The following is a 72,089-nucleotide window of genomic DNA, read 5'->3' as shown; positions in this document are numbered from 1 at the left end:
TGGCTCTTGTCACTCAGTTAGCTCAGTTAATTTGAGTTAGGGGCATGAAGTTCAGTTGTGTGTAGTGATTCCTAAATTTTAGGAGCCTAGGTTGAGTTAATTTCAATTGTAATTAGTTAAACTAGTTCTAACTATTAATAAAACTAGTTGATGGTCGGTTAAGCAGTGGGATATCAGTCTAACTCAAAGATCGTATAGTTAACTGATCAATCAACTGATGATTATCTCATGCATACAAACAATACAAGTTTCCCATTTGTGGTGGAGTTTCCAAGGCAATTAACTAGTAGTTGTAAACTAGTTGAGTGTACATGTGTTGCATGAGTCAGGTGATCAACCTCGAGGAATCGCACAAGCATTTTTTGGAGGAAATTCCTAATTAATAGGGACCTATTTCCTCAAGAATTGTACAAGCAAATAGGGTCTTAATCAGACGCGGAAATTGACTAAGTATGGGTTAGAGCTTCTCAATGAGCAAAGATATAGGTTATGCACTTGCAGGTTGTGCTCACTTGAGAAAAGAAATTTTAATACATCTTTATTCATGATATTAATGTTAGCATGCATTGAGGCTTTTAGCTGACTGTTTTCCCTAGGAAAAATACTTTTGCATGTGTGTTATTTATTATTTCATATCTAAAATTTTTGTTCTAGATTGTGAATTACTTTTTGCATAGCAGTAGCGTAGGTTTATGCCTTGTTATTTTGACTAAAACTTCATGAGAAGTTGAAAATCTACACCATAATTTCTACATGGTATTAGAGCACGATTCACATTAGAGCAGGAATTTTGAAGTTGTTTCTCAAGAGGTTCGAATTTGGAGTTCAATGTAGCAGGATTTCTTCAGAGCTGAGAATATCGGTTTCAATGGACTAAGGCAAGATTAGGCCTTGGAAGGCACCTCTAATTTTTTTCCATGGAAGGATTGCATGGAGGTAGTATTGGATGATAATGGATTGCTATAACACATCAAGACAAATGTTGAAAAACCTCTGGAATCTGATGCCCAAAACCTTGCTCAGTGGAAGAAAGATGTAGCCAAGATGAGGAGAATAATCTTGGAGGGAGTACGAGATCACATTATGTCAGATATCCACAGAAAAGAAACATTATTCGCAATGTCAAAATCACTCACAGGATGTTTCAAGAATAATTGTGACCACAAGAAACTGGCACTCAAGGATAAACTTTGAACTATCAAGATGCAAAAGAATGACACTATTATGTAGTATCTGAGCAAGCTCACACAATGTCATGATGAAATTGGTGGGGTCAATGTTAATTTTCCTGAAGAAGAATTGGTAAGCCTAGCCCTTTTGGGCCTTCCCAAGAGCTGGAATAACTATCAAGTTCGGTGAATGGGAGGGAGAAACTACCGAATTGGGAACACTTATGGTATGATTTGGTATAGGAGGAAATAAGGAAGAATACCAGATGTGGAACCTCATCCAAAGAAGTGGAAGAGGACTTTTCTCTAGTCAACAAAGGAATGAATGTGTTGACGGTGCTGGACCTGCCAACATTGAGGGGATCACCCCGGTAGGAAGTCCCAATTAGACCTAACACCATTTGGTGTGGGAGTCCCATCTGGTATGATGGCCTGGTTGCCATTATCTTAAGTATTTGCCTCAACTCTTGCTTGTCAGCACAGGAGAGTGGTCTTCTTTGTCTTAGAGAAGTGAGGTTCACGTGCCTAGTGAGTGTAAGTGTCACTTGTGTCAATGGTTCTTTCACAACACAACAAGACATGCACATCTTCCGGAGGAGCAGTCCATATGGATGTGGCAGTCACAACGCACAAGGTAGGATAACACATACAACACTCAATGGATGAGTCTGAATGAGAGCAATGGTTGTTACAGCAAGTTTTATGTGAAAGGTCTGTCTGGTGTCCGGGAGAGTATTCTACATAGGCGAGACAATGTTAACATCATATACAACACATTTCCATTAATAGATTATGTATTACAACAAGTGAAATATTTCAAATGTAGAACACAAGTTAAAGAAACATGCATAAAAAGTGTTAAAGATTAGTCTTACAACAATTATAATACATGTGTGAAAACGTGCTGGCATGTTAGCAGGCTTCTAAATTAAGCGAAAGTCCCAAGACAGATCGTTACACCATATGTCACTAACCCCGAGTGTGGGGAATTGGAGCCACTATTTGCTTCCCAACGAAAATATTACAGACTCTCTTGGCTATGTGCAAGGAGCTGAGGTGAAAACGTCATTTGCATGTAGAAATGAGGGGGTATTTATAGCCAAGGGTTAAACTGACCTTTGTGGTTGTTCAACTACCCTCATGATCGTTTGACTTCCATGAATTTTTGAATTACATGACTCTATGTTCAACAAGTGGGTCTCTTGGACTTCCACGTTACATCACATTTATTGACAACATAGCCCATAGTAGAGATGTGAGTGACATGACTCAACATGACAGTGTTGGTACATTTGTGATGCTGCTAGAATGCATGTTGAGCTACAATACTGTTGGGTGATGGATGTCTTCATGATGTATCACAACTTCACCTTCGCATGGAAAAGTGTGTGGATTCTTCGATGGTATTTGGTTCACTTGATGAAGCTTTGGTATGTTTCTCCTTGATTGCATGTTGGAAGGCTTGACAGGCTCATCTATTTGCGAAGGTGCACACTCGTCCATTCGGCCATTGGTGAGCACATCTCTTTGCATGCATCGTTCGTTTGTCTGTTGGTGAACCTGTCTTTCTACATGTGCTCCCTTCGTTCATCCCATTCATCGTCTTGCCATGATTAGTGGTGTACATGTACCTGCAATCACTCATGACGAGACGAAATCAAATCCAAAACCCTCTAATCTACCATAACACATGATCATTTCGGATGCAAGTGACCAGGAGAGGTAGCAGGGTTGTGAAGTGGGATGATGGCTCTGAGCACTGCTGATGAATATGGTAAAAGAGCCACTGAGTGATGGATATGTATATTCCAAGTCGACAGTGACTGTTTGCAAGGTCTGGCTCATTTGGAAGGAAAATTACGCAAATTTTGGGAGGGACAGTCCGAGTTGCAGGAAGGCAAGGTAGGCAAGATCTGCACAATTTCTAGAACGAGCAGGTAGCAGGGGATGGAATGCCAAATTTTATGCAATTTTCTGGAGGAATAGGTCGAGCTATAAGGAGGGTCAGTAAGCAGGGATTGCACAGTTTTTGGGAGGAACTGCCCAGGAGACTGGCAGCCAAAACTGCGTAATTCCAAGAGGGAACTGGCAGTTGGTTGCTGGGATCATTGGCAGCCAAAACTGCGCAATTCCCAAAGGAAATTGGTAGTTGTCTTCTCAATCACTGGCAGTAGAAACTACGAAATTCCTAAAGGGAACTAGTAGTCTGATGCTAGGAGCTGTTGGTAGGGGAAACTGCACTGAGGCCGGGAGACCGACCTACTGATCATCTTTGCACAATTTCTGAGTTGAGTGGACTACTAGGAAACAGAATGCCTACTCATGAAAACTGCACAATTTCTTAGATGAACAGTGGGTTGACTGTCGGGATGACTGACTGGGAAAACTATGCAATTTTCTGAGGGAGACAGGGATGGGCACTTGGTGTCTATCCAACCTGTCTACGTAATTTCCTCAGTCAGCTGAGCGAGTAAGGTCAGTGGCCTTTGTGTAATTTTTTTAGGGGAGCTAGTCCTGAGGTGACTGCCAGGTTCGACTCTCCGGGGGGCCAGCATGTGATGAGCACCAGTATTGCAACAAGAATGTTGCAACTCCTCGGGCTACCAACTTTACTTTATCAACCTGGGGTTCATACAAACTTGGAGGTGACAGTGTTGTATACACAAGAAGATGCGATGGGTCCACTCTTTGTCACTGTTGAGCTGGCGATAAAGCACAATGGCTTCTGAAACCAACCTTATATTGATTCATAAGAAGCTTGATTACCAATGAGGAAAGGCGAATTTTTCACTACTTGGGAAAGTTGAAATATTGTCTACTGTAATAGGGAAAGACTAAAATCAAATGCTTAAACACACCACTCATCTAACTATTCTCTAAGAGGTTTTGCTTCAAAAGAATCCTAAGTTAACATGTGTGTAATCATACTATCCTAGGCATGCAATCTAAAATAACAAACATTCTACTGTTGTGCATGTAAATGAACACAATAACTCTTTTTTCCTTTTTGTCCTTTTTTTTTGTGAAAATATGAATGCTAAATCCTCTTGGTGATGTGGCAGGTGGGTTAGAGATGGTGGTGAAAGGTCAGATGGCTTGGGATGCAAGTGGGGGTCTTCTCCTGTCTTCCTAGATGCTTTTTCCACAATTCAGCCTAAAAACAGGTCACTACAGGTCGTCCTACAGGATGTCCTAATGCTTCCTACAGGATGTCCTAATGCTCCTACAAGATCCACTGTATTCCTATAGGATCTGGCCAAGAGCAATAGGAGTGATTTGGAAGGTGGCGTAGGGCTTAGGGAATGTGAATGGTATGATAAATAAGTCAAGGGAGTGACCAAGGCTTCTTTAGAGCTCAAAAAAGAGTTTGTAAGATGGCTAGATTTGCTCTACAAACCTGGAAAGTTATTCTTATGGAAGAATGAATTGTTTGAGGGACTTAGTGGAGAAAGTGATGATCATGGATTGATGAGGTTAGGATAGGGTTCCTGTTCATGAGATCTCCCTGCACTATTGGAACTCCTACACTGCATCAATCGATGGCATTTAGCCATGAATCATGTCAAACAAGAAATATTTTCAATCAACTAAAGAAAACAAAAACTCATTATCTAGTTTCCTAGTTCATGCATGGAAATACTTACATAATAATGTGAAACACTATGATATCTAATACACGGCTGAAGATATCAGAAATGAAAATAGAAAAGATGTTGGCCTAAGTAGCAGAAAACCCTAAATTCCATGAGAAATCAGAATTCTGTCTTTTTGGGGCTACATAGGAGTTCTTTCCTCAAACCATGGTCCCTGAAGGGGGGAGTGAGGCTTATGATAATCCACCATTGGTTATGTTGGATATTTTTCGTGACCATTATAGATTTTTTCCTTAAAAAAAAAAAAAAAACCCAATCGCCTACATCAAAACTTCTTTCGCTAGGATGTTGATCTACTTCTTGTTTCATTCGATTTTGCACCAAAGTGGTGCTATCCTTTAAAAGTTGGAGAACATGTTGTTGATGCTTGATTTGATATTTCACTACTTGAACCTTTTTTCTTCTTGATATGTCCTTCTATCTTGAGAGTTTGAGTGGTAATTTCTTCCAATGCATTACAAGATATGGTCGGATTCATTTCTTGATGCTTGATGTGATCTTTCACTTCTTGAACATTTTTCTTCTTGATATGTCGTTCTATCTTGATAGTTTGAGGAGTGGTAATTCCGGCCAATTCATTAAAATATATGCTAGGATTCATTTCTTCTTTCTCAGTGTGAGCTTTCACTTCTTGAACCTTATTCTTCCTGATATGTCCTTCTATCTTGAGAGTTTGAGGAGTGGTAATTATTTCCAATTCTTTACAAGATATGGTCAAATTCATTTCTTCTTTCTCTGGGGTTGGTTCCTAGTGTATATCCTCTTCTTTTGATGTATCTTAATCCTTTTCTTCCTCCTCTTCATAATCTATGTAAAATAGTTTCTTCTCAGCACACTTATGACCTTTAGTGTATTTTCTATCACAATTGTAACAAAGCCCTTTTTCTCTTTTTTCTTCCAATTGTTGCGATGTAAACCTTGTAGGTTGTGGAAGACTAGGAAAAAAACACTTCCATAATTATAGTCATGAGTGGTGAGATTCCTTGTTTCCATAATTTTGCTTTCAATTTTTTTTGCCAACCTGAATGCCTTCTCCAATGAATCAGCTTCCCAAAGACGAACCTCATGTTCAATGTTATCCTTTAAAGCCCCTATCAAGACATCAATCATTTTCTTCTCTGGAATATCATTTACCCTTAGATTCAATTTTTTGAAATCTTCAATGTGCTCTGCCATTGAACCCTTTTGTTTGAGATTTATCAATTGAATAAAGAAGGTGTTATTGTTTGTATCCTCATAATGTGCTATCATTTCTTCTGTGAAAATTGACCAAGTGACAAGTGCTCTACGAGAACACAGCCCTTTCTACCATACAAATTGATCTGGTTCTAAATATGAAGATGAAATACGTACCTTTTGTAATAGTTGCACCTCATGTAGATCAAAATATTGCTCCATCTGTAGTATCCAATTTATTGGATCCTTGCCATCAAACTTCCTCATATTTCCTTTTCTTGATTTTAGGATCTCGATCTTGAAACGAATGTAACTTTGTAATTTTGGATCTCCAAGTTCTGAAATTTCGTCCTATAGTAGCCCTTTGAGTCCTATTTCTAACCTTGAAAGTCTGATCAAGATTTGATTCTGTAAGGAAGCGTTATGTCAAATCTCCCACAATGACCTGATTATAGACTGGTTCAGTAGATTGAACTTGTACGAAGTGCCTCGTATCCCTGTTTCAACCTTAGGACCTGAAACCAATACACAAGAAACTAGAGTCCATCCTAGTTGTAAAAATTCTTACCAAATTTCAATTTGATGCTCAGAGAGAAAGTTATGATGATTTTCCCAAGGTCACCTATTTAGGATGTAATTCGAGAGCCTACAGAAACCCTAAATCTCTCAGATTATATCTCCGAATATATAGTGAGACAAGATCTGAAATTTGGACCCAAGATTCACCAAGATTTCAGTTCAAATGGCCTTTAATTTTAGAGTCTGAACCTTCGTAGAACAAATATTATAGCGAAAAGTTCACAATGACCTGTTTGAGATGAAATTCTGGAGCTTTCAAAAATCCTAAATTCCTCAGATCATATCTCCAAAAATATAGCGAGACAAGGTCTCAAATTTGGACGCACGGTTCAGACCAATTTTTTCTCAAATGGGTTTTTTGTTTTAGCTTCTAAAACTTCGTAGTGAAAAAGTGGTAGAAACAATTCCATGATGACCTGTTTGGAGCAACAAAACCCTAGAATCCATAGCTCTGATACCAAATGTTATAAAACCAGCTCACAAAAAGATAGAAAAAATAGATAAACGCCTTAGAAATAAGCCTCTTTGAGGACGAAACCTCCTTTGCATTACACAAATGAACAATTCTTGGATGATACAAATGAAAAGACCTCCTTTCTATATATAGGAGTCTAAGGGGTCATAATATAATCAAAGCCGACATAACAATAATAATCTAAGGGCACACTAATAACAATAGTGGGCTTCTATGGGGCACAATAATAACAATATGGGGACTACATGGGCACAACAATATAATAAGGGGGTTTTACTAATAACAATAAGGGGTTACACTAGTAGTATAGGGACCTAACATCGTTGGTTGTGATCGAACAAATATTAGTGAAAATATTTCGGATTGGATCCATTGTCTGAATGTTGACAGATTGGCAACTCGATAAATGAGACTCTTTAGATTCCCGGGAATGAACTGAATCAACTGCAAGAGTGTCATGAAAAGGGGAGATCGGGAAATTGGCACTTTCCCATATAGGAGCTTGAAATGTATCATTTGATTGCATATGTTGACAGACTGCATTGGCCAGGAGACAATAATAAATATTTGAGATAATGGCCAGAGCACTCCCTTCAACAAACAAATTAGGATATAGAGGTTGATGTGCATCAGTTGAAAGGTGATGGAAATATTTGCTCAGAGAGACATTGATCGAATCAGAGGGTTTCCAAGATGAGCTTGCATCTGGCAGGATGATGCTAAGAGGAGCGTGATGTGCAAAAACCCTAATTTGACTTGGTTCAGGAGTCTCATCAGGAACGTGAGAACCTGACATAACCATCAATGGAAGCTGAAGTGCCTCAACTTCCTGATGAGTCCCTAAACATTTGAAAGGTGGGTCAGAAAATTCTAGTGGCTTTGTAGGATCAACAGACGGACACGTAGGATAATCACTAGAGGCAAGAGCGAATATATTTCCGGTAAAATGAGAATTGTTGAAGCCACTAGTTTGACCAAGTTGGGTATATGATACATAAGGCTTTTCTTGGCTTGGGGGTGAAGCAGGATTACTGAGGGAACCAACTTGAGTTGGGCGAGATGTAGGGACCTCTTCTTCACTTGTTGAAGACTACGAGTGGCAAAGATCGGGCATAAGGGATTCAGACTCTGCATCCTTTGACTATGAAACCTCACCCCCATTCCCATGATTGCAATTAGTGCGAGTGAGATAAAGATATGAATGATCTGAAAGAATTGTCAGTGCAGTAGACCAATGGACTAAATCAAGGTATAATGGATGCACATGGTCAGATGAAGGAGCACCGATCAGACCCATACTCACATCCTACCCATTTATGTTCGCCAAAGAGAAAGACGGATTTACGGGCCTGATGTGTTCCGTGGATTTGATAAGACAATCAATGTTACTTCATGAAAGACCAAAGTCATCATGCACAGGTGAATGAGATCTTGGAATATAGTGCGACATATGTGAATGGACTCGATTGGAAGAGATGTTATGTGATTTTCAGATTCAATACCAAAAGAATGTATAAGGGATTTAGAGACGAGACCATCAGATATGTTTCCCAAAAATTATTGTTCATCGTTTGAGCCATTTACTAACACAATATTATTACGTAACAAGTCAAGAGGAGGATGAGCAATCCTGCAAACAGTAATCTCTTCCTTGGGGGGTTGAGGTTGTTCCAGATTCAGAGAGATAGGAAAAACAAAATTACGGGTAGAATCTGGACACTGAAAATTATGATGATACTCATGCGAAATAGGACTTGTTTCTAATTGAAAATATTGTAAAGAAACAAGAACCAATCGTTGAAAATTTATATTCAAATACACCCAGTCGACATCACTTTCAGGAAATTCAAAAAAAAGATGCACATATTTGAAAGAAAAATCCTCTAATGATTCTTCAGGTTTCATCCTAAGCTCATTTATTCTCTTTAACACATCTTGAAAAATGTACCTGTCAAATGCTTGTTGGAGCTTACCGACGAGTTGCTCGAACAAATGAATGGACGTCGCTGGCAACGTGTGGCACCATTGCTTGGCGCGACCTTCAAGGGTGAGGGAGAAAAACACACAAGCAAACTCTTCATCGTCGATCTCAAAAGATTCACAAAACTCGAGGAAGTCAGAAATGTGCTCGATTAAAGGTGTTCCATCCTCACCATCAAACTTTAATTGAGACAAGTGATGGAGTTTCTCCTGGGGGATGGAAAATCGAAAAATAGACAAACTAGATAAACACCTCGGGAGCAAGATTTTGGTTGGATCCATTAACAGATATGAGACTAAACTGCAGGCTCCAAGGGCTCGGCTTGTCATCAAGCCCTCCTTCTAGCACCAATTTTGTTGACAGGCCAAAAATGTACTACCAACGACTAAGGGGTCCCTTGGTGTGATGTCCAAACTAGACTTCACATCGTTTGGAATAGGAGCCCCATCCAGTATGTGGGCCCGTCAGCCACCATGATTGTTTTCTTCTCTTGGTTATCAAATGAGAAGATGCCACAGTGGGTGGAAATGAAGTGTCCAGGTAGTGAAACAAAATCAAACCAAGATTGATAAATTGCAGAAAGAGGTCTAACAAGTCACGGAAATGATAAGAAGAGATAAATGATGAGTTTGATTAGTGAGCTAAAACCCCATCAGACATAATAAACAGGAACATGCCAGAGGTCAATTGTGAAGTAGTTCAAAATAGGTCACCAACATGGCAAGGAACAAGTAAACATAGATTCTAAAGAGAAACATACATGCAACCACTATGTATTAGTACATAACATCTCGCGTATATGAAAGCACTCATACAAATATGGTGAGGTACCAGATAGCTAATACAACCACCATGAGTAAGCATGGGAATCAGTGCAAAAGGAAAAAGAAAACATCTTATTAATATTGCTGCAACTTCAAATACATATCATGCAACTGGTCAATACCTAGTAGTGGAACATGGACTATTCATACCATCGCCCGGTGTCAAAACCCTAGCCCTACTACAAACCCACTCTCCTAGCTACCAAGAGCTGAGTGGCCTTAGCTCTCAAGCATCAATCAACTATCTCTATTGGCCTCAACTCAAGTGCTAAAGTCCATCTAAGTGAGGGATGAGGGCACATTTATAGAGGTCAGGTGACCTTTCACCTACTGTGACCTTTGGCCTTCCCTCGTGCCCTTTCAGCTACCTTCATGCCTCTTGAGCTTCCTCACTACTCTCTCATGCCTATTGCCTAGTACAGGCTTAATTTCTCTCAGCTTAATTGCTGGCATCATAGGAGAACATTTACATTATGATAAAAAGAAGAAGAAGGTGTAGAGGGTTCTTGTAGACCCTAGAATGCTTATCACCAAGGCAGTTTCCAGAGTACAAGACCAAATTGTGTGGTTCCTTGGCTACATGGAATGCCATTGTGGTTGCCATCATGTCTCAATCAACCATGCTGAGCCGACTTATTTACTGGTCGGACATCCTAGCTGCAGGTCTTCCCATATGTAACCCTAGATCTCTCCTCATAGGTTGGAGTCCTCGCCCTCCTGTACCTTATAAGACAGTAACAATAGTTAAACACGATGATAATTGCAGCACCACACCGTAAATGTAACAAGAGATAAATAAATAACAATAATCACGAAAAACTGAAATCAACTTTGGACCCCTGGATAGTCCTATCCTGTGTTATGGCAGTGTCAGAGCGGGTGGATTTGCAGGGTCTTCATATTATTCTTCATGGGTTAAAATCATAGTGAATCTGAACCTTAACCTCTTCCTTGCTTTCATGAATCAAATTTATACAATAGGATCTTTGGGCAAAGGTGTGAGGAGCAAGTGGTTAGCCATTGCATTTCAATGCTTCATGTCCCCTCATCTGTTGTATAGTAGAAAAGGTCCATTATGCTCATTGCACGACATATATCTAGGTTTGGGACTAGTAGAAAAACTGGCAGGACCTATGTTCATTAGGCACTGACCCCCTTCCTTTAAGCTCTCAAGAATATTTTCTCAAATACAAATCACCAAATTCCTTGAGGTTCACCCTTGGGTGAGAATTATGCCTCATATGTAGGCAGCATGGCCAATCTACATTGGTGCTTAAAGTGCCTGTAGATGGACCAACCTTTCTGATTCTTGAGTGTGGAACGTCGTCGGGTAGGAGAAGACACGTTTTATATGAGAGGCATTTGCTTCTCTTTTCTCAACCAACCATCAACCCTAAGCACCTAACCTTTACATTTAATTTCATTTTCGGCTTATAATCGGGCCTGCGTTCTTTGACATAGCTTGACAAGCCGTGTTGGGTCCAATTATTAAAAGGCCATTCACTTAGTTTATTTATAACAGCGTAGAGTCGCACTTCTGGGAGTGATTTGTGATTTTCCCAAAGTCGCATAGTTGCACCACTAGTAAGTCACATCTTTGGCTGCTTTCACTGAGGCACAAAACGTGACTTCGTGACCTCTGTGGGAGCCCGACTTACTGAAGGTCACATAGTCGCAACAAAGTCGCATAGTCACACGGCTAGTAAGTCACATCTCTGGCTCCTTTCACTGAGGCACAAAACACAACTTCGCGACCTCTGTGGGAGCCCAACCTACCGAAGGTCGTATGTCACAGCTACTGGCTAGTCACACTTCCGGGAAGATTTCCTGAGGGATTGTAATGTGACCTAGCGACTTAGTCGAAAGTGCGACCCCTCTAGAGATCACCAGGTCACAACACAATGCAGGTTGCATCTCTTGGGCACCTGCCTGAGGTCTTCGAGTGCGACTTAGCGACCATTAGCCGCACAGTAGCATTTTAAGTGAGGTCGCACTTTTGGTTTCTTTCCTCAAGATGCAAAGTCTGACTTAGTGACTAGTGAGAGAAAACACTCCACTTCTGAGTTTGGTCCAATGATCCTGATCCAGAAAAACAGTCTGAGATGGGGCACGTGATTCCAACCTCATGCAGCTAGGATCCTACCAGCAACTTTAAGAACACCGAAAGAGTGTTGAAACTTTTCTTCTTGCTCCCTCATGGATCTCACACGTAGTGATCTCCTTTTGCTGAGTGATTTGGCGTGGTTGTATGGGCACGAGAAACTACTCATGTGAGCAGTTTTGTCATCTGAGTTCTGAGAACTATTGCCAAACTTTGTCTGTGTTTCATCTGGATCGAGAAGCACTATTAACGGTCAGTTCATCTCATCCCCTCCACAGCTCAGTATCCTTCGATGAGAACAATATTTCGGCTTCTACGTGGGCATCGCTATAACGCTCAGGTGTTGTGAGAATTATTTAATTCATCATTGTTTTGTGTACAGTGGTGTGGCATGCATCCTATCGACCATCCTATTCAAATGCGACTTCAACGCATAACCTGTCATACTATGGCGAATCATCAGAATACTGTTGTATCATGCCGAGAGACCCTAAACACATTTACATCATTAATATCGATTATGTGGGGGTCTTCTCACAAAATATGGCCATCGTGCACATGGAATACATGGCTCATTGACTGTGGAATAGAAGGTGTTGCATCGTTGGATGTGAAACCCAGCCACCTTCCCTTAGTCTCCATAAAACCACGCTACCTGGGTTTTCCATATTGTTTCGGTGAGGTGGACGCACATATTCGCAAGTTTGAATGGTGTACAAACAATGCCTCTGTTTTCGCAAGGGATCCATGAAATCGTATTATGTGGGCCTGAGCTAAATGTTGCTAAGAGGTCCTCCTCGCCTTTCCCTTTTAATGTTGATTATTATTTTTAGGATCCTCTTTCAGAGCTCGTTTCATCAAACAATACAGCCACCGCACATATGAACTACTTTGACCTTTTAGTTGTGCTCAAAGGCGCTACTCCGGCTTGACATCTAAACACCTGAGTTGGGCTCAGACATTTTCTTTGATTTGCGCCTCCAACGACACCTTCTACATCATATGATTTCCATCTCCTCTATTATTTACGTCCCCATGCCTTGCTTTGGATCGTTTGTTGGATTTTTATGGTTTTCTGAGTGAAGAGACCTCCCATACGACTTTCGGGTGCATTGTGATGGCTCAAACTCCAAAACATAATCCATTTATAAATTTCAAACATCCACCATGCCACGTAATTAAGGAATTCTGGCATCAGAGCCTCTTAGTGATGTCGTGCCAAGGGACCACTTATGCAAATGTAGCATAGTTCATGGTACCTTCAGGGCATCCTGAAAAAGTAGATGAGATGAAAAAATAAGCTATTATGCAATAGTGACACTTTTGTGTGAAAAATAAATGAATAAATATACTAATTCATTTGAGGAGCCTGAACAATAAATGATCCCAACTAAGATGTTATTTTATATTGATTGATGCAAACATGCTTAAGTTTGGAGGCCAACTCAACATTCCGGTGTTTTCATGGACTTATTAATTACAATCGATTTTGATAACACATGATGCCTGAGGGGTGATGCACTCATAGAGCAAGTCTCTTGAAACATTTATGATGGTTGGACTATAGGTTACCACGATCCAGGGTTTTGAATATCCATGGGAACGAAAGCTTTGATAAAAATCCTAATGTGCATGCCGAGACGAGTAATCAATCATGAACCTAGGGTCCTATGACATGCAACAATTTCTTCCATGATGACCAACAATGTCGATGGGACCACACTCTCAACGGGATGCGAATTAGGTCAAAACCAAGGGGGGATCACCTTTTCCTATTTAGGGTTTCGCCCAAACCTCAAAACTGTCGATTATAAGGAAAGCCAAATTGTATGTACATTTTCTCAGATGGGCTCCAAAATCATGAGACTCTTGACGCATTAATAAAGCCATCAACCTTCGAAACCCTAATGCGGTCCTAAGGCATATGTTTAAGACAAAACATAGTGTGCGGATGCAATGCACAAAATGTGAGTGGGCACACAAAAAGGGGTTGGATAGGAAAATTCACGTGGAGAGAAACTGGTTGGGGGCCCTATCAAAACCCTAAAATCTTGGGGCGAGTGGTGGGGTACCCAAAATTTTGAATATGCCCAAAAATTTGGGTGGTGTTGTAGTAGCTACAACAGGTACCCAAACTTATAAATACATTTTCCCTTAATAGCTCAGCCACTTTATCTTCTGTTGCTACTTTGATGGTCATAGCTTCAGCCCACTTAGTCAAATAGTCAGTGCACACAATGATGTATTAATTTTCCCTGGATGGAGGGTTTATGGGTCTAATGAAATCCATGCCCCACTTGTCAAATGGCTTGAAAGTAACTTGAGGTTGCAGAGGCATTTCATCACTTGGGGTAGGTTTCCCCATCCTTTGGCACCAATCACACTTACTAGTATACATCCTCACATCTGGGTGAAGAGTGGGCCAGTAATAACCAGCTTGTAGCACCTTGAATGTTGTCCTTTTGGCTGCAAAGTGACCTCCACAAGGCCCATCATGATAGGTCATAAGGATGTCAAAGACTTCCTCCTCCCTGACACATCTTCTCAGAATTTGATCCGGGCCTAGTTTGAAGAGGTTTTCCCCAATCCAAGTGAATGGGGCGCTCTTCCTCACAATCTTGCTTTTCTCTTTGGAGGACAAATTTGGTGGAAACTATGCAGACACCAGGTAATTTTCTATGTTAGCAAACCATGGAGAGAGAACTAAAATGGTGAATAAGTGTTCATCTGGTAACTAATCATCAACCATTCCTTCCTCCCCTGCAGGCAAAGTCAATCTGGATAAAAAATCTGCAACAACATTCTCCTTGTCAGGCTTATCAATAATAGTTAGATCAAACTATTGTAATAAAAGTAACCATCTAATAATCTGGGCATTTACATCAGGTTTATTCATCAAGTATTTAGTTGCAGCATGGTCAGTATGTACAAATATTTGGTAACCTATAATGTAATGCCTAAATTTGTTCAATGAATGCACAACAGCTAGGAGCTCCTTTTCAGTCACTGTGTAGTTTAGTTCAGCTTTTGACAGATTCTTACTGATGAAGTAAATGACATAAGGTAAATTGTGATATATCTGGCCTAGAGATGCTCCTATGTCTTTGTGAGAGGCATCAACATGTATATTGATGACAGTTCAACCACTTTACGCAACAAAGTTGTATCTTTACAAAATTATTCATGGACCTGTGGGTTATGGGCCCACATTTACATTAGAAGCGTTTTAATAGGCGGCCTTCACATTAAACCTGGAAACAAACAAATAGCGGAATCTAAAAAGAAACCCAACTAATAAATTTCAGTCCCACTTTGAAGCATAATATCGGAACCCAAATAAACTTAACCTACGTTGATAACATATCGGGTCCACCCAAAATGTTACCCTGTTGGCACTTTCCTATGCGATTACTTTCCGATCACCCATTCAACGGATGATCTCGATGGTCGGATCTCAACAAGGTTTTAACCTTGTTGTATAAAGCCTCATCCCGTCCATTTTCTAAATTAACGTCCGCGCTTGTCCTAACACGATATGCGTCCAATCATTCTGAAACAGACGGCCCGATCCTTCAGAACTGTAAACTCTTTTCAATGAGTTCATCGGGTCGATTTTTAGAATTAAACCTCAGCACTAATGACCACACGATGATTTTTAGATCTAAGGATTTGTTGATTGGATGATCTAGATCTACTCCGAGTTTCTCCACGAACTTGTTAGGAATTCTTCGTTCCGCCAAGTTTTATCTGTCGATCTAGATGATTTGACGGTTTCCTCTGTCTTTAGCTAATCTCCTCCATTGACTTGATCTCATTCATTTATTGGTGGAATTATGTTATAATTCACATTTAACTCTGCCTTACTTGTTTAAGGCAAAGTTCATAGGAACTTCATACTACACTCACATAACTCCATACAACAGCTCTCACATTATCATTGGATCGCCATCGATCCTTATAGTGATCGATGGTCGATCAATAACCTGTCACATGAAATTTAACTCTTTCAACACATACATCTTAACTATAGGCAAACAATATACAGATACACAAAATATCCAGACAACACGCATATTTCTATTATATACAGAATTTGATTACAGTCTAAAGCCTCTCGGCCTTAGTTACAAATTTCTCCTTCAACTACAATGTATCCTCCCCTCTCTATCACAACACGAAGTTAAACAATTTATAGAAATAACTACAGAATCATGGATCATTCTAGATCCATGATATTCTCCTAAGATCACTCATACTAACCCTAAATCTCTGTATGCATACATGGCAGATAATTACATTAATTAAGCCTTATAAAGACTTATCAATTCCATCAATTTAGCCCTATTTTAAACAAAAATTGCCCTGGTTTGCAATGATTGTCCACATTTCTTCTTTCACAACTTTGGATTCTTATTTTAATGAAGGGTGCTCAGATGCTCTTGCATCATATATGGAAAGGAAGGGCACAATTTTGGGCCTCGAAGAATAGATGCAGTGGTCAACTTGCCCTTTATTATGTCCAAGGCCTCTTGACAGCTTTCTGACCATAAAAATTGAGAGTCTTTGGCCAGTAACCCAAATAAAGGAGAAGCTAACTTACTGAAGTCTTTTATTAATCTTTGATAGTATCCAGCTAAACCTAGAAAACTTCTGACATCCCTCTATTTTTGTGGAGGTGGTACCATTTGGATGATGGCTATCTTATTTTGGTCCACCTGCAGTCCATTATGGGATATTGAATGACCTAGAACAGTCCTTGCAGTCATCAAGGACTCACATTTTTCGGGACTAAGGGACAAGTTCATTTCAATGCATTTGTTCAACACCTTACCCAAGTTGGATAGAGCCTCCTGGAAATCATACCCATAGGGTGTAAAATCATCCATATAAATTTCTACTGCATCATGGACTAGCTCAACAAAGATACTTAGGAATGCCCTCTGGAAAGTGGCAGGGGCATTGCATAGGCCAAAAGGAAGGACCATATAAGTGAAATTACCCCAAGGACAGGTGAAGGTGGTTTTATCCTAGTCCTCTAGGCTAATCTAGATTTGATTGTACCCGTTGAACCTATCTAGGAAAGAGGAAAATTTGTTTCCTGCCACGCCATCTAGCACTTTGTGGATGAAAGGTAGAGGGAAATGGTCCTTATTTGTTGCTTTGTTTAACTCTCTATAGTTGAAAAAAATCCACCACTTCCCATTTTTCTTTGGGACCAACAGCGAAGGAGAAACCCACTGACTGTCCGAGATAGGGTAAATGAATCCTATATCCAACAGATTTTGCAGTTCTTATTTGACTATATCCTTGAGAGTTCGATTCATTCTCCTTTAGGGTGGTCGGACTGGTTTGCAACCTTCTTTAATATAAATGTGGTGAGTACACACTCAGGGGTGCACTCCCTTCATTTCTTTGTAACTCCAAGCAAAGGCATCCAAATGTTCCCTTAGCATGTTGCACAACTTTTCTTCTTGGTGTACAAAAAGAGAGGGGTTGATTTTCAAAGTTCTCTTAGGGCCGAATTCTATTGTTTTGACATCGATAGGGTTTGAATCAACTAAACATAGATCAATCTAATGGTTTCTCTTGGTTTCCTTTACTACTTCCTCTAAGGACAAGGTGCTGGGAGTTGGACTTTGGAGTATGTGTTCAATCAAATCATCTTCATCTGGCTGTCCTCCTCCCATGGTAGTTTCTAGGGTATAGTGTTGAGTTGGGTAGATTTCATCTTCTTCCCCCTCTTGTAGCCATAAAGGTAAGTCATGTTCTAAATATGGCTGAGCAGGAGGGTACAAGACCAATTTCTTGGACATATGCCCATTTTTTATAGTCATATTTCCAGCCCTATAGCTGATGTAAGCATCGACAGTGGCTAACCAAGGCCTCCCAAGTATGAGAGGATAACCACTAAACTTGGCCTTAGTCTGTAGACTTAGGAAGTCTACAGGTTACTCTAGGGATTCAATGGAGACCGTCACATCCTCAATGATACCCTTAGGGGCTACTATGGAACGGTTTGCAAGTTGCAAGATTGTTGTGGTCTTTCTTAATGAACCCTGGAGATTGAGCTTGAGCATGGTGTCCTTGGTCATTACATTAATGGCAACCCCAAGATCAATCAAAGTGTGTGGGACAATGGTGCCATTGATGTGCACATCTACCACTGGGCTTCTAGGGTCCAAATACTTTGGGCAAATTACCTGCCTCAACATTAAGTCGAATAGCTATCCAATGACATTAATGGTAGGGGTGTCTCTTTATCACCTCCCTGGATGTTTGAAACACTTCTCTTTAATCAATTTGTTGTAAATAGGTACATACTTGATGGCTTGGAGAAGTGGAATTTTGACACATAGATTTTTCAATTCACCCATAAGTTCATTCTTTTCTGTGGTAGGTTGGACTAGATGAGTTAATCTCTCAAGGAAGGGTGGTCGATTCACTCTAGGCATGCTTTCCTCTCTTTCTTCCTCCCTCTCCCTAGGTGGAGATGGAGTTTGGTTGTCTGGGAGTACTCTCCCATATCTTAGGTTGATTTCCTAAATCTCCACAGCATAAGCGGGATAGGATGTCTCTCCATTGTATACTCATTGTGCTTGTCTATTGTTTGGGTTCGGATTTGGCTGGGTAAGCATCTGAGGTTATTTAGGTGGATCAGGGTGTAAAAGCTATGGTTGAGTAGGAGGTGAAGGAAATAAGGCTGGAGCATTGTTGTATGGGGGCCTCCACCCCTGGGGTGGTGCATTCCATTGAGGTTGTGGTGGAGTATATGGCTAAAATGACTGGTTGGTCGGTTAGGAATGGTACTGAGGTGCAAAAGACCAAGGAGAAGGTGTAGACCAAGAGGGATGAGTAGGGGGGCCCTAAGAGGGAATGGATGTGTTCTGGTTAGGGTTGTAATATGCATGGGATGACCCTTGCATGCCTTGCTGCTATGGCTAAGGCCCATGGGGTCTCCTTTGATTTATGTAGAAGAGTTGTTCAGTCACCCCTTCAGTTCCCTAATCCACAGATTTTAATCCAAGTAGAGAAGGGAACTTGTCTATGGAGTGGCGTTCTTCATAGACCAAGCAGATTTCAATAAGGTTTAATGGACATTCATTCCTAGGGTGCCCCCTTGTTCATCTAGGGCAGAAGATGGCTAATGCTCTCTCTACTTCCTCCTACTTTCTCTTGATGTGCATAGTTTCCATCTATAGGGCAAGGGTTTGCAGCATTTCACTCTTGAAATCTTCCAGCATATTTCCAATTTCACCTTTTATGGATGTGTTGGAAGAGGATGAGTTGGCCATTGGTTGACTACCCCTACCCTTTTTCCTAGCTACCCTAGAATGGTTCCTAAAGACAGTCTTGATATATTCATAGGGTAGCTAGTAGATGTCCCCTCCTGCTAGTAGGTTTAAGGTATCCAAGAGATCTTCCCTTACCCCTCGGAGCAAGACTAGCTTCAGTGACTCAGGATCAAGTGTGCACCTAGCCCTTTTGTAGCTAAGCTAAAATATTTATTCATAATCCTATAGGGATTAATCATGCCCCAAGGTCAACCTAAAAATTTCCTTTTTAGTGTCTTTGGACCTACAGTAGTCTCAATACTTGTTGTTCAAGGCTTGTTGCATCTGAGCCTAGGTTGTGATGTTATCCCCAGGTAAACCCATGAACCAACGCAGAGCTGCATCCTTGAGAGTGGATGGGAATAATTTCAACTTCTGCTCATCAGTGGTGTAATCATAAGTTTTGCATATGACAATGAACTCAAACAAGAAAGTATCTGGATCTTCTAAGGTCAGGCCATGGAAATGAGGAAGAGTAGAGGGGCTTATGTTTTTCATCTTGGTATCCCCATTAGTTTCTCTGATGGGAAAAGCACCCTCAATTCTTTCTCTATATCCTCTGTCATTTCTATTTTCAGCCATTAGGTCAGTTGGAATGGGTTCTCCTTCTTCTTCTCCCCCTGTAGGCTCTTCAAAAATATCTGGTTGTTCGCCTAAGGGGTCCTCCAATTCACAACCACCAAAGAAGAGGGAAGGTTGGCTATTTGAAGTGGTGGGGGTATTTGGTAGAAATTTTCCTAAGTTATCCCTATTCCTATGAGGCATGAAAGAAGTGTTTTTCTTTTGTATTGTGGTTTTTTCAAGATTTGACACTAATTTCATAATTGAAATAACAAACTGAATGGAAACTAACTGCTAAATGAAATCTCACTTGCAGAATGGAGAAGAAAGCAAACCAACCTACAATTAATTTTGCAGAAATGAAGCTAATAGCAGAATGTAGAGATAAGAAATGGAAGAAAGAAATCAGAAATCACACCTTACTTAGGCACCTCCTTGTAAATGGCGCCAAAAAGTGATGAGCATCAGTATTGCAACAATAATGCTGCAACTTGTTAGTGCTTGAAATTTCACCTCAGGCTGAGAAAGGTAAACCTCAAGGCAACATCAAACCATTTAGCCTCGTAGCTAGCCCTACGGGGCAGGAGAAGGCCCTCTCCGGTCTATCTCGGTAAAATCTTCAATGGATGAGATGACCAATAAGGTAACACTGATATTAGGCTAGTAAACTGATCAAAGAGTTTGATTTGGGGTTTTTGGGTTTTTCGGTGGCAAATTGAGGGGATGGCAATTTTGGGTGCGGGGATTGGACACAGTTTCTGCAGGGAGTTCCTTGGGGCGAGGTAGGAAACAGTGTTAATGCCTTTAACTGAGGTGGATGGTCAGGAATGAAAGATGAGGAGCTAAAGAGAGCAAACAATGACTTTGAATTCTCTTTAGACAGAAGAAAACATTGAAATTAAACAAACTTAAAAGCAGAGCATGGCAGGCATGAATTCTTACTTTAACACTTCATTTGTTTAATGTGCAGAAGTAAAAGAAAGGAAATGAATCACATAACAAGCTTACAAGTACATTGAGAAGCACACCATCAACACATGAGTCCACAAGAATCCCAAAGAGGACTGCAAAACCCTGGTCTTCCTTAGCCAAAAATTGCAGAGATACAGTGAATAATACAATGAAAGCTTATCCCTCAAGAGTCCAACCATGAAAATGAGAAAAAAAGTACATAATATAGATGATATAACCTCTTTCCCTGCCTCCATGGGTCGAGCTCACTATCCTAGGAGCTGTTTCAACCACTTCTAAACTAAGCACTACAAATTAGGCAGTCAAAACAACTTGCCTCTATAAACTTGGAAACCAATTCATTCACTAAATATTTACCCTTTTCATGAATGAATGTTCTAGAAGTGTTACATAAGAGTAAAAGTGTCTAAAAAGTACAATAATTACATCAAAGAGAACCAAATTTCATCCCAAAAAGTCAAACTAAGTCAAATCTGCGTTTTCTGGGCTGTACAGTGCATTTCTGGACAAAACTGCCTGACAGGTCGCGCGCCCCTGCCTGACGGGTCGCGCACATTTGGAGCCATGTTTGGGGCACTTGCAGGTGGCCAAATTGAGCAAAAGTGGGCTTGTTGGAAAGGTCTCTGAGTCTACTTTCTAACCCAACTGGAATTTCTGCATTTGGAGTTCATTTGCCTTGTAAAAACGCAAATCTCCCAAGACTGCTTTCTACAACTCAAAAATGTGGCAGAAAGTCAATTTTTGCTAGTTTTTTGACTTTCTGGAGGCCCAAAACTTCACCAAATCTCAAGTCCATCCATGAGCATATGTAACTTTGCATGAAAAATCTGGAAATGCTGAGTTTTGGTCAAAAGGAGTTGCCCTGATGAAGGGTCGCGCGGGGGGTGAGACCCGTTAATGGGAAAAACCTGCAAATTGCCAAAAAATACCAAAATTCACCCAAAATTCTCAAAATTTCTTGGGATTTGTGCTGTGGCTAGGCTATTTAGTGCCTTGATCCTTGAGTGAAGCCTCAGCCAAGATACGGAGGGGATTTGGCCTCTTTCTCCGTTTTAGTGCCTCGGTCAACCGCCTTTGAAACATCTTCATTTTTGCCTTGCACACATGCATCCTTGCCCAGTAGTGGTTCTTCATGTTCCTCAACAATTTCTTCTCTTGGTTGGCCTTAGCCAACAGCCTCTCCAAGTGTGCATTCTCCTGGATGAGCATGGACTCTCGGTCAGCGAGCAATGGATCACCGGGTCTTCTTCGGTTCAAGACTCAGTCACTACGAATCCTCCACAACTCATCAAGTGCTTGCTCATCTTCCAACTGTTTGTTGCGCTGCTCGAGGTATGTGATGGTCCATTGTGCACCTTCTAGCCTCTTCTACAATATCTCATTTTCAGCTCTAAGGTGTTGAATGGTCTCCTTTGCCTCTTGGCTCGGAGAACTGGCCTCTAGATCAACAAGCTCAATCTCGGGAGCTCCTGATGGCCCCTCATGAATCATGGGCTGCTTGCCCCTTCCTGGTACCTGTGCTGGTGAAGAAAGCGAGGCCCCTTCCACCTGATGTGGAGATAACACTCGCTGAGCTGATGATGAAGGCGAGACCCCTTCCACCTGTTGTGGAGATAGTACTCGCCGAGCTGCTGCAAATAAGGCCCTTGGGCCTTTCTGGTAGGTAACCAGAGGTGAGGAGCTGACATGTCTAGTGACAGGGATGTCATGCTGCTGAGATGGTCCTCCCTCCTCGTGAACAACCCCATGATGTGGTGAAGGTGGTGCTGTGAAAAACTCTCGAGAGATGAACTCCTCCCAAGAGATGCCCTGCTGAGCCAACTGATGCAATACCACTAGCTGAATCAAACCATAATGATAAAGGCTCCTGTACTGCTGTGCCGGGCTCTTCCTCTGCAACATGGGCACCATCCTCTGAATGTTCTGATAGAAGAAAACAGGGATGTTCATCATCCTCACTCGGGTGAAGTGCATCAAGAGGCGAATATGATATGAATATACCTGTGAAAACCTGCCCTCACAGGTAAAATAATGCATGATGAGCCTCATCATGGGAGCATACTCGCTCCTGAGAAACCTGAATGGAAACACACCTGCCAAATGTCTCATGAATGGTGGCCGGACAAAAGGCTCAAAGTGAACATTATCCAACACCTTGCGCTTATTCCACACCTCCCCAACATTAGGTATCCCAGTGGCATGTGAGATCACCTCGGGTGTCAATGTAAAATCCACCCCTGCAAGGTTGACATGTCCATCATGCAAGTGTAAAACAAAAAGGTGAGCCAACTCTCTGTGGTGTTGAATCCGAGAGATCCTCTCACAGAACTCATAACAAGACATATACTGAAAACATGTGACTGCCATAGGACAGGCCTGTAACTCTGCTAAAGAGGTGGGCTCCTCTCGCTTATGATGTCCACCCTTACCACCTTTGTGAGGCCTCCTCTGTACCTCAATCTCTGAAGCTGATGACTGGTCATCACTTTGCTCATAGGTTTCGGTTTCTGACATGTTTAAAAGAGCAAAGTGGACAAAATGTACTGCTGCTTCTGCTTTAAAAGTGCTGAATTCTATGCTGTTTCAAGGGGACAAGGACATGAGGGAAATGTTAGGGGAGGGACCTTTTTACAAGGAATTGGGAATATATGAATATAACAGGGAATTTAAGGAAAACATTGCAAACAATTATTGCATATAGGAATACATGTTTATAATCAGGAATATTGGGAAATCATTTGCAAAAATCACTGCATATGGGAATACATGTATAGAAAGTGAACATATGGGAATATGAATACATGCATTAACAGGGGAAGATAGGGAAACATATTTACAAAACTCTTTACATATTCACCAACAAATTCTTGTGTTTACACATGCATATGGTGCAGCAAGATTAGGGTTTGAGTTTTTTGATGCTTTGGGAGAGGGGTAGGATTTGCATTTTTAGTGATTAGGGAGAGGGGAGGGTTTGCATTTTATTTATAAAATAGTATGGGAAAATAGATATAAATACAAATGTGAGTGGAAAGGGGAAGGAGGGAAACAATTACAAAGGGAAAAAACCTTGAAACAACACAAACCCTAGCACATTTTAACCATTAATATTGCAGTCATATGAAGCCTCTTCCACTTGCACAATTTGATTCTTAAACACAAGCATGAGGGCCTTCAATCATAACCAACAACCAAATTGAAGTGTAGAGGGCCTACCTCAAACAACTTGAAGATTTGGAGGGAGTTTGAGCGATTTTGAGTTGAGTTTGCAGGGGAAACGTTGACGGGTCGCGCGCCCTACCCAACGGGTCGCGCCCGTTACAAAACAACACTGCTGGATGCTCGCTGACGGGTCGCGCGCACCTGACGGGTCGCGCGCCTGGCCTGACGGGTCGCGCGCCTGTCTTGAGCCCGAATTTGACCAGATTTTGCCCAAAGCTCTTGGATACTTGCTCACTCTCACTTGCCAATGCCTTGGATGCACAATGAGAGTAAAAGGAGGGAGATTGGGTTTTTATAAACTCCATTTGAAAAAATTTCATGCTCAAACCCACTTTCTAATGTTTCTCTTTGACACTTTTATAAAACTGACTTTTTGGCTTCCTTTGTCCTGAAATTGACTCATTTAGTGCTTTGACTTGATTCTTTTTGCAGGTAGATCATCTGAGGGATATTGGCAAGGGGACCAGGGTTGCATACTGTCCACTGAAGTCTTTTGAAATTTCATCACTTTTTACAAACATTTGAAAAATGACCTTGGCTTTAAAAACAGAGTTTTTAAATCCAAGGTGAAAATTAACTGTACAGGATTAAAAATCTCGGATAAACATCTTTACAATCATCCCTCTGGCTTGCTGAGCACTTATTGACCTTCAAAACATGACCTTGCAGACATTTTTTGACCAAAACCCTAGACCTAGGAGATTTGACCTCAAGACAAGACAAGACAACCTTAAAAGAGCTTAATGACTGAAATGAACTGAACCAGCAATGCCAAGAGGGGTATAAACACACCAGCTCCTCCATCAAGGTTATGGCATGCCTAATGGGATGCAAAAAATTGACACTGATGAGACACCTACATATGCAAATGCAAAGAGTTTTGATCACTGATGGAGGGCTCAAGACCGACTCTAACACAACTCATGGGGCTACAAACTTTATTTTATCAACTCGAGGTTCATACAAACTTGAAGGTGACATTGTTGTACACACAAGAAGATGTGATGGGTCCACTCTTTGTCACTGCAGAGCTGGCTATATACCACTATGGTTTCTCAAACCATCCTTCTATTGATTCTGAAGAAGCTTGATTACAAATGAGGAAAGGGGAAGTTTGCACTACTTGCGGAAACTAAAATATTGTCTACTGTAGTAGGGAAACACTGAAATCAAATGCTTAGACACACTACTCATCTAACTAGTTGCTAAGAGGTTTTGGTTCAAAAGAATCCTAAGTTAACATCTGTGTAATCCTACTGTTCAAGGAATGCAATCTGAAATAACCAAACATTCTACTGTTGTGCATGTAAATGAACCAAATAACTTGTTTTTCCTTTTTGTCCTTTTTAGTGTGAAAATATGAATGCTAAATCCTCTTGGTGATGTGACAGGTGGATTAGAAATGGTGGTGAAAGGTTAGATGGCTTGGGAGGCAAGTAAAGGTCTTCTCATGTCTTCTTGGATGTCGTTTCCATGATTCGGCCTCAAAACAGGACACTACAGGTCGTCCTACTAGATGTCCTAATGCTTCCTACAGGATGTCCTAATGCTCCTACAGGATCCCCTGTATTCCTACAGGATCTGGACGAGAGAAATAGGAGTGATTTGAAAGGTGGTGTAGGGCTTAGGGAAGGTGAATGGTGGGATAAATAAGTCAAGGGAGTGACTAAGGCTTCTTCACAGCTCAAAACAAAGTTTGTAAGATGGCTGGATTTTCTCAACAAACCTAGAAAGTTGTTCTTATGGAGGGATGAATTGTTTGAGGGACTTAGTGGAAAAAGTGATGATCATGGATGGATGAGGTTAGGATGGGTTTGTTGGTCATGAGATCTCCCTACACTATTGGAACTCCTTCACTACATCAATCACTGGAATTTATCCATGAATCATGTCAAACAAGAAAGGTTTTAAATCAACTAAAGAAAATAGAAATTCATCATCTAGTTGCCTAGTTCATGCATGGAAATACTTGCAGAATAATTTGAAACACTATGAGATCTAATACAAGGTTGAAGATGTTAGATATGACAATTGAATCCCATTCTTGAAAACTGAAAATATGTTGGCCTAAGTAGCAAAAAACCCTAAATTCCATGAGAAATCAGAATTCTATCTTTTTGGGGTTTCATAGGATTTCTTTCCGCAAACCATGGTCCCTGAAGGGAGGAGTGAGGCCAAATCTACCTGCTAACAACTTTTTGGTATTCCTTTATCTTTCTAAGCTACTACTAAAGTAAGGCACAAATGGAAGAAAACTAATCCAAATTCACAACTACTTGCAATGAAATAATGCTAAAACCAATTCAACCATTAATCTATGAAATTAACTAAGATACAAGTACATAAAGAGGAGCCTTCACTGCTAGGGTTGGGCGCTAACCCAAGAGCTTCATCCCTCTGAGTCAACTCAGTGCTGGATCAAGGAAATGCTCATTCTCATTATCATATCAAAAAAATTACATAACAATGTCTTCCACAAGTCTTGAACTCGAAAATGCTTAGTGTTCTTACATAAAAATTTGAATCCTATTGAGGGTCTAGGCCTTCTTATTTATACAGCTGAAGTCTCCAAAAAATTCCTTAAATCTAGGGAGGCTTGGCTCCCAAACTCAAGATGAACTGGCTCTTAACTGTCACTGGCTCGGCTTCCTTTTGATCTTCATGACTCGGCTACTTGCAACTCCGAGCTAGTGTGATTTCATGGAGGAATATTCAAATGAGTGAGGATTAAATGAGGAGGATATATCTCCTAAAATATCTACTCCTTGTCTCATTCGAGTTTCCTCCCTTAACTAGCCAAATTTCCCATGATTTGTTCTCAAAAACCTGCAATCAGTGCACATTAGACCGCTAGACATGACAACTTACTTTTACTCATCTCAATAAGAAAAATATGATTAAAATATGTACAAAATTATGAGAAGAGTTGATTTTAATAAGCGTGGAGGTATATTAAGGCCCATATAGTTACCCAATGATGAGGCTCATCAACATAAGAGTTAATTGGATTATGTGCGGGCAACGCAGCTCGAAAAGACTAGCTTGGAGCTTCTGCACTATTCTAGTTGACCATCAATCGAGTCGATGGCAGGATGATGGTTCAGTTGTCAAAGGAGAGTCTAGTCGTTACAACCTCAACAAAATGACTAAGTGTGTGAACGATTGAAAGATGCATAAGTGATCATACAAACACACACTGACATGACTCGATGAAAAAATGATTCAAACCATCCAGACACACATGTTTAACATGACTGACTGACAATATAAGTGACAAGCACGTCACTCGTGATTGACCGTTCATTGATCAATATGACTCTTGCGTGACAGTGAATGTGACTCCATGTGTGAGTGTGACATATGCTTACATAGCGAACACAACAAGCACATATGAAGCGAAGACTTTGAGCATAACGAGAACATGGTCGCAAGCATGACTTAGACACCAGCATGCAGAAACTCGAATGAAATGAACAAGCAAGGTGGATGCAAGGACTCACATGAGCTCACAGAGTGAACCCGAGTGTGCACAGTGATCAAGAAAAACTCCCAAGGGAGGCTCTAAAATTGGTGTAGGCCAAAATTTTGGAGGGTGGTTGTAGCTACTACAACACAAGCCCAAGGGAAAGAAGTCCCAAGGTGAGTTTGAATCCATCCAAGAGGGCAAGAAGAAGGACTTGTCCAAAATTAAATGCTTCAATTGTCATGAATTTGGGCACTATGCTAATAAGTTTCCACACACAAAGTCTAGCAAGAACGAGTCTGTAGTAGCAGCAATAGGTGAAGCTTTGGCTTCAGAGTTTGAGCTAGATTTCACCCTTATCACATCCATGACCAACACTATGATGGGGAGTGTGTGGTACTTGGATTCAAGTGCCTCATTCCACATGAATGGGTGTAGATATTTTTTCAGTGACCTGGAGGAGAAAGATCTCCAAATGAATATTGAGTTTGGATACAACAAAAGGTACAACATGACTAGGATAGATACAGACACCTTTCAAAGGGATTCAAGATCCCCTCTCAAACTCAAGGATGTCATGTTCATTCCGGGCCTAAAAAAAATCTCATCTCTATTGCATTTTTGGAAGACCATGGTTATGATGTGATCTTCAGCAAAGGAAAAGAATTCCTTAGACACATAGCCACAGGACAGGTGAAGCAGATTAGGGTTTGAGTCAAGAACCTGTATACACTTGAGATAGAAGATGCATGCAGGACCTTGAGGAGAAAGGTAGAGATTAGAGATATGGTCGTTGAGAGGGAGTAGGATAGACCTATCAAAATGGAGCCTTAGAAGAAGCCTTAGGAAGTTGTGGAGAAGCCACAAATGGAGAGGAAGAGATGAGTCATAGTAGATACATCCACCCAAGTAGATACCTATAGTAGGGAGAGAGTTCGAGACAAGTGATCATATGATCATATGCAGCTATACCTCCAGGTGTGAGGTGAAATGATTTAGATCCTTCATCCAAGAGTTGTAGAAACTTGGGCAGCGTCCATTGAGGGATTCTCCTCATGGATCATTACTTGCTACAAGGGCCCATATTATTTAGTAGCAAGAGGATCAGTATCAGTCAGATACTGAGAAGTACAAAGGAGTGTTGAGAGTAGAGAAAGAGGCTCAGTAGCAGAGTCAGCAACAACACAATTTTCCAATTAGACAGTTGCATTCATAGTTGATTTAGTTTTTTTGTATGTTTCTCAATTACAAATTTTGCAGTAGCAGAAAAAAAAGTGAGAGGTGTTGCATGAAGTAAATTCCACATGTGTAGGATAGGGGTGGTTGATAATCCCTTTCTTGCTTAGAGGGAGTGTTGAAAAATGTAGCAAGAAATTCTCAATTTGATTTTTCCTTGATTAAATGAGAAAATTTGAAATTACACATTAGAAGACAACTTGAAGTAATTAACTAAGGTAACATGGCTCTTGTCACTCAATTATCTTAGTTAATTTGAGTTAGGGGCATGAATTTTAGTTGTACGTAGTGATTCCTAAATTTTAGGATCCTAGGTTGAATTAATTTCAGTTTTAATCAGTTAAACTAGTTCTAAGTGTTAATAAAACTAGTTGGTGGTTAGTTAAGTAGTGGGACATTAGTCTAACTCAAAGATGATATAATTAACTAATAAATCAACAAATAATTATCTCATGCATTTAAAAAATACGAGTTTCCTAGTTGTGGTGGAGTTTCCAAGGCAGTTAACCAACAGTTGTAAATTATTTAAGTGTACAGGTGTTGCATGAGGTCTGGTGATCAACCCTAAGGAATTATGCAAGAATTTTGAAGGAAATTCCTAATTGACAGGGGCTTATTTCCTCAGGAATTACGCAAGAAAATAGGGGCTCAAGCAGAGGCAGAAATTGACTAAGTCTAGGTGAAAGATTCTCAGTGAGCATGGAGATAGGTTACGCACTTGTAGGTTGTGCTCAGTTTAGCAATTCATTTGTAATACGTCTCTATTCATCAATTTAATGCAAGTGGGAAATGGGTTTTTTAGCATATTTCTTTCCCCAAGAAAAATATTGTGTGCATGTGTGTTATTTCTTATTACATGTCTAAAAATTTTGTTCTAGATTATGAATTACTTTCTACATAGCAGTAGAGTAGGTTTGTGTCTTATGATTTTGATTAAAACTTCATGATAAGTTTCAAATATACACCATAATTTCTACATGAACTATATTCTTCCTAAAATATTGCTCACATTATAAAAATTTCTCCACCAAAGTCAAAATTAAGGGACCCCAATTTTTAACTAGCTTGAAATGATTCAAGATAGTGAGAACATGTGGGGTAGAAGGCCTTGGTGATGGAAATGAGAGAAATTCCAATCTTCACACTAGTAACTTCAATTTTGTGGTAATGATGGCATCAATTTCATATGCTAAATCCATGTGATCATTACCCTTCTACTCTGGGTTGAAAATCTTCAACAGTGATTGAGTTAGCTCCAATTCTAAATGTGAATTATATAGATCTTTCACCCCAATATTCTTTGATTGATATTATATGATGTATAGACTCTTCACTTATAGGAGCAACAATCAATGCATATGGTTTCTTATGTTTATTCATTTTATGGAAAGATCTTATTTACTATAGGTTTGGTAGGTGAAGTGTATCCATCACAAATTACATCCCAAATATCATTGAATATAACAGTATGCTTGATATTTCTTGACCATTCATTAGAGGAATTTTGAGGTAAAAAATGGGCCTCAAAACAGAAATCTACAACCAAAATCAGATTTATAAGAACCAATAGGATTCAATATGATGATGTCAACCATGGGGGATGATTCACCATTTTTGGAGTAAAAAAGTAAAAAGATTACAAAATAAATAGAAATAAAAATCTACCTTTTTAACTTGTATTTTCAACTTATCTCCCTACGATTTTACTCAAATTTATCTCCCTACAATTTTACTCAAATTTCAAGTGGCATCACATTTTTCATGTATTTATGATTTTTCATGTAGTAGGGTCCATTTAAAGTGTGCAAGATGGGTACTCCTTGGATGAGGAATTAAAATTTGTGGCCAACAAGTGCTCCCACTCGAAATTTGAGTAAAACAATATGGAGATAAGTTGAAAATATGAGTTGAAAAGTATTTTTTTCTTTTTTCCCTCTAAAATTTGATGATCTAATCTAATCTTTTTTTCCCCAAGGAAAAATCCTAATTTTATTTTTATATAAAATTTCATGTTGTATATGCTCAAAAGCATTCAATCTACTAGTCAAAGCTAGTGCAGAAAAAAACGTTGACATAAAGAAACAACCTAGAATAGTTAAAAAACCACCATTGGGAATAAGTAAAAATACTTAGTTTCCCCTTCCTTCCTTTCTTCTTTTCCACATTCCATCAGCCTCTTAAATTAGGAGTGGCATTTACAATTACTAGCAAATTTTCTTCTATTATCATTGGAATTTCCTTATCTGATTCCGAACTCTTAGATAGATGAGTTCATTTGTACCCTCCCATATCCTTCTACGAAATTCAAATTATAAATCCTGCTGCTACTGGGCCTATCAAACTTGGGACCATCGTTCCTTCTTGTTTTCCTCCTCCACCTGGAATTATTTCTTGTGAGTTTTGATTGACCTCAGCAATGGGATTACCCATTTCTCCTTCGTCCTCTTCTTGTGAGAGATCTTAATCTGGAAATTGCCATCCCTTAGGATTTTTTTCTTATTTCTTTTTCCTTCTTGGATCTTTCTTTGCTTGGGAGCATTGATTTTGAAGACAGCCTAAAAATTCGATCCAACAATTTTTTGCATATAACAGATGTATGCGATCAAGTAGACCTTTAATCTAATCTTATTTTTATTATTTCCACTATTATTTTATAATTTTCCTTAGGAGGCCCATTTTAGACCTCAAAATTTCTCTAATGATATATATTTTTCTTCAACACTGAGCATTATGCCAACAATTAAGACAAGAGAATGAATTCTCATTAAAAAAAAACACTTCAAATGTCATGCAAAGGTAGCACATTTATCATAATTTAGTTGAATTAATTTGATTTTTCTCTTGCAAGTAGGTTGGAAAATGGTTTCTAACTTAATCTAGTTGGAATTGTTAAGGAAGGGTTATTCTATCGAATGATAACAATGTAATGTCATTTGTAGTACTGTTACTAATATTCACCAAAGCATACATACAAAAAATACCCTTATACAACATACTATAAATAAAAAAACAAAGAGTAAGGTCATAAAAGAACACACAATTCTCCTAGATCATAAGAGGGTGCACAATGCTAATGTGTGTATGTGCTCAAGGTCTTGAGAGAATGCCAATCATAAAGAGAATGAAAGCGCACAATTCTCCTATCTTGGAAATGTCGAATGTCTTGAGAGAATTCTAATGGTATTCTCTTAGTATAAACGATATGCCAACAATATTCTCTTAACATATTAGGATATGATAATAATATTTTCTCAATAGAAAATACATGCCAATAACCTTCTATCAGTAGGAAAGTACGCCAATGGTATTTTTTTCCTAGCTATTGTGATCTTGATGGATATAAGGACCATTATATATAACCTTGAGGGACATGGCAACTATGAAGAATAAGATGACCTATTGGTTGTAAGCTTGATTGAAACCCTGGGGCCAAATATGACCCTTTTTAATAAGAATCAATACCTAATATCGAGGTCCATTTAATCAAAGGAATTCAAAGAAATCACTCTCTCAATCATGCCAAAACTATCAATATTCAAACCTAAGACCATCATGAGAGGCAATCGAATTAAAATCCTCAGTTTTCTTGTTTTTTATTTTAGAAAAAAAAGGAAAATTCTATGTACATGAATTCTACATCTCCAAGTTTCTTTCCTTTATGTAGGTTTTCCACTAAGAAGTTCACCAAATATTCAAATGAAATCGGCATACTCACAGCCAATGATATTGTTCGAAGCTTAGATGGGAAATTGTGCCAATGATTGACAACAATATAGCTCTATAATTCATCAAGAATGTCACTAGAAATGTGGACCAGGTGCAAGCATGTGTCTTCTCCTCAATCTTAACAAGAAATGTTAACGCAAAATTCTTGAAGTAACAACAAGGTTGCATGAGAGAGAAGGGAAACAATAAGCAGACAATACCATAGAGTTATCAAAAATACCAAGCCCCTAATACCACCGATAGACCCACGTATAAATCCAACATGAGTATTTTATTTAATGTGAGCCACAAATAAATACATTGAGATTTGAACTTTGGTTTCATCTTCCCACAGGTCTAATGACTTCTCTTATTCACCTATGACACTTCATCTATTTCTCAATAAAAATAATTACAAGACACCATAATCTGTAGGATTAGGTATCTAACATAAATGGGACTGGAACATGATAAACATGTGGCATAGTAAATCCATGGTACTTTTCATTTTTTATCAAGATTGATTAAGGTAAGGCTTGAGTGGTTAATTGACCATTAACCCTAAGTTCCCCCAATTTTAAGCATGTTTTAATCCCATTGCCTCATTGGCTAATAAAGTCAATTTGATGATTATTGTAACATTGCCCCACATTCACCCACTTTTGCAAGCCCTCTAGGTAAATGTGAAGCAAAGCACCACAATGACATGAACCAACCTGTAAATTCCAGTTAAGGAAGTGGGGCCTATAAACTTAAACATTTCTCACCTTCATTAGGGATACACACCACCCAGGAGCTAAACAACCACCCCAAGTGCCCAATCCCTAAGTTGGATTGTTTTTTCATTAACATGGACCCACAACCACATGCATGACAAGGCAAGGGTGTGGTTATAGGCCTCCAACCACATGTAAACTACTACCTCCATCTGGTTATACTAGCCCAAAATCTCCAATTCAGAGGGCGGTCCCGAGATCTGAGCCACTTTTCTAGGCCAACTACCAGACCATTGCCCATAACTGCCTGTAACTTCTTATAATGATAAATGACATAATCACAAAGATATTCATACAAAACTTGAACAAGAACTTGACCTAACTAGGCTTAACCATGACAGACATTTCATCAAACATATAGATAACATAAGAGTTACAGGTCATGAATGCATATCTGATCATAAGGGTTTTTTGTCCATATGATAGTCATCGAGAAGATTTATTTCCATCTCACATTAGCTCTAATAACAATTGTTATTCCATGCATTCATCAAACATTCATATACTTATCAAATCCTTAACAAGTCATAGCTAGAGCACATTACAAATCCATGATTATAAAAAACAGATAACCAGATTATTAACCATGGCAGAACAACCATCAAATCATCATAATAACAAGACCAAGTGCTCATAGATTCCAATAGGAAAATGGCTCTTATTAACTTGTGCAAAATCCAACCAAGTCGAGGATTTCCACATACCACCCAACCATAGATTGGGTTGAACCAAATATTTCTTTTAGCCAATCACTAATGTGCCATATTCCAAGCATGAATATGGCATATCAACACATAAACAACTAGGGTTTCCTGGAAATTTAACCACCTCCATGCTCAGGCTAGCGTGATCTCGCCAAAACCGGTCAAGAGATCATGAATCCCAAACAAGCTTGGATGCCTCATAATGTTTTCACCATTACCTTGATGAATTGACCTATCTCCACCCACCTGTTGAGGGCTTCTTGAAGAAAACCATCTCCACCCCCAGCCCTTGGGAATTTTCCTGAGACCACCTTACCTGGTTCCAAAACCTTCTAGAAATCCAAATCTCAACTAAGAAATGAATCCCATCACACCATGGCTATCCAAAAATGGCAAGGCAAGATTGAAAGAACTGTCAAACCCGACAAAACCCATGCCAATGACAACAAATGAACCAACAATCAAATGCATGCACCATGCATTGACACCTCAGCTAGGAAATCACACATGCAACCTATTACCTATCATATCTTCCTTTTGAAGTTGTTGATCCAACCTTTTCCTTTCATTCCCAGGTTTCCGTTTCATTCCTTTGATTTCTTGTCCAAGTGCTTGCTCTCTTTCCTTTCTACACCTACTCTAAAACTAGGAAAAAGCTGTTAACTGATTCTCAGTTGCCTTTTTATCATTGATGTCTCTATTTCCTTCATTTCCCTTCATTTTTCCTCTAATTTCATGTACATGCAAATTTGTGTCTCTTCACCTTCTTTTTCTCCTATTTTCCTTTATTCTCATAATTAAATGCCAATTAATAACTCTTTTCATTTTCCAATGCCTTTGCCAATTTCCTTAGTTATTAATAAACTGAAAGTGACACCCACTAAGATGTTTTTCCCACGATTCAACTTGGAATACTCTCTCATGACCTTGGTCTTATATCTTTTTTACATGGAAAATCAACCAGGAGTTGTTACAATTATAATCCCACAAGACATGATAGAAGGTGTCTTCTTGGATCCTTATGAACTCACGCCAAGTTCAAACCAAGTTAGAAGAGGGATTGTAGTCAATTGGAAGAACTTTAATGTTCATCAACCTAATAATTATGCTAGAGTATCTGACTACCATTAGTGATTTAAGTTGTCCTTCCACCACTAACCTCATCCCTAGAATAATTCATACATTTATGCATGGTTATTTGATGAAATCCCATGCATAGGATAATTTGTTTTCCTTCTATAATCAATAGGAATCCTCCTCATACTTTCCACGCCTTTGGTTACATAAAATAATAAATCAAATTAATTATTTCTTTATTTTTGCATCTATAGGAATCGACAAACAAGCTAGACTCATACTCACATGACATTGCATCAATTCTGACTACTAACATAACCTCTAGGTGCACCACATACCCCACAAAGATGGCACATGGGATAGGTGAGGTTTGAACCAGCAACATTGCAAGGAGAACCTTAAAAATACACTCTATATCCAACTAATCTACATCCGTCGGGGTAATAATAAATCAATTATTAATTTATTATCAAAAAATGCTTATACTTAATCATTTATTAATATGTTTGGTCATTTTCAAAACTAATTTCTTTTGTCATTAATAAATTTATGGCTACCTAATATTGTTTATTAGAATTTAACTACCATAGATATGTCATAAATATGGCATCCACTTTCAGGGGCATGCATTCTCCAACATAATTTATGTAATATATTTGATATAAATTAATGATGGTGTCATTTTATTCAATGCAGTGTCGACTTGGTTTAGTGCTTGAACAATCACAGGTGGACTACTTATTCATTATGTCATTAAATGACTAGAGTGAGATGAAATAGGATCCATGCTAAGTGAGAATTGCACCTTGTAAGCTTATGCATTGGACTCAAACTCAAAGGGGTGATGGATGTCTACCATTGCAAGACTGATATAAATCATATTTATGCATTGATCTTTTCAAATGCATATTGATGCACCAATTCCTAGTGGAATGTTTTTTAGAGTGCATGATTTAGTTCAAAATTGATGAGATGTGAGAAAAAATCAACAATAGATGTTTGTAAGAAAATAAAAATATACAATTCTACAATATTATGACAACAAATAATGAATCTATGATCAAAAATGAATTTCAACATCAAATTTGCATTGCACTAAAATTAGATTTGCCCAAATTTGCTTGCAACAACTTGTGTTGATGTAGAGTGTACAAGATGCACACAACAATAGCCAAATGCTTTTCCCATGTTTTTTTATAAATGGGGATCTCATTTAGATAGACAATCACAAAGGAGTTGGTCAATGGCCTAAAAATAGAATTCATCATGTGCATGATTGTAAATGGTACATTAATTAGGCATGACTAAATATTCAAATAAACCCTCCTCGGTTTTTAATGTTTTTTTCAATATATGTGCTTCAATGACAAGTAGTTGATGGTACTCATACTCAGTAACAATATTGGTGAACTTTATTGCATCTTGTTGCCAATATATAAGATCATTAATAAGTTATTAGAGAGTGGAATTCATTAGTGCAACCTTGAACAATATGATCGTTTCATTGGTGTAATAATTCACATTTGATCTATTGTTCATCATAGTGTTTGATGGGATATAACTCCCCATACACAACCTTCACAAACTTAGACAAAGTAAGAATGGGGTTTTCGTCCTTAAAATGTTGTCCATTGAGTGTTTCCACCTGAATCATCGAAGTAACAATATTTAGTGAAAGAAGGTGATATTTCTTCATTTTGAAGTGATTAACTATGAACTATGAATTTAATTACTAAAACCAATTATTCAGTACATAAAACAAAGACGTCAACAACCATGAAAGAACATGGCTAAGAAATGACCATGCATGCTTGAAAACCATTGGTAATGTTGAACATATATTATAGCGATGAAGATGATCTAGTAAGAATAGAAAATTTATAGATGAAAATATTTTTGAGGTTGTGAATGCATTTGACATTGTTTGAATCACTAACCCCATTTAATGTTAAGCATAATTCATTTCCAACCATTGTTGATGCCACCAATATTCTCTAGATTTTTCTCCCTTATTTTCTTTATATATTTGCATGTTGTAACAACTACTTCAAAACCTTAAATAGCCTTGAGGGTTATCTTAAATGATCAATAGCCAAACATGAGACCTCTCCCCTAATTTTGGGGAGGTCACATGTTCTACTCTCTTAATCATAGGTTTCTAATTAATTTGAAAATTAATTTCCAAATTTTTATTGACCTAATGGGCTTGTTTCCAAAGAATGGATAAGGTGATATTGCATACCCAATTTACCATGCAACATAATATCTAATTATTATTTGTATTAATATTCATTAACTCGAAGGCCAATGGAAGAGAGTTATGCTCCTATTGAAGCTTTAATATCCATAAATTCATCTAGAAAGTTAAAAACAAAATAGATATATAACATTTTAACATTTTAGTAAAATTAAAGTTTATATATTTAAACTTCCAACATTTTGTAAATTAAAAACATTATTTTGGTTTTCATTGGAAAAGAGATAAATAGTATTACTCTTATAATACGAAAATACGATGAAAAATTATCTATGTTTCACAACTATAAAGTGAGAATTATTGAGTTTTTTTATTTAAATAATTTTAATTCAAATCATTGCTTTCATTTTCATTGGAAAAGAGTTAAATAGTATTGTTCCCACAATATGAACATACAATAAAAACTTATTCATATTCACAACTATAAAGTGAGTACTAAAATGAGCATATTCATATTCTAGATGGCTAGTGGAAATGAGTGTGTTGGCATTAATGTCAAAAGCCATGGGGGAGATTTGTTGGACAGTTGGCATTGTCTAATAGTTGGAAAGTGCGTTGGCATTGATGTCAACCAAACTAGTGTGGATGTTGGTGGATAAAAATGTTTTCATTAATGTGCATAGTATGCCAAGCTTAGGGGGAGTCCTATAGTTGCTACAGTCTCTTGTAGAGAATCATCATAGTAGCAGGCTTATTAAAGAAGCCATAATATCATGAATATGATGGTTGGGAGACCCAGGATTTGAAGAAATTTCTACTTCAATATATTAGCTCATATGTTTGTGGAAGTGGTATAGTTGGATGATGCTTGGAAACATATTTCCAATGGTATGCTAAAGTTTGAAAATGGCCTCCTAGATCAAAATTTATTGACAGTCAAAGTCAAGATTTCCACGATCAACGGTTGTAGTACCCGAAAGCCCGGAGGTTTGTTAAATAAGCGACCTGGATAAGTTTGGAGTTGGTCTAGTAGGAAAAGTGCCCGGAAGCCCAGAAGCCCGGAGGTTTATTAATAAGAAATGTGAGATATCATGGAGTCAGGATAGTAGGGAATGATAATTGATGAACCATTAATCGATGGAACCCGCAACAGAGATTTCCCAGAAGGTTGAACCTGGAAGAAATTGTAATTGAGATCCGAGCATTTCCAGTGGAGCCAACAGGCGACAGTTTGTTAGAAAATTATATATTACAAAGCAATGGAACACATATAAATATTGCAGAAATATAAACACAGAAAACGCATAAAACAAGAGAGACACAAATATATGTGGTTCACCCAATTTGGGCTACATCCACGAAGAAACAGCCAGTCCTTCCTTTTATATTATCCAGCAAAATGAAGAGATACAACCTACAGCAGATCCGTTGTAATTCCCTCTTCGCTCTCACACAATCTCCTCTCTCTTTCTAGCTCAGAAGACACATGTCTATAGCCACAATACAATTCCCTCATATATAGCAAGGGGTTGCCTTCTAGGGAAGAAAAACCCTAATGAATGGCCCAGATTAACTACGAAATTACAAAATTTTACAAAGGAAATTTTACATCTATTTTTAGCTTCGATCCCCCACCAGGGGGGCTCTAAAGAATCATCATCGCCCCCCTTGGATCCCCTTGGCAGCGTGCAAAAACGGGCAGCGTTGTCGCCCCATTACGAACTGGGGTCCAATGTGGCGATACCTTTGAATAAAGAAGATAATCAGGCTCCACACCCAATAAGGTCTTCAAAGGCCACAACAGGAGGAGGCCTTCAAAGGTCGACAGGTGGAAGGTGGGTCAAGACTGGAACCTCCATATTAACACCTTAAAAGAAGATGAGTGACCATTGTTAGTGGGGCACACAAGTGGGTCGGGATTAAATCCCACAAGCCTATAAGGTGTATGCAATTCATTTTCAAATAAGTTACAAACATGCGGGAATATGAGCTCCAACTCAAGCAGTGACATATGTATATGAGTGGGGTGAACTTGGAAGCAGCATATTCATGTGTTTTAGTGACTAAGGGCGTAGAGAGTTATAAAGGGGATTAAGACCCCGCAAACCAGCAAGAATAATGCCTAGAATCCTAGCTTGAGGTCACAACACCATTTCAATGGTGAAAAAATGGGGAAAGGTGCCAGGGGAAAGGTGTTAAGGCATGCCCAAACCCAAAAGAGTTTAGAATTAAGTTTTATAAGAAGTTACAGGCATGTAGGCCTCCAAGTTCATATTTTATGCTGTAACATATGATTAATAGCATGGATGAGTTGACAGTTGGTTGAGAGCCTAACGCTTTTGATCATGAAAATGATTCAGTAGCTAAGTAAATGCGCACAGTAAGGTTGGTTCCACTGGATTAATGGAAACTACAGAAAAGTGCTAGTTGAATATAGAAAGGTCCACGATGCGCAGAATAATTAATGGATCCTATCTTGAGAAGAAGCGAGCCACATCTTCAGTACACTATGATTTTTATGGGAAATTAAGAAGGATAGAGAGCCTTACAGTGGTACACAGTCTAAAATAAGAATAAATTCTCAGCATGGAGAAATGATCAAGTGCCCATTATGTGACTTAATGTAGTTGTAGTGGTCAAGCCATTTGCTGGAATGATAGAATGGAGAGACTTGTTGTAGTTATGAGTTTAAACAAGAAGGCATATCCTATGTAGCATGGGTACCCATTATGGTGCACACCCTTGGGAAGTTTGGATGTCAACAAAGACCACATCGTTCACTGTGCTACAATGGAACAAAACCCATGATTGTTGTTGTGTTGAGGGGGGATGTAGAGTTGTTGTGCGAAGCAACATTGAGTGTGAGGTGTTGTGTGGGAGTGCTTGAGTTGAAGGGTGACTGGTGTTGAGAGTTAACAGTTATACATAGTTGTTGAGGGTAGAGACCAGTGTTCGTTAAGAAGTAAAGAGTTCAGTGCATAGAAGAATTGCAGAGTAGAAGAGAAAGTATTGGGTGGAGCAGTTGATCAAATTTATATTTTGAGCATTTGCATAGGCTTCTGTTTTCACTTTGAAAATTGTATGAAAAGCATAACAGTGGATAGAGCAGGTAGTGGTTTGCATTCTTAAAGAGGTTGGTGCCTATTGGAAAGTAGTGGTCTACTTTCTTAAGGGGGTTGGGGCCTCATATGAGTGGGTGCTCACAAACAACTTGATTTAATTAAGTAGGTGCTTAATTTGCATCATAATAACAAACAAATTCGTGGTTTTCTCCCTTTAGGTTTCCACACAAAAATAATTGTAATGATATGTGTGTTGCTCAATTAATCAATTGTATGCTCAAGTGAATGGTTTACTCTTTTGTATATATTTATTGTAGTATGAACACTCTTACAAGCAACTGGAAAAAATGAAAAAAAAAATATTAAAAATTGAGCTTAAATTTTAAGAACCTCACTATCACTGTTTCACCACCCCACCCATAGTAATTCCTTATTCGAACAATATTCACAACTATAAAATAACAATATTATTTTTTTATTGAAATAATTCTAATTCAAATTATTATTTTGTTTCTTATTGGAAAAGAGATAATTAGTATTAATCTCATAATATGAAATACAACAAAAACTTATTCATATGAAAAACTATGTTAAAGTGAGCATTATTAATTATTTTATCAAAATAATTTTAATTTGAAATTTTGTTATGGTTTTTATAAGAGTCAGATAGTATTACTTTATTGATATGAAAATAAAATAATAAAAAAAGATATTCAAATTTACCAAAGTGAGTTTATTAAGTTTTTTATTTAAATAAATTTTTAAATAAGATTTATATATAGCTTAATATTTATTTTATAGGAATATTTTAAATTATTATAATAAAAAAATTGTAATAAAGTAGGTGTTTATATTAATTGAATAAATGTTAAAAATATTTTAATTTTATTTAAAATTGAAGCCTTAGTGGGTCAGCTCAATTGGTTGTGAAAATGAAGTTTTATGTGAGAGGAGTTTCGAGGTTCAAATCCCCTAATTCACTTGTGCCTGTAGAAGACACATACATAGGTAGTTATAAAGATAGTAATGAAATTGACTATGTATTGTCGATTCCTTTAAGTACAAAATATATATATATATATATATATATATATATATAAACACTTCGAAGTTATAATAATAGCAGCTGGAAATGAAATATCACCTATAAAAAGGATTGAGATTTAAATCCCTACCATTCACTTGTATCTCTAAAAAGACATACATAAACACCTAAAAAATATAACAATAAGGATTAGAATTAACCCTGTATATGATTCTTCTAAATACAAAAAGAAAAAAGAAAAATACATAATACAAAAATAAATAATATTTAAAATTAGTATTTATTAATACCAAAAAAGGGTAAATTTAAAATATTCAATACCAAAAACTCATTCTCAAGTCTCATTTCCTTGAAGTTTGAGTAAAAAAAAAAAACTCCCAAATTCTCATTCCTAAATTCTCAAAAATGTGAAAGAAAATAAACAAATTTATGAATGTTGGTTCCTACAACTGTGATATATTTATATAATTAAAATTATCGTTAAAATGTTGTATGGATTGATAGGTTCCAATCACTGATTAAGGTAGCCAGCTATTTGTAAGTATATGATTGTAGCGTGCTATTTGTAAGTATATGATTTCATTGTGATTAGTTTTAATAATGGTTTATAGAGAATAACCATATACCGGAGAATGTAATGCCGGTTGAAATCACTTTTTAGTTTTGGAAGATGAATTTAAAATTGATTTTTTGAAAGTATTTAATAAAAATGAAAATATACACTTTTATTAATTATTAATAGTATATTTCAAAGAAATTATATATACAAAATAATATTGTTATATATCAAAATGTTTGAAATTTTATCAACATAAACTATATCAATAATTTTAAATTTTATAAATAGTTTTTTACTATTAAAAATTGTTATAAGATAAGGTGCTTGGAGCAAAACTATGGTGGCGGTGGATGCAAGGGGAAATGATCTATGGAAGAGAATCTGGACTCAGAAATATAATATGCCTGCAATAACGGCGGAACGACTAAGAGTTGAAGAAATCCCAAAAGGATCTTCAATCTGGGAATTGGCAAGTCAGAATAGGCATATAGTAAATAATCATGCTTTCTGGGAAATACGCGAAGGAAGCAGTGCTAGATTCTGGGAGGAGAGGTGGCAGCAAAGAGATAAATTGATCGAGATACAAACTCTGCAAGAAGTACATCAAAAAGCGATCAGGGCAGGACGGGAATATGTGAGGGATTACTGGAAAGAAGGAGAAACCAATGAAATATGGAGGGTATGGAGAAAGCCAAAAGAATGGGACGAAGACACAAATCAAGAGCTGGGGAAAATATATACCAAAGACTTAGAATCGAGGAAGATAAAAGCGAGATCAGGGGTGGATATCCTCAGATGGGGAAAAGCCATGAAAGGAACCTTTACAGTAAAAGAAGCCTACTATTTGACAAGGTATCAAGAAAGGGAGGAAGAAACTACAGATTGGAGAATTATTTGGGACAGCAAGTGGTGGCCGAAGATAACAATATTCGCATGGTTAGTGAGCAAAGAACGAATCCTAACATGGGACAAAATCCAGAAAAGGGGTTTCTATGGACCATCGAGATGCAGTCTCTGTAACAAAGGAATTGAAACCCAGGAGCATATACTGAATAATTGTCCATTCGCCCGAAATCTATGGGAGGAGATTAGAACACTCTTTGGCAAGTCAAATAGAGACCCCAACAACATTAAAAATACCATATTGCAATGGGGCAAAGGACAATTCTCCTGCAAGGTGGTGAGGAGAATTTGGAAATTGTCAGTAGGATTTGTAATAAGGTCTCTGTGGAAGGAACGTAATAGAAGGATCTTTCAGAGGAAATTTGTAAATCTATAAAAGAAATTGTTTTGACTGAGGCCTGGGATGAGGAGGATTGGAAAACAAACCAGGAGGAAAGGACAATAGTATCTAAATTAAATTTGGGATATGACATGATCTATCCCAGAAAAGAGAATCGGCAGAGAACTCAAATTCAGAGTCCTAACCAGTTCAGATACCCCGGAGAGAATTTCATCAAGCTGAACTTTGATGGGGCTTCCAAAGGAAACCCAGGGCCGGCAGGCTTTGGGGGAATCTTTAGGGACAGTGAGGAAAACACAAGATGGGTGTATGCGGAATGGGGAGGAGAAATGACTAACAACGAAGCAGAGTTATGGGCAGTGCATCAAGGATTAAGGATAGCAGTGAGGAACAGATACATGAATTTGGAGATAGAAGGCGACTCGTAGGTTGCTAGGAGCTGGAGGACAGCTGGGATTATCCAAGATGTGGCAGAATTACTAAAGAGAATAGATTACAAAATTATTAACCACGTTAGACGAAAAGGAAACAAGGCAGCAGACCTTTTGGCTAACTGGGGGAGTCAGGATTTGGATAGAAGAATGGACAACAGCTGGACTACAATAGAGAATAACCCAATATGGGCAGAGCTTAAAACCATAATCACCCAAGACCATAATGAATTTACAACCAGATAAAGACGACAACAAGCGACTCCCGATCGGGATGTTAGTGGCGGCGTATAAGATAATAAATGTAGAGCAGGTAAGGGAGCACGACAGAGCAAGAGAGTTTTAGGTAATGATGATCAAGGACAAGTGGATCACCGCAAGGGATATCATCTCAAGGCAAGCGGATGATAGAATTACAATGGAGGAGGATGGAACTGTCACGATGTCAAAGATTGGACAAGAGTATGACAGTACGGAGAGAAGGCGAAGAGAGGCGAGTAGGGTGGTAGACAATAAGCGACAAAAGAAGAAGGTAAATAAAATAGAAAGTAGGTGGTGGAGACGGCGGCATAAGAAAGGTTCATGCAGCTGGTTGAGGCAAATTCGTATTGAAGTGTCGAAGACAGAGCGAAGAAACAAGGAGGCCAGGGACCTGGAAGGGAGAACAGCAGTGCAAAGGAGGTCGAAAAAACGAAGAGCCAACACGGCAGCGGAGAAAAGAATGGCTACGAGGAGAAGGATGAGGAGTGATGAAGAGGGAGGAAACCGAGGTCGAGGAGACAAAGAAAAAAAGGGAAAGGAATAATGGAAGAAGCCACAGCTAAGGAAATACTCACGGTTCAAGACGACTCAGAGGAGGATGTTGAAATGTTTGACTCGGACGGAGAGGAAGGAGAACCAAGGTGCGTATGGACAAGCCGGGTGGCAGAGGCAGGGAGGTTTAATGTCCAGGGTAGCAGGGAAGAAGCTGCCCGGGTAACCGGGAACAAGAAGGAGAAGGGGTATTCGGAAGCCCAATAGGAGAGAAAAGAAGGAGAGGTAGAGGAAGTTATAGGAGAAGGGGAGGCGCAGGAGGGAGGCGCAGGCAATGCAGACGAGGGGGAAAGGGAGGTGCTGGAAACAGGGAAGAACGCGCAACAGGATCAGCTAGGAAAACAAGGAAATCCATAGGGAAGAAAGTCCAGTTCGTCGAACGGGCTTACTGTGAAAACACTAACCAAAATATCAGAAAGATTATTCAGCAGCTAGAAGAGGAGGCAATTCAGGGTCAATCAGACTCAGAATTGGAAGACTGGGAGTATCTCCTCTCGGATCCAGGCAACACGCAAGGTCACATGAAATTATATAAGTAGACCCTTCATGTCTACTGGGTTATGAAGAGACTGCTAGCTAAGGAAATGGGACAAGTAGCCATGGAAATGGCTGAATTATCTCAGGGAATTCCAAATCTGAAGAAGGAGTTACGGAACATTCAAATCACCTTGTTAATGCAGGATAAGAAGATGGAAGAAATACAGCAGTAGTTAAAAATCAACAGTCCCGGTATCAAGAAAGAGATGGAGTAGCAGGCAGGCACAACAGACCAGCAGATGAAGACATGTTAATTAGAGGTTTTTAAAAATCTTTTTGAATTATAGTTAGTTAACTGTAGCTTCTTTTGTAATACAGAGTGCAGACAAAAAACTATGTTAATCTTTATGAATGTTTAGTTTATAAAGCATGGACAGATAGAATCAGGACTTTTTATTTTTGGATGGCCATTAAAAACTTAAGGTGGCCAATAAACCCGATTTCCCCTCGGGGCGGGTTGAGGTCACCACGATTATGTAGTGGTTTCAATTCGAATTAATAGAAAAAGAAGGTCTCTCCCTAGCTTACAAAAAAAAAAAAATTGTTATAAGATTAGCATGGCCTTGTATAAAAATGACACACTAATTACTAATTATATTTTTTTTAAAAATTATATATACAAAATAATATTGTTGTACATCAAAATGTTTGAAATTCTATCAACATAATCTACATGAATAAGTTTAAAATTTATAAGTAATTTTTTACTTTATTCATCCGTTGTCGCACTTTTTTGGTTGTATCTTTTCATACCTCGCTATAATTTTCATAACATGTACATGTAATTTGTCAATAGGCATATATATTTCAACTTTGGGTGGATGAAGACTAGAGGAATTATAAAAAAAATTAATGAACAAACTAGATTGATTGTTGAGCAAATATGCTTCGTTTTAGTGTGTGATGGACAACTGTGATTTCTAGGAGTGCGAAATGATCTTATATGTGGCGCTTTTTCTCTTGTGACTAGTAACATGCGGTTTGGGTAGTGGAAACAATTCGTTTCTCCATCTCCGCTCCAATTGATTTGGTTTATCGCCTCATCGTCCATCCCGCTGAGCTCATTCGCACTACAAGGGTGAAAACCCCTTTGATGTTGGAAACCTTGAGCACTACTAAGAGAGGGGAGGGGGTGAATCATTAGTGTGACTTATTCACAATTTTTGCCTTTTATTTGCTTTATTGAATCATACTTTTAAATAGAGGAGGAATGACCTGTTATAGAGTTTTATGAATCATACTTGTTAGCAACTTCACATTTATCATAAGAAAGTAAATGATAAACATGTAAATATATAAGCAGCATCAACTAAAGGAAAACCATCAAACCACAACCACAAACATCATGATCACACATGAGACACAATATTTTTGGTGGAAAACCTTCTAGGAGAAAAACCACCCTTGTTGTTGTTGCACTACTCTGAATCTCTATTATGTCAAGCAATTTAAATTTCGCATATATAGTTGACTCCCATCAACATGGAGACTCAACCTCATATACAATAGGCGAACACATATCATCCAAGGGACTTGATTCTACTGATCAGCTCAGAAGACTTTGTTCTCACACAGATCTACGTACTACCATCTATTGAAATCCATGTTATGCAACTAGCTCACAAAATAGAAGAAAGAGATAGTTCAATGACTTAGAACGTAGCCTCTTCGAGGGGGAAACCTCATTTACATTACATAAATGAATAATTCTTGAATGATTCAAATGACCAAGACCTCCTTTCTATATATAGGAGTCTAAGGGGTCACAATATAATCAAAGCCGACATAAAAATAATAATATAAGGGCACAACAATAACAATAGTGGGTTTCTATGGGGCACAATAATAACAATGTGGGGACAACAGGGGCACAAAAATAACAATAAGGGGCTACAATGACAATAGTAATGGGGGAATCACTAGTATTATAGGGACCTAACAATCCACCATAATCAATTATTCCCACCCAACTCTGATTAGAGTATCCAACTACCATTATATGGAGAAACTGTTCATTTTGTTGAAGCTTTGAAATCATTGTGCCACTCTCATGAAGTCACTACTCCTCTACTCTATGTGCACCTTGTTCCATATATTTCCATATTGGATGCCAAGATGCTTTGCTCAATTATACTCAGCTCTGCAATACAATCTCCAACAATAAGGCACCATCAACAAAATAATCAAAATCACCACAAATAACATGCTCTCAACTCTAGAAAAATAGTGGCTCCAATACATCCATCAAATTTGTAACAACATAACCAACCAGCAACAAAAACACATCTCATACTCAATTATAACATCAAAGCCTCAATAAACCCGCAGCAGCAAAATAGTCTGCCATGTACACCAGTAGCTTTGTAAAACAAATGGATCAGTCACAAATATATGAGACACTTTGTTGTAGCTCCTAGAGACAACCCCCAGGTTGAGGAGAGGTCAGTGCCTAGGACATCTTAGTCTCTCTTGAAGATAAATCAGTGCATCTCAAGAGATAAATGTGAAATGGTTTAGATTTTGGTTCAATTACCTTTCTCAGAGGCAGATTCAGTATGCACATAAACAACATATCATTCCCAAGAATAAATGTTCAGGTCTGGTGGCCGACACACAAAGAATGCAACTTAACTTTGTCATTGCAGTGGAGATGGAAAGGAGAAATATAAGAGAGGAACCTGGTGCAGAGGGCTGGATAAACACATAATCCTATGCAATAAATCCCAGTAGAATCATGACAAGATAAAAGGAATGAAGTGCAGAAATTATGGAGCACATTTTAAGACTTTCAATTCAATGTCTCATAGGTATTATATGTTATATCATAACACAGGTAAATCTGCAATATCATAGGTACTTTATGTTATTACATAACATAGATAAATCTACAATCTCACAGGTACCATCAGCTATTACATAACATAAGTAAATTTGTGACTTAAGAGTGAATCTAGCAGCTACAATTACACAATTTCTGGAGAAGAAAATACACATATGAAATGACACATAGAGGTAGAACACATACTACATATCCCAATGCTTGGAATCACTAGAAAATTTCTTCATTAATCTTCAAAAATGAAATACCTGCTATAGGCCTAAACTTGTGAAATCTACAAAACAAATACAACCCCTGGAACAAGAAAATAGAACCAAACTTGGAACCTCCTCTGAAAACAAAATTCAGAACCCTTAAACACAGAATTTAGAACCTCTGAAAACAGAATTTGGGAACCTTTACTACTGAGTTCCTCTTCCCTTTTATAGGGAGAGAGGGCTCAAACAATAGTTACAAAATATCTCAGAATGCTACAGCTGTTTGAAATACCAACTATTTGGGCATGTAGTGAATGGCCTAATTGTCCTAATGATTACCTAATAGACTTGATTCTTTTCTTGAAAGTGTGTAATTAACAAAACATGAAAATCATTAGGTGTCATAATTGGCATAGTGTTGTAGTGGCTACAACCACCCTCAAAAAATTTTCCTATGCCTCGATTCTGGAGCATTCCTTCTAAACCACAGAAGCTCATCTTGCACTGATCCAGGTATCCATGCTTCGACTGAGATTTATCCTTTTCATCTTGGCTTGTGTTTTCTCACTTAGTTTATTTTCTAACCCACAAGACGATTACCTAACTTGGTCCCACAATAGTTGTGGGCTTGCCTCAAAAAACTGTGCAATTCTTGAGGGAAACTCGGCTTGTTGTTGGGAATTGCACAAGCTTAACTACCAATGATACTTAAGCTCTAAAAATGCACAATTATGAAGCAGCATCCTAACGTTGAGCTCAAAAACTGCGCAGACCTCACCGTGCGCAAAAATTGTGCAGTGCATGAGCTGGAGAGTCGTCCACGCCTTCCCAGAACTTCACAATCTTTCCGAACAATGCATGGTAGTTTTCCCAAAAAATAAAAAAGGGGAAAAGCATCTCTAAAAAATAAGGATATATTTTTAGTAACCAGAATGAGCCACTTGCGCCATTTTTAGAAATTGCCGCCAAGTGTCACTTTTTCCTTAATTTTAGGCATGCACGTCATAAACCCTAAATTGGCCAAATCAATTTAATCGATGCTACTAGAGCTTATTTGAAAACTCAATCTTGGAGCTCTAGCATTCCCGAGGAGGTTAAGGAACCTTCGAAGCATCGTCGTTTCTTTGTCGGGTGAGTTTTGCTTTTATTGTCTTTTGCTGCTTTTTGTTGTTTAGCTTGTGTGAGTGTTGTTACACTTGTTTCTTTGCACAAATTCTAATGTTTTAACTTGTTTTAGCTTGTAGAAGTATTGTTTCGAGTTATAGATTTCCTTTCCCAAGTGTCACATGAGTTTTCCTGTTTTTTCGCTAATGGTCACCGTTGTGGTGACTCTCTTCACATGATTCATTTTCCTTTAGTTTAATAAATTTTTGCACTTATTTCACATGCATGCATATACACTTAATCATATCTACACTCAAAATCACACCATCTTTCATATATGCTTGTTTTTCACACTCCCTTGGGAAGATATGGGTTTCCCTTGCCCAGATCTCACTATGCACAGCATGCACTGCGCAATCTGGGAACTCAAGCCTCTAGATTGGCCTATGGAATTGTGCAGAGCATGTCCTAGGCTGGCTCCAACTATGAACTATGCAGTTCTAGGAGCCAGTCTCCCAGCTTGGCCACTGAGACTACGCAATGCATAGTCTCTCTTGGGCCTTGGCCACTAAGACTGCATAATGCACAGTCTGTCCCAGGCCTTGGCCCAAACTGAACTATGAATTATGTAGTTCTATTCATCAAGCTTCCACACTAATTTCTAGGATTGCGTAGTATACAGTTCCCACAATCAGTCAGTCACCCCTGTCAGTCAAAATTGTACAATCCCTCTCATCAGATGCCTTGATTGTTGCTTGATAATGTTGTGAAGTTATATTTGCAAGAGCTAATGTTTTCTTGCCATGAGTGTCCTTTTTGTCCCATAGGCACCACACTCGTGAAGCACTTCTCTCCAGCGTCATTGTTACCATGGCACCAAAGAGAGTTTCTTACAGAGAGACCACTGAAGGTAGTACTGGGGAAGTAGTTGAGCAAGTGCCAGTTAACTTGCCAATATTTGCAAAAACTCAACTATTCATAGAAACAAATTCAACACTAACATGGAAGCAAGTCCAATAGCAGTAATAGAAGGTAACAATCCAGTACAAGATCTGGGAAGGAGGAAGTTGTTAACAGAATAGAGGGAGAAAAAAGTTGCAGAGTGAAAGCAAATTCAATCTTCATGCATGCAACTTCGATAGCAAAAGCAAAGAGGGAGCAGAGGATCAAGAGAGAAGGGAATAGGAAGAGAGAAAAGTTGAAGCTGCAGGAGATAGAGAAGAAGTTGAAGGAATAACATGAGTTGAGGAGGAGAGAATGAGAAGAGAAGCAAAAGCAAGAAGAAGAACAAAGGCGAGGTGCGTTAATGGAGGAAAAAATGCCCATACAAGTTGAATAGTTGGAACAACTAGCAACAGAGGAGGAAGAAGGAAAGTGAGCATATGTAGGATCAGGAGCTTTCTCAACAAATTGAGAAATTGATTTAAGTGACAAACATGGAGTTAGAGCAGGAGTTGTAGTGGGAAGACATTTACTTTATGCCGAAAGCACCACAGGTCATCCTTCAGTCTCCACCACCTCTGGTATCAGAACCAGTCTTGAGCAAGCAAGGAGATGTTGTTCTCCTTGATAATGATCTAGTCATGGATGTGTATAATCTATCATTTGACAAGTTGCAGAAGAAGATTGTACAGGCATGGAGGAATAATTTTCCTTATGATCACGCATCATCTGCATTCATCAAGGAAAGGGTGATAGTGTCAAACACCAAGAAGCATCCAACTTCCCTTGTCGAATCTAATTTGGCCTATGCGGGAGCAATAAGATCAAATGTTAAGTATCTCATGGTCGAGCATGAGAATGTAGAATATAACTTGCAGGGTGCCAAGCAAGAGGCAAAGCAACTCTGAGCATCAACGCAGAATGCAATTTCTGCATTGGGGGAGATGAAGACAATGATACTTGCTAAAGTATCAACACTTCGTGATACCATGCAGAAGCCCTATGACGAATTTGTCACCAGACATAAAGAAGTTATCTGTGTGTGTGGCTTACAACAGTGGAGAAAAGAGTTTGTTCAAACTCCCAAAAACATACATGCTACCATCGCCCATGTACAAGAATGGGAAATGTGGTACAAAGGGGCCTCAATTTACTTAGAGAAGAAGATGAAGCCATGGGCAGAGCTAGAGAAATAAAAGGTATGAATGTTGATCCAGAACAACGATAAACTTACCTCATTCATCGATAACATACAAGCCTCATATGTTTGATTGTACAATAGTTTGGATTTCATGGTGAAAAAGAATAGGATCCCATCAATCGGTTCCCTAATCAATGCTAAACCCAAGAACCAAGTTCAGATAGAGACCGATGTGTACTTGGAGTAGCTAAGATGAGAGACCACCAGAGAAGACTTGGAATTGAATGCACACAACGTGCAGAAGTACATAGGTGGTACTGTCATGGTCAAGACCATGTTGCTTATGATTTAGAATGAGTTGGATGTAGGATGCCATGGAGGCATGAGTCTGCTTCCAGAAAGACACAATTAAACAGTTTGGGGCACCAAGTGGAGGTTTCCAAGTTGGACTTCCCCCAAACTTTGGAATCATAGTGTTGTGTCTCATTAGGATATCTCTAGCCTATTTTGTCTTATGTGGGTACATGTGGAAAATGCAATATTATTGTAAATATGTTGTAAGCGAAATTCCAAGTCTCAATATTGGAATATGAAAAGTCATTATGTAATGTAACGTGTCGTTTAGTGAATAAGTTGAAGATTCATGAGGGAAGTCAAAGAGTCACAAAGTGAAATGTCAAGGATCCCCCCACCCTTTGTTATAAATAGAACCTCATAACTCATGGAGCAGGCTTTTGGGAGCCAAGCGTTTGGCTAGGCTTAGGCTTAGAAAAGGCTTGGGAGTATTGTGAAGAGCCTTGGCTTCTCCATAGCATAGAGCAAGTATACTTCTTTGGAGGAGCAAGTGTTCTTGACTGTAATGTTCCACTATTGGGCTAGTGGTCATCAATGGTTTATATATGGATGGAACTTTCACCTATAATAATAAAATCAGAGTTATCACACTTTGATGCATATGTTGTTAATATAGTAGGACTAATCTTGTTGTATTGGCAATGTATGTTGTTTAACTTATGCATTTTCTTATCAACTACTTTGTATGCAATTGTATGAATCTTGTCGAATGTGTGTTGTTGGATTAACTCGTCACTTTAACTTGTGGACTATTCTAAATGTTAGCTTGTGAAGTCATTTCACTCGTGTATTCCTTTCAAGCTATGTACTATTATAGGCTTCTAAGGGGCATACTCCCTTTTCCCCTCTGTGTTTTAGAACCTTCATGGATCACACTTGACTCTCTGCGGGGTCACACACTTGCTCTTACCCAAAGTTATCATACTTTCCTCTACGTGATATCATGGTCAAGGCATTACACTACCACCCACTGTTGGGACTCCTACTCCAAATGGTGTGAGGTCTAGTTGGGACTTCATATCAGAAAATATCCCATGAATGTTGGAAAGTCCAGCACCATCAACATTTCTGATGCTAGAAGGAGGGTCATATGACAAGCTGATCCCTTGAAGTTTGTTTTCAATTTTTGCACATATTTCATGACTTCTATCCAAATCAAAACCCTGACATGTTTTTCTAACTCTTCACATTTTGCAGTGTCGGCGAGTATTTTATATGACTTGTCCAAATATAAGTTTAATGGTGAGAGAATAACCTTGTTTAGGCACACAATTTATTTTCTTGGCTTCTCTCACTGATATGAAATGGAGCAGACTAGTAATGTTGTGTTAATTCCCCAGTCAGATTATGTTAAAATTGGAAACTAGGGCAAAAATTCATGTGGGTCATCTTATTCATGGCTGATAATATTTTTATTAGATTCCTCTCATTGAGAGGTGTAGGATTGATATAAAGATCATCTAATTCTGATAAGTATTCATGGAGATATGAATTTATTTTGATTATGGAATTATTATCAAGCCAACCTACAACTCATGTAGGCTCAGAAGCCCAACAGTCGCATCTATTCAAACACCAACATTGTGTATAAATATAAGAGGAATTTTCCTCATTTTCCCTCACTCTTCTCATCACATCTCTCTCTCTCTACTGCGCAGAAATGAGTCTCTTCTCTACTGCGCAGAAATGGGTCTCTCTCACACATGTGAAGCCGGAAGCTGTTGAACCTGAAGCTGCAACTGCAGAAGCAAAGATTGACCTGCGTGGCCTAGAATATATCCTCATCTAAACTGAATTGTAGGTTCATCTGAACCTCCTCCGAAAGCTGCAACTTTTGGTGGTGGAATGAAGTCAATCTGACGAACGGTTTGCAAGATATCGACTGCCCTAGTTTGAAATCAGAAACTGCTAAAACTGAAGCTGTAACTGCAGAAGTAAAGATTGACATACGTGGCCTAGAAGATATCCTCATATAAACTGCATTGTAGGTTCATCTGAACCTCCTCTGGGAGCTGCAACTTTTGGTGGTGGAATGAAGGCAATCCGACGAATGGTTTGCAAGATATCGACTGCCCTAGTTTGAAGCCGGAAACTGCTGAAACTGAAGCTGCAACTGCAGAAGTAAAGATTGACCTGCGTGGCCTAGAATATCTCCTCATCTGAACTGCGTTGTAGGTTCATATGAACCTCCTCTGGAAGCCACAACTTTTGGTGGTGGAATGAAGTCAATCCGATGGTCGGTTTGTGAGATATCGTCTGCCCTAGTTTGATAATGAAGCCGCTAATATTGATGTTGTTGATCTAGGGTTTGCTACTGCTGATATGAATCAGATTTATTGTACTATTTCTCTCTACTGAATTATTGAAGATAAAAGAAGATTTGATCAAATGGTTTCCCCACACATTGTGGCGTTTGTCCCTGGCTAGCCGCCACATCTTGTGTCTCTTGTCTTGGCTTGTTTTCTGTCGATCGTTTAATGTTCTATCTACACTTTACTTTATGTACATATCTGTGGAATATAATAAAAAAAAAAAGTAAACTATTATAAGCATAGAACATACCATAACTTAACATGGTATCAGAGTTGAGGTGAAGACAAAGCCCAAGCAAGAGCAAGAGAAATCACCAAAGAGAAGATTGGCAAGGCTATCCTAAAAGAACTATGGGGTCCTCAACACTCTTTCCTGCCGAAGACAAGCTCCGTGAGAAAGATGACTATCATGCATGGAAGATGTCTATCGATCTAACCCTAGAAGATCCAAGAGTGTTGGACCATGTAAGAGGCAATATTGTTGAGCCTCCATCAAATGCATCCGCTGCTGCATGGAACAAATGGAAAACCGAAGAAGTCAAAATAGAAGATCATCTGGGACTCTATCAACAAGCACTTGGTGGCCTACATCTTTGAACTGGACACCTCCAAGGAAATCTACGATAGACTGGGAAATGGCACTCATGACTCTTGGAGGATTATCATCTGAATGGTACGTGTTCATCACTACTCTTCTGAACTATAATGTAATTCCTGGTTTCAGGAATTAATGGCTATATGCATTCAAGAAGAAACAAGGGAAGAAGAGCAAGAAATGCCCATGCCTAAAGGTCCTCCTGCTGTCTTTTCTTCTCATGCTTAGAAAAGAAATAATTCCGGGACTAAATCAAAAGGAAAGGCTGGACCTAAGGGTGGAAGAAAAGGATGATGTTACATCTGCGATAAAGCAGGTCACTATGCAAGGGAGTGCCCTGATAGAAAGGACTCACACCGGGACGATGATCAAAATCCCTCTGATGGCAAATCAAAGGAATGACAAATTCAACAACAAAGGTAAGAGGACAGCTGGGGATCGAGGAAGAGGACAACCATTCAAGAAGGCTAGAAAGTCTAGGATGTATTAAATGCACCTGGCCTCAAAAAGGACCTAGTGTCCATCTCGGAAATGGAAGACAAAGACTACAAGGTAACCTTCAGCAATGGCAAGGTATGTATATGGAAAAATAATGTTAAAGATGCCTTTACTCTTGGGTTTAGTGTTGATTCATTATATCAGGTTGATGGAAGTCTACTAGGTGTCATGTCTTCTGACACAACTCTTCAGCCCAAACTTTGGCATCGGAGGTTTGCCCACCTTCATTACAAAGATCTACCTGATGTAAGACAAATGGTAACAGGGATGCCCAAATTCCAAGTAGAGAAAGAAGGTGTATGTCCGGGATGTGCCAAAGGAAAGCTCAAAAGGGGACCATTCCCCTCAATCCAAAGCAAGACCTCCAATATATTACAGTTGGTTGACTCAAGCATATTTGAGGCTGGCATTAAGAGGGAGACTACTACACCACGTACTCCTGAGCAAAATGGTGTGGCAGGAAGGAAGAACTGCACGATTGTGGAAGCTGTCCGGGCCATGCTACATGATCAAAGACTTCTGAAGTTTCTATGGGCTGAAACTACAAACACTGCCGTATAGCATTGGGTTCCAAGCCTCCTGAAGAAAAGTTCACCAATAAGAAACCTGATGTTTCTCATATTAGAATTTTTGGAAGCCCTGTATATTTTCATGTGCCGAAAAAGAAAAGAAATAAGTTGGGTGCATCTGGAAAGAAGGGAATTTTCGTGGGCTATGGTGAAAATACTAAAGGCTATAGAATCTATGTAGCCGGTCAAAGGGAAGTTGTAATTAGTCATGATGTCAGCTTTGACGAAGATATGGCTCTCAACAAGGTGAACAATCTTCCGACTTTGAGGAGCTCTCAAGAAGCCGACACCAGGGAACCGAAAGAAAAGGATGATGAATCAATGCCTGATGTAGAAGAACCCATGGATCCGATTGATCCTCGTCCACATGAGCCTTCCTCTTCTAGGAAGAGGCCTTCATGGCTTAGGGGGCTACTTGATGATGCTGAAGGACATGTTGCACCCTGAGGAACCTTTCGTGAAAGTAAGAAACCTAATAGGTATCAGAGATACCTGACCATCATGAGCACGATCATACAAATTATTCTCAGATGCCATCAAGCATCAAGTGTGGAAGGATGCTATGACCGAAGAATATGAGTCTATCATGAAGAATGATGTATGGGAAGTAGTTCCCAGACCCCAGGACAAGAAAATTGTTACTTCCAAATGGATTTACAAGATAAAGCATGCAGCAGATGAAAGTACGGAAAAGTATAAGGCTCGTTTTGTTGCTCGTAGTTTCTCCCAGAAGGAAGGTATAGAATATGATGTGATATTTGCACCTGTTACCAGATATATGACCATCCGCTCGATCTTAGCCCTTGTCACTTCACAAGGATGGAACCTGCATCAGATGGATGTCAAGACTTCGTTCTTACACGGCTCGATCAAAGAAGAGGTCTATGGAGCAACCCGAAGGATTTGAAATTTATGATCGAAAATCTCATGTATGCAGGTTGAAGAAGGCTCTATATGGGCTGAAGCAAGCACCCCGAGCATGGTATGAGAGGATCGATAGCTACTTGATGAAGATGGGATTCACTAGAAGTGAAGCCAATCCTAACCTTTACTTTAAGGTTGAAGATGACAAGCCTCTCATACTGGTGCTGTATGTGGATGACCTCTTTCTAATAGGTGCAGACCTTCTCATTCACAAATGTAAGAGGGAGTTGGCTTCTGAATTTGAAATGAAGGACCAAGGACTTGAATTATGGCAGAAGCCAAGGGAAATTTTCCTATCTCAAGGAAAATATGTGGTAAAGATATTGGAAATATTTGGTATGATGGACTGCAAGCTTATGACTACCTCGAGGATCTTAACTGTTAGAAGTTATATGGTAGTGATGTCGAACTAGATTTGGGAAATGCCTCTGAGTTTCAAAAACTCATTCGCGTTGATGTTCTTGGTGAACCTCTGTCCGAACATATGTTTTGAAGTTAGCACTGTGAGATCATATTTGGTTGAGCCTCACTACATTGATGCCAAGAATCTTCTAAGATGTCTTCATGGCACAATTACTAATGGATTGAGATACAATACCAGAAATATGAAACTGCATGATTATTCGAATGCTGATTAGGCAGATAGTGTGGAGGATCACTGGAGCACTTTTTAGTGCTATTTCTCTTTAGATTTTGCTTCGATATAATGGATGAGCAGGAAGAAGAAGTCGGTTTCCATAAGCACCGCCGAGACCATATACATATCTACGAGTATGATCTCGTATGAAGCTGCCTGGTTGGGGAAGCTCTTCAGTGAGCTGTTTGAACACATACCACTGTGATTATCTGTAACAACCAGAGGTGGGATTCGATTATTGAGGAATCCTGTATTCGTCGATTGCTCCAGCAGATAGACATCATCTGTGATATGGTAAGACGATGAGCAAGGAGGCTCCATCGCATTAAGATGATGTATAGGTCGATACACCTTGTCAAAGCCCCGAGGAAAGATCTAATCTATGATTTTCCCAAACGACTTGGAGTCGTCAAGAAACCCTTGTATAAGGGTCCTGCATGTTGCATACATTGAGCTCTGGGAGCTCTGAGGGCTTGCGGTTCTTACTGGAGCAACATACGACCACAGGGTGACTCACCCTCCCCTGGTGGTGTACACTGGAATAAGATGACTCGCTCTCTTGTGGGACAAGATGATTCGCTCTCTTTTGGAACAGGATGATTCGCTCTCCTGTGTAGCAGGATTGATGTGTTCTCCTATGAGGCCTGGATTGATGTGTTCTCCATGGCGATTGTAGCAGGATTGATGTGTTCTCCTGTGAGGCCTGGATTGATGTGTTCTCCATGGCAGCTTGGATTGATGTGTTCTCCATGGCGATTGTAGCAGGATTGATGTGTTCTCCTGTGAGTACAAGATTGATTAGTTCTCCTGTCGAGGCATCCTACCCATGCAGTCTGGGACTCATGGGAAGTACCTCTCATCTGATCAATGAGCAGGGAAATGAAGTTAGGGACCATAGTAGTACCGATGGACACATCGTTGTATCTACCATACTCCCTACGCTAGGATGACCTCCATTGATCTGGGATCATTGATACTGGTTTGGGACCAGTGGTAGGAGTTGTACCATACTATGACACTGACTTCGGGTCGGTTGAGACTGGTTTCGAACCAGTGGTACATACTCTGAGACTGACTTCGCGTCAGTGCGGTACTGGTATAGGACCAGTGAGAGTGGTACATACTATGACGTTGACTTCGGGTCGGTTGAGACTAGTCTGGGAAGAGTGGTACACTCTCTAAGACTACGATACTAGTCTGGGACTAGTGGTAGGAGTGGTACTTACTATGAAGCTGACTTCGGGTCGGCTAAGACTGGTCTGGGACCAGTGGTACATACTCTGAGACTGACTTTGAGTCAATATGATACATCCTCGATCATTTATTCTTCTTCATAATTCGAACAAAAGCAGAGCAAAACAGAACAATGCAAGAGTAGAGCAGAACAAAGAAAAATAGTACCGATTAGTATAGGGCAGAAAAAGACAAAGAATAATAGGCAGAATAGAGCAGAGTAGGGCAAGGGTCAGGTTGTACAGGGCAGTGCATTTGATGGATGAATAGTAACGTCCGATAGACAGATTGTAGATGAAGTTCTCCCTAGTTGAGAGGGAGTGTTAAAATTGGCAACCAAGGCAAAACTTCATGTGGGTCATCTTATTCATGGCTGATAATATTTTTATTAGATTCCTCTCGTCGAGAGGTGTAGGATTGATATAAAGATCATCCGATTCCGATAAGCATTCATGGAGATATGAATTTATTTTGATTATGGAATTATTATCAAGCCGACCTACAACTCATGTAGGCTCAGAAGCCCAACAGTCGCATCTATTCAAACACCAATGTTGTGTATAAATATAAGAGGAATTTTCCTCATTTTCCCTCACTCTTCTCATCACATCTCTCTCTCTCTACTGTGCAGAAATGAGTCTCTTCTCTACTACGCAGAAATGGGTCTCTCTCTCGCACATGTGAAGCCGGAAGCTGTTGAACCTAAAGCTGCAACTGCAGAAGCAAATATTGACCTGCGTGGCCTAGAATATCTCCTCATCTGAACTGTGTTGTAGGTTCATCTGAACCTCCTCTAAAAGCCGCAAATTTTGGTGGTGGAATGAAGTCAATCCGACGAACGGTTTGCAAGATATCGACTGCCCTAGTTTGAAGCGGGAAACTGCTGAAACTGAACTTGTAATTGCAGAATTAAAGATTGACCTACGTGGCCTAGAAGATCTCCTCATCTAAACTTCACTGTAGTTTCTTAACCTCCTCTGAAAGCCGCAACTTTTGGTGGTGGAATGAAGTCAATCCGACGAACGGTTTGCAAGATATCGACTGCCCTAGTTTGAAGCCGGAAACTGCTGAAACTAAAGCTGCAACTACAGAAGTAAAGATTGACCTGCGTGGCCTAGAAGATCTCCTCACCTAAACTGCACTGTAGGTTCATCTAAACCTCCTCTGGAAGCCACAACTTTTCGTGGTGGAATGAAGTCAATCTGACAGTCGGTTTGTGAGATATCGTCTGCCCTAGTTTGATAATGAAGCCGCTAATATTGATGTTGTTGATCTATGGTTTGCTACTGCTAATATGAATCAGATTTATTGTACTATTTCTCTCTGCTGAATTATTGAAGATAAAACAAGATTTGATCAAAGGGTTTCCCACACATTGTGGGGTTTGTCCCTGGCTAGCCGCCACATCTTGTGTCTCTTGTCTTGGCTTGTTTTCTGTCAATCGTTTAATGTTCTATCTGCACTTTACTTTATGTACATATCTGTGGAATATAATAATAATAAAAAAGTAAACTATTATAAGCATAGAATATACCATAACTTAACAAATTAAAACCCAATATGCTTATCATTTTCTTATCAAGTGATTAAGGATTCAATACTTTTGCTTAATTAACTGATTCCCATGAGAGTTTCTTATGTAAATGTTAGAAACAATTTAACATAAAACATATGTTAAACAATAGCAAAATAATAGCAAAGAACCTCAAAATACAACACACAGTAAGCACATGGTAAAGTAGTTCACCCCTCCTGGGCTACATCTCCTTGGTCCAGCTTACAATGGCTTGTGCCTCTCTATTATGCTCAAATTACAACAAAAGTTTGTTTACAGTACTCAGATGCCTCTAAAACCTGTCTCAATGAGTTTAGAATACTAAAAAATGGTTATCCAACCTCTTTTTGCATCCAATTTGGATAAGAACTGAAGAAGTTATGACTTCTCCCAATTTTTCCACTATTTGTTCCACAAATTGCTCCAAAACCAACCAAAAACCCCATTTTCGCTCTAAAATCTGCTAATGGAGTGAGAAATTTTCTGCACAGTGGGCTATATCTTGTCGGTCGTATCACAAATCGCAATCGGAAAGTGTTGCGGGTTCTTATGGTCTTGTTAACACAACAAAACATTATGATTGCGATATCATGAACCCGCCGGGATATTTAACTATAAAATCTAAAATCTTGCATCCAAGGTCCATTTCTCATTGCAATCAGCGAAGTTCAGTGGCTGAAGGTCTTGTTAACACGGCAGAACACTGCGATGCTATATCAGCGGACCCAATGGGAACTTAAACTGAGACATATAAAATGTTGCCTCCGAGGTCTTATCGCTCATCGCAATCGACAATCAGTGTGGGAACATAATTGGCGATATGATGGACCCATTGGGACATTAAACTACAAAAAATAAAAGTATCATGTCCGGGCATTCTATCGCAATTGGAACTTTATTGGTGGTAACAAAAATAACAACAGGGTTTTGGTGCGATATGCGATTGCGATTATCGCAAATCGCAACCCAACCTGTCGGGGGCCGATTCTTAACTTGCATCCTTTGTTTTTCCCTGATATGCAATATGTGAGAACCAGTGGCAACCTGCCACTTGGCACTTCTCCATTTGCTGGGACCTTTTCCATGTCATCCAATCCCGCCATGTGTCCAAGTCAAACTTGAATTTTGACTTGCTCTAACTTCTGCATATGAGCTCGAATTTGAGTGTCCTTCACACCGTTGGATTCAGAATGATGAGCTCTTCAATCTGAAGTTCACTTTGACAAGATTCTGACGCTTTGAATTTTCAACATAATTCTAAGCGCCTTATCACTCCTCATTGGAAGCCTTTTGGACCCCAAAATATTTATATTCAGTTATTGAACAGATGAGGGTATTGTTCCCTCACCTTCCCCACTTCAATCCATTTGGCCCTTGAAGGATGTTTTCCTTTGAGACCCACACGAAGATAATCAATACTTCCTCTTTTTGTTGTCCTTGTCCTTCTGTCAAGTATAGTGTATTGTTGAAGCACGTCAAGGAATTCTGGAGAAAAGTCTTCAATAGATGGAATTTTAACATTCTCTCCTTGATCCTCAACCAAAGGAGGCTCATACAATCTAAAATTTTCAGCATTAACAATGAAATAGGTTTTCATATATGAAGGTAAATCAAGCTTGAAGACATTATTACCAATCTTCTCCAGAATTTTAAATGGACCATAACGGATTGGTTTTAGATTTTTACCTTCACCTTGAAGCCTTTCCTTGCTAATGTGAAGCCAAAATTCATCACCTACTTGAAATTGATGATCCACATGATGCTTATCATGCCTTGCTTTATACTTTCCTTGACATTTTTCTAGTTGTTCTTGAACTGTTTGGTGAATCAACTGAATTTTCTCAATGAATTTCTTTGCTTTGTCTATGTCTCTATGTCCATCTACAACTACATCTTTCTCAAAGATTAAATCCAAAGGCGATTTAGGAAAATAACCAAGGCATGCCTCAAAAGGCGAAGTTAGAGTAGAAGAGTGTTTTTCTCGGTTGCAAGCATGTTGAATATAATGCAACTGTTCATCCCACAACTTAGGATGTTTGTTGCAATAACCTATTAGCAAATGAATAATTGTCATGTTAACCACTTCAGTTTTACCATGTGTTTGTGAATGAAAGGTTGTACTTTTCTTCAATTTGGTGTCCATTAAGTTCCATAAACTTGACAAAAAATTCCCAACAAATCAACAATCACGATCACTTAAAATAGAAGTAGGAAATCCAAAATGAACCAATACATTTTGAAAGAAAAGTTGAGTTGTTTGCTCAGCTGTAATTTTCTTTTTACAAGTCATTAATATGCACATCTTGTTGAAACTATCCACAACTACATACAAATATTCATGACCTTTCCTTGATAAAGGAAAACCTCCTACAAAATCCATAGAAACACTTTCCCATGGTCATGAAGGCACTGGAAGTGGTGTGTACAATATTAGTTTCCTATTACTAGGCTTACTGACAACACACAATGAACAACCTTTGATAAAACATGACACACTTTCAAGCATATGAGCCAATAAAAATACCTCTAAAGATTTTCCACTGTTTTACTTACACCGAAATTCTCAACAATAAGAGAAGTGTTTGCTTCCCTTATGACATTTACTCTCTCTCCCTATGGAACAAAAAGTTTTCCCAAATGATACAACAGATTATCATGAACACGATAGTCTAATTCCTCAACTTGATGGCCTTGAATCAAGTTTAAATATACCTCTTGAAAGTCACCATCATGTGCATATTGCTCAACATAACTTTCAGGCAAAACAAATGATTCTTGAGTAAAATGGCTACATTAATAACTAGTCTAGAAATCATATCAGCAACTCTGTTATAAATACCTTTCCTGTACCTGATTACCAAGTGGAATTGCTGTAAAAATCCCATCCAACGAAAGTGCCTTGATTGCTACAATTTTTTTTGAGATTGCATATATTGCAAAGGTTGATGATCGGTGTGAATGATGGTTTCTGTTCCCATCAAGTAATTCTTCCATTTCTTCATACTTTGCACCAATGCATAAAGTTATTTATCATAGGTAGGATAATTAAAAAACGACACCATCAAAAATTTTAGAATGAAATGAAATGGGCTTACCATGTTGTAAAAGAACTACTCCCATGGCATAGTCACTTACAGTTGTTTGTATTTCAAAGGGTTGTTTCAATTCCGGCAATGTTGAAACTGGGGATGAACTGATCTTTTATTTCAAAGCATCAAATTCTTTTTGTTGTTTTCCTCCCCACTGTAAGACAACCTTCATGTTGGTCAAAGCATGTAGTGGAGCTGCTATGGAAGAAAAATTAGCAATGAACTTCCTCCACACTGCGTTGCTCCCACAAAAATCCTTACTTCTATAATTGATTTGGGTATTGGCCAATTCAGAATGACCGAAACTTTAGAGGGGTAAATCTTTAGTTCACCTCCTCTAACTATGTGGCCCAATACACTAAGGAAGTTTTCCCGAATTCACATTCAGACATCTTCATAAATAACTGTTATTTTCTCATGACATCCAAAACTTTCTTCACATGCTTTATATGTTCTGCTCGTGATTTTCTGAATAACAAAATATCATCTAAATATATAATTACAAACTCATCAATAAATGATCTTAAAACATCATTCATAACTCTCATGAAGGTAGCTAGATCATTGCAAAGACCGAAAGGAATAACCAACCACTCAAACAATCCCTATTTGGTTTTAAAATAAGTCTTCCAAATATCCTCCTCGGTTATTCTTACTTGATGATATCCACTTCTCAAGTCTAATTTAGTGAAATATTTTTAATTTTTCAACTGATCTAGCAAATCATCTATTCTCGGCAGTGGGTATCAATTCTTTATTGTAATCTTATTCATAGTTCAATAATATACACAATTGCGCCAGGTTCCATCTTTCTTGGGTACCAAAACAATTGGTGAACCACATGGAGAAGTAGAGGGACGAATTACACCTTTATCCAACAATTCCTAGACATGTTTCTCAATTTCTAAACTTTCCAGAATTGACATTCAATACATACCAATGTTTGAGAGCAGATAGTCTTGTTGTAACTAAATTTCATGATGAATTCCCCTTTTTGGTGGCAATCCTTTTGGTTCTTGGAACACGTCTCCATATTGATTGACCAAATCAACCAATTCATCTTTCAGCTTCACGTCACAGCTTACAAAGGATTGATGCTAAGTTTCATTCTTTTGCTTGATCATAAGGAGCACAAGATTCTTGCTAGAGTTGACCAGTCACTTCATTTACGTTTGCTAAAGACAAACTAATCTTTTTGCGATGGGCTCTCACAATATACTCTATACCATCTTTGAACAAATGATATTTGTTCTCAAATATATGGAAAACGGATTTCCTATCATACAAATACGACCTTCCCAACACAATCCCAGAAATAGCCAATGGTACAATGTCTAATTCCACTTCATCAATGAAATTGGCAGCGATTTCCAACCTAAAAACACATTTTCGTGTGACCTGCAAATTGACATCCTTTGTTATCCAACCCAACAAATACAGTTTATGATGAGGCACGATTTCCAAATTCAACTTCTTGACCAAGTCTGTAGAAATTAAATTTTCCTAGGATACATTGTCAAACAACGTATCAATTTTGGTGTGTTTGGAAATAACTCATATATGTAACAACTTTATTCTATTTTCCTAATTTGAAACATTATTGTAGTTATTTGCTACACTGGTGCTTGCCACGGCTTCCTCTTTTCTTGTCTTTTCCACGACTTTCCCTTTAGTGATTATGGCTGCAATCTTTGCTTCATCTCCTGAGTCAGAATCCAAGTCTTGTTATGCTGCATCATTTTTCTTATGTTTCCCTTTATTGTTAGATTTCTTTGGTCTTAATTCAGGATGAAGCTTCCAGCAATGCGCTTCATCATGACCCTCTTTGGAACAATTCTTGCACATGGGTTTCTCCCCTTCTTTCTTAACATAAGCATTTTTCTTCTACTTTCCTTTTAATTTCTTCCTTTTTTCACCACTTTGAAATGGCTTCTTCTTACCTTCTTCCTGTACATTTTTCCCTCTTGCTTCGAGGTGTGTAGCTTGAACACAAACCTCATCAATATTTATGGGACTAAACATAAGAATGGTATGTCAAAGATAGCTATGAAACCCTCCTATGTATTTCAACAAGGTATCGTGTGACTGTAAGTCTACTCCTAGCATAAGAGCTCTTCTCTTAAACTCTTGAGTATACTCTTGCGCATTTTGACCTTTTAATTTTCTGAAATTTTGCCAATTCATGATATCTTTTTGTATATGGGCTAAAGGGTAGAATTGTATTTTTATAGCGGCAATGTAATCACACCAAGTAATAGAGACCTTACCATGTTTTTTGATCTCATCTTGAGTCCTTTCTTCCACCAAATGAGTGTTTCACCCTCCATTCTCAATGAAGCCAAATGAATTTTGATATCATCCTCTTGAAGGTTCTAAATTCTACAATACACCTCCAACTGACGAATCTAGTTATCCAGCTTCTCTGCATTCACTTCACCATTGTACATAGGCAACTCAAATTTAACATCAAGCTTTAGAAAAGGTGATTTACCAATCCCTTTTGAAGAATGATGATGAGTATGAGTAGCGGTGGTATTAGTGGAAGAGTGGGAAGATGCTTTCGAAGAAGAAGATGAAAAGGATGGTGGAGGTTTGTCTCCATTCCCATTACCTCCTTTTCCATTACCTCCTCCTGAAGAGCCTTCTCCTTTGGGAGGCTTGGAGCTTTCTCCTTGCAATCTGTTGTTCCTCTCTTCATAGAGGACCTTCACCATCTCTGTCATATCAAAGAAAGCCTTTCTGAAGGTCTTCTCATCTTCTATCATGATAGGTTCTCCTTCATGAGACATGATCTCTGGAGACTCAACTACAACTTCTACAACTTGAGGATGTACTGGTGTAGAAGACTTTGGCAACCTTTCTCTTCTTCCACTTGACCCAATTTCAAGGCTTTCAACCAACTTTCCTTCACCTCTTTTGAGCTTTAACCTTGTAAGCATGACATAAACTTGCAAACAATTAAATCCTTCTTTCACAAAGAAAATATAGTAAGAAAAAGCCAGTGCTTTGATACCAACTTGATCTGAAATGGAGCAGATTAGTAATGTTGTGCTAATTCCCCATTCAGATTAAAACCCAAGATGCTTATCATTTTCTTATCAAGTGCTTAAGGATTCAATACTTTTGCTTAATTAATTGATTCCCATGAGATTTTATTATGTAAATGTTAGAAACAATTTAACATAAAACATATGTTGAACAACAACAAAATAACAGCAAAGAACACCAAAATACAACACACAACAAGCACATGATAAAGGAGTTCACCCCTCCTAGGCTATGTCTCATTGGCCCAGCTTCCAATGTCTTGGGCCTCTTTATTATGCTCAAATTTCAAAAAATCAAGTGTGTTTACAATGCTCAAATGCCTCTGAAATCAGTCTCAATGAGTTGAAAATACTCAAAAATGGCTATCCAGCCTCTGTTTGCATCCAATTTGGATAAGAACTGAAGAAGTTGTGACTTCTCCCAGTTCTTCCACTATTTGTTCCATAAATTGCTCCAAAACTGAACAACCCCATTTCCGCTCCAAAATCTGCTCATGGAGCAAGAAATTTGATGCATGGAAGCCTATATCCTATCAGTCGTATCACAAATCGCAATCTGCAAGTGCTATGGGTTCTTATGGTCTTGTTAACACAACAAAACATTGTGATTCGGATATCATAGGCCCGTCAGGAATATTTAACTATAACATATAAAATATTGCATCTGGGGTCCATTTCTCATCATAATCGGTGAAGTTCAGTGGCCAAAGGTCTTGATAACACGTTAGAACAATGCGATGCGATATTGGCGGACCCAACAGGAACTTAAACTGTGGCATATAAAATCCCACACCTAGTGTCTTATCGCTCATTGCAATCGGAAATTAGCATGGGAACACAATCGACAATATAACAGACCTGCCGAGACATTAAAATGCATAAAAGTATTGTGTTTGGGCAGTTTATCTCAATCAAAACTTTATCGGTGGTAACAAAAATAACAATGGGGTTTTGGTGCGATATGTGATTGCAATTATTGCAAATCACAACCCAACCTACTGGGGGCCGTTTCTTAACTTGCATCCTATGTTTTTCCTTGATATGTGATATAGGAGACCCAGTGGAAACCTACCACTTGGTGCTTCCCCATTCGCTGGGATGTTTACCATGTCATCCAATCCTTCCACGTGTCCAAGTCAAACTTTAACTTTGACTTGCTCTAACTTCTGCATATGAGCTCGGATTTGAGTGGCATTTGTACCATTGGATTCAGAATGACAACCTCTTCAATCTGAAGCTAGGTTTGACAAGATTCTAACACTTATTTTTTAGCATAATTTTGAGCACCTTATCACTGATAGGCATGGTGTCCCATTTGATGTAATTTCTTGTGGGTTGTTTGCTTTCACGTTCGAAGGGCGCGCAAGGAAATGGTGTCACACATGCTTGCAACCTCTATACACTCTTTTGACCAGTTTTTCAAAGAATTATGTCTTTCTTTCGTTCTTTATGATCGTAAAGCCATGAATAGAAAAAAATTATAATTGTGAGCATCACCTGGCAAGTCTCTTCAAGATTTTTCACGATCGTTTTCTTCAATAATGTTTTAAATTTCCTAAAGATGAAGTTGACTCGGAATTCTTGGATGAAATATTTCAATATCTTGTTCACATTTCTGAAAATCCACATGAGTTAGAATCTTTCAAACATCTCCTAACATTCCTCAGTGTTAGAAATTCTAAATCTTAGATGGACAAGTCTGCTGTCTCAAGTGACCCCCCATCCCCTTCCCATTAGACAACTAAAGCTCCACAAGTTGAGGTGGGAGAACTTGAGAATCCACCTGTTGATTTATCACCATCTCCTCCTACCCCACCTACTCAGGATTTCTGCGCAGATTTGGACTGTAACTCTGATGGGTGTGTTGAAGTGTTATCTCCTCATCCTCCATCCTTCGGTCCCTTTGATCCTCTGGATTTTGGTTTGTTGTGTTCATCTGTCTTGGATCTCACATGTGATGTTCATGAGGATCAAGTTTTGGATAGAGTTGGTGTTGAACAACCAACCTACAATATCATTTTTGATGAGTATGTATGGGAATCTAAACAAGAACCTATAGTAAATGATGACCTCCTTTTTTCCACACCTCTTCCTCCTTATCCTGACATCTTCCATAATTCTGTCATTTATGTTCCATCTTTTGAAAATTCATTTATGAATGTTTCTATTTCCGATCATTCTTAGAACACATAGAATGTCAGTTTTTCATTTCAACGCAGAGAGGACAAATCTATATTCCCTAATCCTTTCAATCTCTCATCTTACCTTTTTGGAAACATTGAGGGTGAAATTTCTCGTCTTCCATCACCCCCTCTTTATGATTCACTAGATGATGACGATGCCTTTGTCCATCATCTTGAAATTTTTTATTGTGGCTATCATGATATTTTCGTTCATTCATCCGATCATGATTTGGATTTGTCTATTGTTGATCTTTCTAAGCCATCGGTCTTTGGTGATCCATATTCTGATGAATTCTAAACTCCTTAAGTTGTCGAGGCACTTTAGCCTGAGCTTATGGTTATGCCAGTTTCTCGTAGCCTTGAGGTTAGTTCCACTTCGGATAAAAAATATGTTGAATATTTCCAAGCTCCTCATCACTTTTTTGTTCACGTTGAAAATCAATCTATATTACCATTTTCGCATCCTCCACCAGAATCACATGATCTTATTTCTCAAGCATTGGAGGAGTCATACGTAGCAAGCACTATTGCAAAACATAATTTTTCTTCTTTCTTTATGTTTTCTTGTTTTTCAAGTTCGAAGGTGTGTACATGCTTGTCTTCCACTCACAATGTGTTAGGACACCATGATACATCCACAGAGTGCCTTTCATGTGATTTCCTCTTTTACTTTTTTGTGGATCCATTGAAGATTTGAACATATTGGTCTTCATTATTTTCTCTTTCTTGTATGTTGGTTTGCCTTCATGGGCCAACCAATGCGCCGATGGCTGCATTGGAAATATCACTTTACGTGAGTTGTCCTATGTTCTGCTTAGGTTATGAGTAGGAGTAGTTTTTATTTTCTTGTTTGTTTCTTGATTTGTTTACTTTGTCTTGCTTTGTATTCCTTATTTCCTTTTTTTGTTTTGTTTTTACCCGTAGGTTAGTTTTTCATGAAACCATGTTTGGATTCTAAGACAAGCAGGGTGAAATCCAACAGGAACTTGTATATCTACCAACACTTGGTTATCTTTCTATTCCCTCTCTGTATGTGAGCCTTGCATTTCTTCTAGTCTATGATACCCTGATGGAAGATACATTCCTTTCAGAGAGATTCATGGTGAAATCATGATGCTTGCACTCTTAACTAGTACCGGCTACTCTAATCAGTTTTCCATTTTCGGTTAACCCTTGTCAACTGAGTCAATTAGAGTAAGGATAGGGGGGAACCTTAACAAGTATGTCAAAGGTATATATAAATATCATTCTCTGAAGGAACAACCTCTTATGTTCTCAATAAGTCGGGATCCCTCTTCCGCCTCGTGAAATAAATAAGTGCATATGCACAATTCTATGAAAAATGAAAATAAATAAAAATAAAAATAAAGGGCAAAAGAAGAGAAAGGCTTCCTGCATAGAGAGGGAAGCAAGTAACTATGTTGGGGTACTTTCAAGGCTTGCTGGCAGCAAAGAAATTATTTTTCTCCTGAAGCGACTCCGTTGAGGTACTATCCAGTCTTGCTCGTGGTGGAGCAACACCAGAGATGAAACTAAAAATCTGACAGTCTATTTTACTTGTGCAGATATATACCCCTCATCCCCAATTGAAACAACTCAATTGGCTTAGCTTGGTATGTGTGCTCCTAATAAAAAGAATGGTAAGGACTTCATCGTTAACTCAAGATAAGTGGAGAAGTTATGATAATAAAAGAACTGAACAATAATTCTGGAAGAGTTAGACTCTCTTTGCATGAGACAAGGTCCATACAGATAACTGGAGTTCTACCATTGTGTTTCCAATATTGTAGCGGCTACAACCACCCTCCAAAAATTTTCCTATGCTTTAATTTTGGAGCCTTCCCTCTAAACCACAACAACTCATGTTGCACTAATCCAAGTATCCATTCTTCGACTAAGACTTATCCTTTTCATATTAGCTTTTGTTTACTCACTTAGCTGATTTTCTAACCCACCAGTTGATCTCCTACCTTGGTCCCACAAAATTTATGGGCTTGCCTTAGAAAACTAGGCAATTCTTAAGGGAAAATGGCCTCTCTATTGGGAATTGAGCAGTCCTGACTACTAATGAGCCTTGAGATATGGAAATGTGCAGTTATGGAGGGGCAGCCAAGCGCTAAGCCCAAAAAATGTGCAGACCTCATTGTGCCCAAAAAGTACGCAGTGAGTATGCTAGAGATTTGTCTAATCGTTCCTAGAAGTACGCAATGTTTCTGAGAAATTAATGGCATTTTTCCTGGAAAAGGAAAAAAAAAACATCCCTAAAAAATAGGGATCTATTTTTAGTAATCTGAGGGAGGCACTTGCACCATTTTTAGAAATTTTCACCAAGTGTCTCTTTTTCCTTTATTTTAGGCATGCGCGTCATAAAGCCTAACTTGGCCAAATATATTTAATCGACGCTGCTAGATCTTCTTTGCACACTCGATCTTGGAGCTCTAGCATTCCCGAGGAGGTTAAGGAATCTTCGGAGCATCGTCGCCTCTTTTCCAGGTGAGTTTTACTTTTGTTGTCTCTTACCACTGTTTTGTCGCTTTTTTTTTTTTGGTAGGTAAGCACCCACGGGGGATTTGAACCAGTGACCTATCACAAGGAGTGCCTTAACAATGCACCCTTTCAACGTCAATCCACAGCCCCATGGGATTTTTGTCACTTTTTGTTGTTTTGGTGCTTGTGTGAGATTTGTTTCACTTGTTTCTTTGCACGATTGTTGGAATTTAAATTTTATTTATCTTGTATAAGTGTTGTTTCAATTTATAGATTTCCTTTCCCAAGTGTTGCATGAATTTCCTATTTTTGCACCAACTATCGGCGTTGTGGTTACTCTCTTCACATGCTTTGCTTTCCTTTAGTTTAATCAATTGTTGCACTTGTTTCACATGCATGCATATACACTTAGTTATATTTTCACTCATCCTCACACCATCATGAAAATCTGCTTGTTTTTCACACTCCCTTAGGTCGATTTGGGTTTCCCTTGCCCGAATCTCACTATGCACTGTGCAATCTGGGGACTCAAGCCTCTGCCTTAGCCTCTGGAATTGTGCTGAGCATGGCCTGGGTTGGCTCCAACTATGTACTGCACAATTTCAGGAGAGAGTATCCCAGATTCGACATTGAAAGTATGCAATGTGCAGTCTCTCCCAGTCATTGGCATGGACTAAACTACACATTGCACAGTTCCAGTCATCAATCTTCTACACTAACTACTAAGAATGTGCAGTGTGTAGTTCCCACAGTCAGTCAGTCACTCCTGTTAGTCAAAATTGTGGAATTTGTCTCAGCAAATGCCTTGATTGCTGCTTTATCATGCTGTGAATTTAGATTTTCAAGAACTAATGTTTGCTTTCCATGAGTGTCCGTTTTGTCCCACATGTACCACACTCATGAAGAACTTATCTCCAGTAGTCATTGTTATAATGGCACCAAAGAGAGTTGCTTCAAGAGATACCACTGAAAGAAGTTCTAGGGAAGCAGATGAGTAAGCGCTAGTTAACTTGCCAATATATGCGGACACTCAACTATTCATAGAAACAGAGTCAACACTAACATGGAAGCAAGTCCTGTAGCAGTAGTAGAAGGCAACAATCCAGTACAAGATCAAGGAAAGAGGAAGTTGTTGATAGAATACAGGGAGAACAAAGTTGCAGAGTGAAAGTAGATTCAATCTTCATGCAGGAAACTTTGGTAGCGGAAGCAAAGAGGGAGCAGAGGATCAAGAGTGCATAATAGAGGAAGAGAGAAAAGTTGAAGCTACAGGAGATAGAGAAGAGGCTAAAGGAAGAACAGGAGTTGAGGAGGAGAGAACGAGAAGTGAAGGAGAAGTAGGAAAAAAAACAAAGTCAAGGTGCGTTGATTGAAGAAACAATGCCCATATAGGTTGAAGAGTTGGAACAACCAGCACCAGAGGAGGAAGGTGATCAAATGCAGGATCGGGATATTTCTCAATAGATTGAGAAATTGATTGAAGTGACAGAC

Source organism: Pinus tabuliformis, chromosome J (assembly GCF_031772625.1).
Source record: "Pinus tabuliformis cultivar Carrire ecotype Pingquan chromosome J, CPIR1, whole genome shotgun sequence".
In the NCBI taxonomy this organism is placed as follows: Eukaryota; Viridiplantae; Streptophyta; class Pinopsida; order Pinales; family Pinaceae; genus Pinus; species Pinus tabuliformis.
The sequence above is the reverse complement of the archived record's forward strand: the minus strand, read 5'-3'. Positions refer to the sequence as shown.